The sequence below is a fragment of the Arvicanthis niloticus genome, chromosome 6 (assembly GCF_011762505.2).
Source record: "Arvicanthis niloticus isolate mArvNil1 chromosome 6, mArvNil1.pat.X, whole genome shotgun sequence".
Lineage (NCBI taxonomy): Eukaryota > Metazoa > Chordata > Mammalia > Rodentia > Muridae > Arvicanthis > Arvicanthis niloticus.
The window spans coordinates 62884537-62954990 of NC_047663.1; the positions used below are offsets into that span (position 1 = coordinate 62884537).

The 70454-nt window shown below is 41.2% G+C and overlaps 5 protein-coding genes across 13 annotated transcripts; 4 read left to right on the forward strand and 1 right to left on the reverse strand.

The window, feature by feature from the left end:
* Positions 1–3842: 3842 nt before the first annotated feature.
* Positions 3843–4844, reverse strand: LOC117709878 (DAZ-associated protein 2-like). Of its 2 annotated transcripts, XM_034504289.2 has the most exons (2): positions 4531–4844; positions 3843–4453 (listed from the first exon to the last, which is right to left on the reverse strand). In XM_034504289.2, exons 1-2 carry the CDS (start codon positions 4829–4831, stop codon positions 4131–4133), a joined length of 624 nt encoding a protein of 207 aa, XP_034360180.1. In that variant the 5' UTR covers positions 4832–4844; the 3' UTR covers positions 3843–4130. The 2 variants fall into 2 exon arrangements, with proteins under 2 accessions (XP_034360180.1, XP_034360178.1); XM_034504287.2 differs by having other exon boundaries at positions 4184–4844.
* A 3130-nt stretch (positions 4845–7974) lies between these two features.
* LOC117710306 (olfactory receptor 2T29-like) lies at positions 7975–12587 on the forward strand. Its single transcript, XM_076936773.1, has 2 exons — positions 7975–8114; positions 9378–12587. Exon 2 carries the CDS (start codon positions 9495–9497, stop codon positions 10437–10439), a length of 945 nt encoding a protein of 314 aa, XP_076792888.1. The 5' UTR covers positions 7975–8114; positions 9378–9494; the 3' UTR covers positions 10440–12587.
* LOC117711293 (olfactory receptor 2T29-like) lies at positions 7986–38709 on the forward strand. Of its 4 annotated transcripts, XM_076936769.1 has the most exons (3): positions 28362–28453; positions 30512–30666; positions 31324–38709. In XM_076936769.1, the coding sequence occupies exons 2-3, from the start codon at positions 30637–30639 to the stop codon at positions 32296–32298; spliced, it is 1005 nt and encodes a 334-aa protein (XP_076792884.1). In that variant the 5' UTR covers positions 28362–28453; positions 30512–30636; the 3' UTR covers positions 32299–38709. The 4 variants fall into 4 exon arrangements, with proteins under 4 accessions (XP_076792886.1, XP_076792884.1, XP_076792887.1 ...); XM_076936771.1 differs by lacking the exons at positions 28362–28453; positions 30512–30666 and adding an exon at positions 7986–8118; XM_076936772.1 differs by lacking the exon at positions 30512–30666 and having other exon boundaries at positions 28377–28453.
* Positions 38710–40751: 2042 nt separating this feature from the next.
* Positions 40752–44736, forward strand: LOC117711183 (olfactory receptor 2T29-like). Of its 3 annotated transcripts, none has more exons than XM_076936774.1 (4): positions 40752–40864; positions 41652–41738; positions 42379–42692; positions 43385–44736. In XM_076936774.1, exon 4 carries the CDS (start codon positions 43394–43396, stop codon positions 44351–44353), a length of 960 nt encoding a protein of 319 aa, XP_076792889.1. In that variant the 5' UTR covers positions 40752–40864; positions 41652–41738; positions 42379–42692; positions 43385–43393; the 3' UTR covers positions 44354–44736. The 3 variants fall into 3 exon arrangements, with proteins under 3 accessions (XP_076792889.1, XP_076792890.1, XP_034362550.1); XM_076936775.1 differs by having other exon boundaries at positions 42384–42692; XM_034506659.3 differs by lacking the exon at positions 40752–40864 and having other exon boundaries at positions 40959–41738.
* A 16204-nt stretch (positions 44737–60940) lies between these two features.
* LOC117711254 (olfactory receptor 2T29-like) lies at positions 60941–65314 on the forward strand. 3 transcript variants are annotated; one of them, XM_076936776.1, is made up of 3 exons: positions 60941–60993; positions 62406–62480; positions 63962–65314. In XM_076936776.1, exon 3 carries the CDS (start codon positions 63971–63973, stop codon positions 64925–64927), a length of 957 nt encoding a protein of 318 aa, XP_076792891.1. In that variant the 5' UTR covers positions 60941–60993; positions 62406–62480; positions 63962–63970; the 3' UTR covers positions 64928–65314. The 3 variants fall into 3 exon arrangements, with proteins under 3 accessions (XP_076792891.1, XP_076792892.1, XP_034362674.1); XM_076936777.1 differs by lacking the exon at positions 60941–60993 and adding an exon at positions 61000–61768; XM_034506783.2 differs by lacking the exons at positions 60941–60993; positions 62406–62480 and adding an exon at positions 62868–63288.
* The last annotated feature ends 5140 nt before the right edge of the window (positions 65315–70454 follow it).

Genomic DNA, 70454 nt, shown 5'->3' on the forward strand with positions numbered 1-70454 from the left:
TGGGTAAGGAAGGCATTCTTGTCAGAAAGACCTAAAACAGGCTCAGTCTTGTAATGAAATAAAAGAGGGGGAGAGGCAGAGAGCCTTTAGGGCTGCTTGGCAAGAATCTTATATTAGCCAACCACAAGGAAGTAGGCTTCAGGCAGGAATCTGACATTAAGCTAGAACAAAAAAGTAATTTCAGGCAGGAATCTAAATATGAGGCTAGAACAAAGAAGTAATCTCTGACAGGAATCTAAATATTAGGCTAGAACAAAGAAGTAATCTCAGACAGGAATCTAAATTTTAAGCTAGAACAAGGATGTAGGCTTCAGACATGAAAATGACTTTGGACTAGGACAGGGAAGTAGGCTCAGATATTTTGGTCATCCTTATAAACCCTTAGAAACAATGATCACTGGAGTGTTCATGGAATAGTGTTTAATGCCTTTCTTGTTCTTTTACTATTTGTGTTTATTGTCTTCTTGTTCATTGACTATTTGCATCTATTGTATTGCTAGTTCCTCAACCTAGAACTGACCTTAATACATGCATGTAATTAAAATGGTATAAAAGCAAAAGGGAGGAGGGGTAATGGGATAGGGAGTTCTAGGGAGCAGAAATGGGGAAAGGGGATGACATCTGAAATGGAAATAAATAAAGTATCAAAGAAAAAATGTTTTATGAAAAGGGGGCAAGGATATGTTTCATAGAGCATAAGCATGGTATGATGAGATGGGTGGGGTACCTGGGTGGGCCCATGCTGAGGCGTCCATACAATTGATATAGTGTAGAATAGAGTTTATTTAGGGCATGGGAAGGGGAGTTGAGAAGGGAGTAGAGGCAGAGAAAGACATACACACACACACACACACTGGGGGGTGGGGGGGAGGGATGGGGACAGGAGAGGCCTGTAAGGAACAAGTGGAGAGACAGGGGGAGGGGAAAGTTGATAAAGAAAAAAAGGGGTCAGGGAGAGAAATCAGGGAGAAAGAAGGAACAGAGAGAATAAATAAGAGAGAGAGGAGGGGCCAAACGGCCCCTTTTATTGCAAGCTAGGCCTACCTGGCTGTTGCCAGGTAAGTTTGGCAGAGCCTAGAAGGAGGAATGCTAACAGTTAGACCATGACAATTCTCAATGACTGACAAGATGAATGAATGAATGAATGAATGAATGAATGAATACTTAAAAATAATAATAAACCTCAAATCTCCAGGCCCAGGGAACTTCTGTCAGCATAGTCAGCTTGAGGCACACACCACTGAGTAGTCCTTCCTACAGTCACATGATGCTAATTCAAAAGCATTCTTGGTGGCTGAGGAGACACTCATAGGCATCACCACCTAAATGAGCAACTACACTGGACAGTCAGATTTCACCCTGGTGGGACTCTTCAGTCAATCCAAACACCCTGCCCTGCTTGCTGTGGTCATATTTGTGATTTTCCTGATGGCCTTGTCTGGGAATGCCCTCCGGATCCTACTGATACTCTCTGATACCCACCTCCACACACCCATGTACTTTCTTATCAGCCATGCCCTCATGGACTTGATGTACATTTCTGTCACTGTGCCCAAGATGCTCATGGACCAACTCCTGAGGAGCCATAAGATCTCAGCTGCTTCCTGTGGCATGCAGATGTTCCTCTATGTGACACTAGCAGGTTCAGAATTTTCCCTTCTGGCTGCCATGTCTTATGACTACTCCACGGTTACAGCTCTAGTTAAGTCTTTAATAGAATACTGAGAGCCAACATAAACATGTATTTTTCTGTTAAGGCTATGTCATTTAGACTAGTCAGGAGACCCCCAGTCTTTTGACCTTTTTTGTCCAATTGTCCCATCAGTTGGGGATAGGATAGGTCAGGGCCTTTCTGACCACAATCTTCTTTGGAAGCACTGAGAGCACGTCTCTTCTTGTTGACTCTCTTCTTTGCAGAATGTACACTGGTTGGCGTCCACCCTGTGGAGCCTCAATGGCCTCTTTGTACAAGAAGACAGGTGATTCAGTAGAACCATGGGATCTTTTTTTTAATTTATTTTTTATTGGATATTTTATTTACATTTCAGATGCCATTCCCTTTCCCCATTTCCCCTCCCTAGAAAACCCCTATCCCATGGGATCTTTTCAAGGGTGCCTCACAACCCTTTGGAACCTAAATTACTTTGAAGGACTAGAGTAAACATCACTGCCCCTTTAATCCCCCTGTCTATGTCTTGTAGGCCTCCAAGAACAGTTAATCAACACCCAGAAGGTCAGTTGCACCTGTCTGGTACTGTTAAATGTATTGTATGTTTAAATACTGTTTTAGAGGATAAACATCCCCCCCCTTCTGTTTATTAAATCAGCCCTTATAGAGATTTCCAAGAGAAAACCAAGAACTTTAGAGGACTTTAACAACTGAAATAAATGCTCGGTTGAACTTGGACCTTAAATTTTTGATTCACATCTCTTAATAATCTTTATGGCTCATCTTCTACATACTCTATGGAAGTTACTCAGAGCCTCTGTGACCTGTGGCTTTTCAGCTTTATATTTATCCTTTGCATTCTGGAAGCATTTAGCCATCTTAATTTAGACATAAGTGTTATTGCACAGAAATCCTCCTTTTTCTGAAGAAAACTTTTTATTGCCACTTCCTTTTAATATTTGCTTCTCTGGAGACAAATGCACAAACAGAAGCTGAATTCTTATTTTCAGTGATCCCAATTGATTGCTAGCGTCCCTGGGGACAATAGTGACAGGATGGAATACCTGAAGGGAATCAGAATTGGAACCACCCATCGTTTGGTTCCAGGACCTGCCACTAAAGCTACAAATGTGACATTTATGAACCTCACTAAACCCCTGAAGAGTCTTACAAGACTTTGAACACAAAGGAAGGAAGACTCCTATCAAATTATCTTCATAAGGAGGCAGGTGAGATGCACAGATGGCGACAGCACGCTTCCCACAGAACAGGGAGTAAGTGCTCCATGTCCGCAACAGATAGCACTGGGTATAAGCTTCTATTATTTCCATTTCTGTTCTTATTGCATTTCTATGATTCCTCCACAGTGTAGCCTGGGTTTATCCCTTTTTTTTTAATGCAACTTCATCACTTTATTCAAATCTTCAAAATAGTCTTTATTCTACATTTTTAGTATAAAAAATCCACAAGTTAAGTGCACCACAGTGTAGAAAGACATACAACGCTGAACTTCCATAACAGTCAATGGTACAGTCAAACATCACATGTACAGAACACAAGATTTAGATGAACTGAAATATCAGATAAAATAAAATAAAATCCAATCTCGGAAAACAAATCAAAATATTAAGGATCCCTGAAATATTAATCCTAATGAGATCTCACTGGACTCAAGTCATGTCAGAGTGAGGCATTCACGTGACCCTACTAACCCACCTCAGGAAACTCCTGGGAACCCAAGTGGCTACATGAGACACTCAGGAAGTGATAGCTAGTTTTTGATCTAAAACTCCCTTAATTAGGCTTTAAAGCCAAGTTTTTGATATGCATTTTCTTCCCTGCCTGTCATTTTTAAATTTTCTTAGGACAGTTTACACTAAAACTGTTGTTTTAAGTTCAGGTTTCTGGCACCACAGCTAGTCTGGGTTCATGATGATACAGTGATGGTTTATGAGGCGGGTCCAAAAAGTACCCTTCACCTTGCCTGGAGATATACAAAACCCGAAGAAATGGAGTCTGTGCTCAGGACACACGGGGCTTCAGAGGATCCTTATGAAAGACGAGTTAAAAATGTCAAGTGGGACAGGTGCAGGGAGACAAGGGGCTGAGTCTGACTGGCTTTTGGTCCTGCACCACTGTTTCGATGGACATTGATGGGAGGGGGTGGAGGAGTAGGGACAGGTAGGGCAGAGGATGGGAAGGAAAAGGCAGACAGCTAATGCATTTCATTTAACAAGTAAGATAAATCAAAGACTTAAGGAGATTAAAGACTAATCAGAATAATTTGGCAACTTTAATTCTTAGGAATATCAAAGTTCCCTCTAAACCTAATTTGATGTTTTATTACTAGAAGCAAAGACCAGCATGGCACAGCATCACTCCAGAGGAATTAAGGAAGAGCCTTGGGGCTGTTTCACTCACATTCATTTGAAGAATGGATACCTCCCTACCTCAGAATGCTTTAGGGAGGGACTGCTACCCTTACATGGTTCCTCATTAAATTTGAAAAGTGCCTCAAAGTTTGGACACCAGAAAGACACCCCAAAAACATGTGTCTAAACTGCAACTTCAGGTTAATATGACTAAAGCAGTTACATTGTGAGAAGTGCTGAACGTATATGATGTCTTCCCCGGCACAGGAGTGGCGACGTTTCCTCACCAAATGGTGTAGCCACCATCTGAGCCACCCATGAAGAAGTTTCCCTTGCGCTGAGTTACAAGGACGTTGGCTCCCTGCATGACTGCAAGCTGAGCAGCGTTGGGAGGGCATCCAGGAGGTGGAGGAGGAATGTTGCCAGCAGTGGCACCAGCTCCAAATCTGGTACTTGCATCATAACCTCCTTCCACCAGCACTGCTGAGCCAGGTGGATAGATGGGACCAACTGGATAATAAGCCATGGGGATTGTGGAGCCTAAAGGCCCAACAGTCACAGACTGGGCCATAGGCAGATACAGTGAGGCACCAGGAAATGCAGCTGACATGGTGGGGACTGTGGCAGCCCCTGGATGAACAAAGCTTGGACGATAGAGCTCTGAATATGCAGGTGGAGCATCAGTATAGGGTGGAGCCTGAGGAAGATGTAAGGTCTGGGGATATACTGGATTCCCAGGAGGTTGCACAGGGTAGGTATGCTGTGTTGGATATTGACCTTTGCTGTTCATGGTGGCTCTGAGTCCTATCCCTTTTTTTTTTTTTAAACCATAGGATCTGATTGCATCGTGATACTTATTTTTATTTATCTCCTCCAACGGAGATCTTCATGAATCACTTTCCAGGACTCTATAAAACTTTCACCTTTCAAGCTGAAGAAGTTCATTCAGGACCTTGGTCACACAGGAGTGACAATCTGTAGGATAGGCTGGTGTCATTGAAGTGGAAGGTTGCCTCCTTGACAGCTGTATATACCCCTCGCTCTGCATTAGATGCCAGATACTCTGAACCTACCGCAGGCCTTGCCTTGACACCATGCAGCGCCTGAGACAGCTGTGTCCTAACAATGCTGGCTCAGCTTTGTTGGGTGCTGAACACAGCCTGGAGACTCACACAGCCTAAGTCACCCACATTTGATGTGGCTGCCCCAGCCCAGCATTAACAGGAAAGCAAACCATTGCTTTCCCCATTCCCTGCCAATATCCAGCCAGGGCTGCATTCAAACTAAGTATGGAAGGAGTCAGGACAGTGCTCCATCTGCAGGCTAGCACAGAGTGCCTGAGAGGACTGAGCTCAGCTGTGTGGCCTTGGGGAAGGTGTGACCAGAAGATGGAATAGGAACAGTGCTATGTTCTTGGAAAGAGATCAGAAACCTTTAGCATTCAGAAAACGTTCAGAGCAATTTAGCTCTAAGATCAAGAGTGTGGAGTTTTCTCTACCCACCACCCTTTTATTCAAGCTTGGACCACACAGTGTACACTTCACATTTTTAAGGCCAGGTGTGAGTTTTTAAAGTGTGCCTTTTGCTTGGCTGATTGTAATATGAATATGTACATTTTTTTTTTATCTCAAGGATTTGTACTTGGAGAATGTTCTGTAACTTTCAGGTCTCTATTGAAAATGAAATGAACGTTTACACTGAAGGCAGCTCTAAAGAATACTGTTTGTGACTGACAGCAGAAGCCAGGGGTGATGGGGTGGGGAGGACAAGATGGCACATGAAGGATGAGGCCTCATGTAGACTAGCTTGCCATGAGTTATAAGGAGCAGTGTCTAAAACACAGTGGCTGAACCCCAAGCTTCTGAATCCATACCTATGCAAAACAACATGTCACAAAAGTCACTGGAAGTTTATACAAACACATACACAGAAGAAGAGAGGGGAGGGGAAGAGAATTCTGCACAGTGAACAAGGTCCTAGACATACAATAGCTGACTTGAGTTGGACCAGATTGTTATTTATGATGGTGATATTGCAGGTTACTGTTAATAATGGCTGTAATTTTCCACTTTAACAAAACAGGAGGTTAAATTGGGCTTGACAGATGTTTCTGTTAGCATCCCTGGCTCTCTTAATTACATTCTTCTTTGAAGTCCCAGAGGGGAGTTATTAACAAAAATCTTTATCCAGGAATGAGTAGAGTCCACCCAGGGATGACATCACTTGGCTCTTATTCCCTGTGCTCTTAAGCGGCTGCTGTCCCTCAGTCCATATGGCCCAGGCTACAGCTGCAGCTGCATCTGACGGTGAGAAGACCTGACAGGAGTTTGCATGGCACAGGGCGGTCACTAGGTAATCTGTTTGTTATTTGTGGGGTTTGTTTGATTCTTTATTATCTTTTTTTTAATGTGAAGAAAAGAAACTCTGACTTTTTGTTTGTTTGTTTTAAGATAGAGTTTCTCTGTGTATACCTGGCTCTCCTGGCACTCACTCATTCTGTAGATCAGGCAGGACTCAAACTCAGAGATCTACCTGACACTATCACCTGAGTGTCAGACATAACAGCATGTGCCACCACACCTGGCTTCTTTATAAAGTTTCTCTTTAGTATTTTCTTACTGAATTATTTTTAAAACTAATGAATTAGGCCAAATATGTTCCAACTTTAATTAACTTATTTTTGGTGTTTCTGAGACAATGTCTCTCCACCACTTAGCTGTTCTACACACACACCACCACCACCACCACCTCCACCACCACCACCACCACCAGTCTTGCCTTGATTCTATTGGTAATTCCCCTGCCTCAGTCTAACAACTACTAGGATTGCAGTAGGCATCTGCCAACACATCCACCCTTCCTCCTGTATTTTTAAGTATTCATATGACAATGCAGTAGTTTTCCAGAACTGTGTCTTGTGTTGTTTGTTTAATTTCAAATGTGGGCCTATTTCAGGGTTCCTGATCTCACTGCTGCTTGGGACACTGATGCCAGTGGACCCCACTTAACACAGGGCTCTGACCTTCACAGCACACCTCCTGCCCCTCACCTGCCTCTTGACCTCCACTCACCCAGCAGAAGGTGTTCACGGCTTCTTGGAGCCTGTGGCTCTTTGTTGTTCACTGTGTCTAGAAACATAAACTTAGTCAGCAGGTAAACATAAGGTGACTGTTGGAAAGTTTACATTATTGTATAGATTTGTTTCCCTTCACAAATATACCTTGTAAAATGGAAATCTACCTTGTTTCTTCCTATCTCTCAGTCTATATCCTGTATGTATCCTACCCATCTCTTCTCATAGCTCTCGGATCTGTCTGGAATTTATATGAAGGCATTAAAAAAACTCTGATTCATCAGCATCTTGGGCACAACACGGCTCTATAAGACATCAGTATTAGGTTTGCTTTTCTGTTTTTAATTTTAGAATTGTGACATAGAGATAAAGTGTCACTGAGACTTGTGATTGCTGTCCTCAAAGCCCCCTCCCTTGAAGCTATTGATACCATCTCAGAAAGAGGAGATTTTATTTTCTTCCTCTTTCTTTGAGCTACCAAAGTGTAGTATCTATTAGTTCAGAAATAAAACCATTAAAAATCTCCTGACTTAAAAGTACAAACAGAAGACACATTTCTGAGGCTGGATACATTCTGCCAAATGCTGTTTCTTACTATTTTGTAAGTATTGAAACCTTCAAACTTATTTTTTATTCATGTACTGTTTTTGCAGCATAGGTGAACACTGACCTTGGTCAGTGCAATCAAGGTTAATGTGTCCCTGGATTTCTCTCAGCATCTAACACAGAGGCAGACTGTGAGTGTGGAATGAAGGGAGCAGTGAATGGCTCTCAGGAACAACTCAGGGCTGTGCTCTCTCTGTTTCTCAGACTCCATGAGGAAGTGGTTGTCAGTCCACACAGATGCTGCTCCCACAGCTTGGCCTGGCAACCAGCAGTGACTGCTAAACTCTCAGTCTCCTGCTGAGGCTTAGAGCAAATGGACAACCTGTGAGAAGATGAACTTGGAGAAGCAGAGACCAGAAAAAGGTGATGCTTCCCACTGACTAACCAGCATTATGTAAGTGAGCATATTTTGTGTATTCTTCTGTCTATATTTTCATATGAATATGTTTGTATGAATGTATGTTTAAAGAACATTTATTTATCCAAACAAATAGATGTGGTACTCTTCATATTGAATACACTGTATGCATTAATCAGTTAAGACGGTTTACCATATTCCTTTAAAAACTGCATTCTGAATGAATACTAAACCAAAGAGTGCATTCCATACTGTGCTAATATTAGAAGTGTAAGATCCCCCCCACAAAGGAAGGACCTCCCTCAAGTCTCAGGAATTTGCAGCCACCCAATAACTCACAGGACACTGTTCTTGATGCAACAGCAAGAGGTATATTTCAGGATCAGTCAACCGATGGTCAATTCATAACCCACTCAAGAGCAGAGGAATTGACAAGACAGCCTGGTTAGGGGTGGTCGTATATAGGGGAACCCACAAATGGGGGTTGGGGAAGGGGTAACCAAGGAAACATAAAAACAGTAGAAAGTCTCAAAAAGTCCCAACCAGTAATTCAGCCAGAGTCATGTGGAAACATCGTGTACACTTATCTTTTGTAAGAATTTAACCTTGCCCAACCATTTATCTTGTGGTCAGCCAGTTCCTGGGACCACCCAGATGACTTGCATCTTTCTTTGTGGTCAGAAATGTGTCTTCCTGCTTTGGGCCTTCCCCACCCACTGGTGGGTTCTCTTCCCTGAGGTCTGAGGAGTGTGAATCAGCCCCTCCCTTCCTCTCCTGAATGTTAATCTAGCAAGTGTCCTCTGACTCAGGGATAATGTACCCCTCCCAGAATGTAGAATGTATCCTGGGTCAGTAAAGGCCTAAAATCTTATATTCTGCTTTCTTGGTAGAACTAGTTAACCTGAATTCTTTTGCTCAGGTATAGGGGTCATAAAAATTTTCTATATTTTTCATAAGTTTTCTATACCTTTCAGAAGCAGCTCTGCACTGGTTCTTAATAATAACTTGTGTATTCATTAATTTTCTTAATAATTTGCTTGGTTGCTTGTTTGCATTTTACTTTCACTACAATTGCTTGCTTTTTGTTTGTTTGTTTGTTTTGTCAATGATTCATGTATTTTATTAAGAGAAAAAAAAAACCTGCAGATTTGAAGGACTTGTTAACAGAAAACACTATTTGTGATGAGCTAGATCACCACCATGAACTGTGATAGTTCAAACATGAGTTGTTATGGCTCTAAAGACATATATGAATTCATTTTCAAGGTTCTTAAATTTTATACAAATTATCATTTTCAGATCTACAATCCCAGAGAACTTTCTCAGCCAACTAGGATTCTGTGTTGATCAGTAGATAGTCACTAAGACCAAAGCTTCTTGGTTGCCTAGGAGACACCCAGGGACATCACAACCTGGATGAGCAACTACACTGGACAGTCAGATTTCACCCTAGTGGGACTCTTCAGTCAATCCAAACACCCTGCCCTGCTTGCTGTGGTCATATTTGTGATTTTCCTGATGGCCTTGTCTGGGAATGCCCTCCTGATCCTGCTGATACTCTCTGACACCCACCTCCACATACCCATGTACTTTTTTATCAGTCAGCTGTCCTTCATGGACATGATGTACATTTCTGTCACTGTGCCCAAGATGCTCATGGATCAGGTCCTGGGGAGCCACAAGATCTCAGCTGCTGCCTGTGGGATGCAGATGTTCCTCTACCTGCCATTAGAAGGGTCAGAATTTTTCCTTCTAGCTGCTATGTCTTATGACTGCTATGTGGCCATCTGCCATCCACTCCGGTATCCTGTCCTCATGAACCATAGGGTGTGTCTCCTCCTGATAGCTGCCTGTTGGCTCCTGGGATCCTTTGATGGCTTCATGTTCACCCCTGTCACCATGACCTTCAAATTCTGTGGATCCCAGGAGATCTACCACTTCTTCTGTGAGGTCCGTGCTGTGACAAAGCTCTCCTGCTCAGACACCTGGCTCTATGAGACCCTCATGTATGTGTGCTGTGTGCTCATGCTTCTCATCCCTGTGACAGTCATTTCAACCTCCTATTCATGCATCCTCCTCACTGTTCTCAGGATGAACTCAGCAGAGGGCAGGAAGAAGGCCCTTGCCACCTGCTCCTCCCACATGACTGTGGTCCTCCTCTTCTATGGAGCTGCTGTCTATACCTACATGCTCCCTGCCTCCCTCCACACCCCTGAGAAGGACATGGTGGTGTCTGTGTTCTACACCATAGTCACCCCTCTGTTGAACCCACTAATCTATAGTCTTAGGAATAAGAATGTCACAGAGGCTATGAAGAAATTGTTGAGTGTAAAACTCCTCTTTCCTGAAGTAAACAATTAGGAATGAAAATTTATTTTCTTTGTCTCCACACATCTGTTGTTCCAGGTCTCATGCTGAGCTTGTTCCTGATCCTTCATGTCTGATTTCATAGTCATCCCTTTTAAAGACTCAATTGTCTATTCCTAATATTTCTTCATTAATATGCCTCTCCTCCATTCACACACTCTACTTGTATTCTGTCTTTGTTACATTTTGTGAAGTAAATGATGGCTATTTTATTTTATGGTACTATGATGTTAACACTCAAAATGCTTGTCATGTTGAGCAAAAAAAAAATGGTCATGATGTGTTCAATTGATAAAGCATAGAGTGAGATAAAAGAAATATGCTTTGCAATGTTAACAATAGTTAAATCGAGTTAAATGTGATATTGAAGTAATTCTGTGTATTTTATTGATAATTTATGTAAATTTGAAGTTAGATTTTTAAAAAGAGCAAGATATATTTTTCTCCCTTTACCTCCTGTATTATGATAAGGCTAACATAATGGGTAAAAAAAAATTTAAGTCTGGAGAGTTCAAGTGCTCCAGGGTTTGAAATTGGCAGTGTAGCTGCATTTGCACATAAATAAATCCCTCAAAAGAAAACACAGCTTCTCTCCAAAGGAAATGAGGAATCACTTATTCTTGTGCCAAATATGAATGACCACGGCCCAGGATCCTGGACACAGGTTTCCCCCCTTGGATGTACTGACTAAGCGTCCTTCAGTTTGTATGGTAGATTACACTGATTGATTTTCATATGTTAAACAATTTTTGAATCTCTGGGATAAAGTCTAGTTGATGACTTTTTAATGTGTTGTTGGACTTGGTTTGCAAGTATTTTATTGAATATTTTTTCTGTGTTCATAAGAGAAGTTGGCCTGTAATTTTCTTTTTGAATCTTTGTGTAGTTTGGATATCAGTGTGAATGTGTCCTCATTATATGAATTTGTCAGTGTTCCTTCTGTTTCTGTTCTGTGGAACAACTTGAGGAGTATTGGCATTAGCTCTTCTTTGAAAGTCTGGTAGAATTCTGTGCTAAAACCATCCAGCCCTAGACTTCTCTCTTTTTTTCTTTCCTTTTCTTTTATTTCTTTGATGGTTAGGGTTTTGTTTTGTTTGAGAAACTTTTAATGACTTTTTCTACTTGCTTAAGATTTATAAGTCTATCTATATTGATGATTCATTTAAGTTTGTTTAAAAAATTATCCATTTCTTTTATATTTTCCAATTTTATGGAGTACAGGTTTTTGACCTAATGATTCTTTGGATTTCTTCATTGTTTATTGTTATGTTCCTTGTTTGTTTGTGATTTTGTTAATTTGGATAGTTTCTATCTTTTAGTTATTTTGGATAAGGGTTAGTCTATCTTATTGATTTTCTCAAAGAACCAGCTCTTGAGTTCATTGACTCTTTGCATTGTTCTCTTTATTTCTATTTTATTGATGTCAGCCCTCACTTTGATTATTTCTCTGTCCTCTGCTCTTCTTGAGTTTGCTTACTTCTTTCTGTTCTACAGATTTCAGGCATGTTGTTGGGTTTCTAATATGAGATGGCTCCAGTTTTTGTTTTTTTTTTTAAGTAAGGACTTTAGTGCTATGAAATGAAAACCAAGAGCTGGTTCCTTGAGCAAATCAACAAGATAGGCAAAACCCTAACCAAACTAAGCACTTTCATTTTGTCACATAAGTTTGAGTATGTTGTATAATCATTTTCTTTGAATTCTAGAAAGTTTTTCATTTCATTCTTTATTTCTATCTTGACCCAGTTTGCATTCAGAAGACAGTTGTTCAGTTTCCATGAGTTCATTATTTCTTTCCATTGTTTCTGTTGTTGAAATCCAGCTTTAATGCATGGTGGTCTGTTAAGATGTAGGGGGTTATTTCAGTGTTCTTGTATCTGCTGAGAGTTGCTTTGTGATCAAGAACGTGGGCAGTTTGGAAGAAAGGTCTGTGAGGTGATGAGAAGAAGGTATATTCTTTTGAGTTTGGATGAAATTTTTTATAGATATCTATTAAATCTATTTAGTTTATAACATCTCTTATTCCAGTATTCTATGTTTAGTTTTTGTCAGGAGATCTGTCTATTGTTGAGAGTCGGGTATTGAAGTATCCCACCTTCAATGTGTGTGGGACAATGTATGATTTAAGCCTTTTGTTTTTTTTTTTACTAAAGTGGATGTGCTTGTGTTTGGGACATAAAGGTTAAAAATTGAAATATCATCTTGGTAGTTTTTTCTTTCATGAGTATGAAGTATCTCTTCCCTGTCTCATTTGATTGGCTTGAAGTCTACTTTTGATATATATATATATATATATATATATATATATATATATATATATATCAGAATGGCTATAGAAGCTTCTTTTGTAGGTTCATTTGCTTGAGATAATATAAAGAATCAATGAAACCAAGAGCTGTTTCTTTGAGCAAATCAACAAGATATACAAACCCTTAGCCAAACTACCTAAAAGGCAGAGAAGCAATATCCAAATTAACAAAATCAGAAACTAAAAGGGGGACATAACAACAGACACCAAATTAATGCAAAGAATCATTAGGTCTTACTTCAAAAGCCTGTATTCCACAAAATTGGAAAGTCTAAATGAAATGGACAGTTTTCTTGATAAATACCACTTACCAAAGTTAAATCGGGATCAGACAACTTAAATAGTCCTATAACCCCTAAAAAAATAAAAACAGTCATTATAGGTTTTCTAACCACAAAAGCTCAGGGCCAGATCATTTTAGCAGAGAATATTGCCTGACTTTCAAAGAAGGAATAATACCTATACTCCTCAAATGATTCCACAAAGTAGAAACAGAAGGAACACCGCCAAACTCTTTCTATAAGGCCATGGTCACCCTGATACCCAAACCACACAAAGACTCAACAAAAAAAAAAGAAATTCAGACCAATTTCCCTTATGAACATTAATGCAAAAATACTCAATAAAATACTTGCAAACTGAATTGAAGAAAACAAGAAAAATATCAACCATCATGATATCTTTATTTCAAGGATGTAGGGGTGGTTCAATATATGAAAATATATCAGTGTAACACACCATATTAACTGAAAGAAAAAAAAAACTACATGATTATCTCAGTTGATGCTGAAAAAGCCTCTGACAAAATCCAAACACTCCATTTCAAAAGTCTTGGAGAGATCAAGATCACAAGGCACATACTTAAACACAATAAAGAAAATAGACAGCAAGCCAAGAGTCAACCTTAAATTAAATGGAGAAAAACTTAAAGCAATTCCATTAAAACCAGGGACAAAACAAAGCTGCCCATTCTTTCCCCATTTAGTACTTGAAGTTCTAGATAGGGCAATAAGACAATTAAAAGGAGATTAAGTGGAATACAAGCTGGAAAGGAAGAAGTCAAAGTATCACTAATTGCAGATGATATGAGAGTATTGAAAACTCCCACTGAGTGGAGACCCTCACTCAAGTCTCAGGATGTCATGGCACCCAAAAACTCACAAGACACCAAATCTGGATGCAAACAGTAGAGGCTTTATTTGGGAGAGTCAGCCAGATGACGGTCAAAGGTCAATTTGTTTGCTCACACAGGAGCTGAGTTGAATAAATCAGCCAGTCTGAGGAAAGCTACACCACCAAACTTTAAAGGGGAAAACTACAAACCGGGAGGTGAGAAAGGGGCAAGAAGGTTGCTAAGGGAACATAACACAAGAATAGTGGAAAGTTACAGAGAAACCCAACCTATGTGAGTCAGGGTCATGTGGCAAACACTCTGTACTTTTATTCTTCCCAGGAATGTGGTCCTGCCATCATTTACTCAACTATTTCTAGTCAACTATTTCTCAGTAGCCCTTACCATGACCCTGTCCTATCATTGTGGTCATCAGCTCCCTGGTTCCACCTAGATGACTTGTATTCTTTGTGGTTAGCAGGTTCCTGAAACTGGCTGACGCACACTCTCGGCTTGCTTCAGAGAAAATTTTCCATGCCCTTTAAAGAAAAAACTAAAGAAAAATCTATACACATATTAGAAAATAACTTTTATAATTTTTCATCCCACTTCTTCTAATGTTTTTTTAATCATTAAAAACTTACATTTCACACATTTCACCCCACTTCTTCTAATGCTAATTTTTAACTGTAAGACTTAGATCTCAGTATCATCATAGCTTTCATTTTCTTGACCTAAAGTTCGCTATTGATGGTGTAGCATTAAAATCTGAACAGCACTTACTCTTTCTCTAACAAAAGTTACTAATCTATTTACAATACAAGGGCCAATAGTTAAAAGCAAAAGCAAAATCATGAGGGTTCCAGCAAGGGAGGATAACAGAGTTGTCATTCATGGGGATTTATTGAACCAACTCTCAAACCAATTTTGCTTTGCCCCTCTATCTTTCTGTCTCTGTCCAGCCTCTCTCTGAGTTTACTCATAGAGTCTCTAACACTCCTGAATGGTCTACATAAAAGCAACATTCTTCTTTTAGAGCAGCACACACACCCACTTCTCTAAGAAATAACAAGTCTAATCCTCTCCTGTTCTGTAGAGCCACCTCTAAGAGGGATGTCAATGACTCTTCTAACTTTGATACTGATTGTTCTAGGGCTCTTAAATCTACATCAATGGCAGCCCTTAGCATATGGAAATAACGAGGTGTTTGTATTAGTGCAGCAGTACCTGTTCCCACACCTGTGGCCACTCCAAATCCCAGTATGACAGCTAGGGTTAAAGATATAGGCATTCTACGGAAGCATCTAGGGTATGTTTCAAATTCATGCTCAAGAGTATCTGAGGGGTGGTAGTAGACCCAGGGAACTAGCTGAACAAGCACACAATAATCTTTGGTCTCATCAAAAATAGAGGTGGAGATACATTGGGTTAATCCAGAGCCACAAGCCCACCATTTATCAATTCCAGGCACTAGGAATCTGTTAACAGAGGTCTTTGGACTTTTAAGAGTCTGGTTACATAGATGTTTATAAGCATCTTGGGGAGTTCCTAGGCAAGCCCCTTGTCCTGAAACTTCAGTGAGAGTTAGCCTATTTTTACTGTTCCATGCACAAGCATCATGGCTAGTGGTGTTATTAAAAGTCCCAGTCATTGCAATGCCTTCATAATAAGGGGGTCCTGAGGAAAGGCAAAGCCAGCAGGACTTAGTTATGTTGGGCTGGGATCCATTTAACAGAGTAAAAGCTCCCTGATTTAAACTTAACAATCTCTGCCCAGTGCTGGGGATAGATGAGGTCAGAGAGAGAAAGAGACTCTGGGGATGTTCAGTGAGGAGGCCATTTTCTGTGGGTTGTAAGGGACAGCTGGTGGAAGCAGTTTATGTTCAGGCAACACTTTGTTGAGGCCTAAAGTTTGAGCTGGAGGGCTCTCTATCTTCAGGCAGACAAGAAGGTGAGATCCCGCTCCACCTCCAGATTTATAAAAGACTATGCCCTAGGTCATACCATTGTGCCATCTAGAAAAGTCTGTTGCTTTTCCCTTCTTATCTTTATATAGTCTAAATCAGTTGGGGAGCACGGCTTGTTTTTATATAGTTCTATTACTGCATGTGGGCCTGGTCCTGAGTTGGCAAAGGAAAAAGTCAGCCTATCTCCAGTGGATGATGTAGCCCACTTCCAGTCTCCATCATTTGAGGTGACACAACTCCATTTTCTACAGAAGAAAACTTGGGGTCCCCCCACAGGAGGTATCCCTATCAGACTCAAGACAACTGTAAAACCTATAGCTGCGTACTAAGTTGGGGGGAAAACTCCTAGCTACAGGTTTGATCTGACGGAGACAGAAGTATAGGGTAGGCCACCATGTCTGGGGGGGGGGGGGCAACCTGTTGGGTACTGTTTATAACAGTGCCAGTAATTGAGTCCACAATTTGCCAGATGAGTTGTTGAGGGGCATGGGGATTGGGGTTCTTACTCAGAGCAGAGCCTGTGACACAGGCGTAGCTTAAGAGGGTTATCAGTCTTTTCCAAGGTCCATTCATTTTGCTGAGAATCTGGAGGTGCTCTTTTCATGTGGGAGGTGTAGATCCACACAGCTATGTCATTCAACTTTACCACCGTGGGAGTTATCAGCAAGACCAGGTACAGGCCTTTCCACCATGGCTCAAGGTTGCCCGTCCGATGTCTCCTCACCAGGACAGAATCTCTAACCTTGAACTGATGTGGCACTGGGTCTTCTTTAGGAGCATAGGAATTCTTTAAGGTCTCCGAGATTTCCTTTTTCACAGTCTCTAAGGCCTTTAGTCAGGCTAGAACAGGTAAAGGGGGAATATAGCCGTCATCAGGACGTGCTATGCTCTCAAGGGTCTCATAAATGGGAGGTGGGGATCCATATAGGATTTCAAAGGGGGTAAGTCCCAGGACTCAAGGGGTGTTCCAAACTGGGAACAGGGCAAGAGGGAGCAGGGATGTCCAATCATCCCTGCCTTTCTCTATGGTCAATTTAGTTAAGGTCTCTTTTATTGTTTTGTTCATCCTTTCTTCCTGTCCTGAGCTCTGGGGTCGGTAAGAGCAATGTAATTTCCAATAAAACCCCAGTTTTTGGCCAATCCCTGACTTACCTTGGTGGCGAAGGCAGGCCCATTGTCTGACCCAATTACCGTTGGTACTCCAAACCTGGGTAGAATCTCTTCCAGTATCTTCTTGGCCACCACAGTAGCAGTTTCTTTCTTGGTGGGAAATGCTTCACCCCATCTTGAGAAAGTACCTATAAACACTAGGAGATATTTGTTACCATATCTGGCTGGTTTTACTTCAGTGAAATCAACCTCCCAATATGAACCAGGTTGGTCTCCCTGCAGCCTGGTTCCTTTTACCTCCTGATGGTGGCCGGCATTTGTGAAAGTGCATGCTTTGCACTCTCAAACTAGCTTATGTGCTAGTTTCTTCAGCTTTGGAATCTTGTACCGAGACTGGGCCACTATCTCCATCATCTTTTCGGGTCCCAGGTGGGTCCACTGATGAATCCCAGATAGGTAGTATAGGCTTTCTTCTTCTGATAGGACCACTGGCTTGGTCCCTGGCATCTCAATAGGATCACAGACCTTGAGTTTGAGTTTGATGGCTAAAATCATGGGTCCCTGGGCAGCTTTTTTGGCTTCAAGGTCAGCCATCTGATTTCCCTTAGCAATAAAGTCTGTGCCTTTCTGATGGCTGGGACAAAGAACTATAGCCACCTTTTTTGGAAGGTGGATTGCCTCTAAAAGGTCCAAAATCTCTTCTTTGTTCTTAATTTCTTTACCTGCTAAAGTCAATAACCCTCTCTGCCAGTAGATGGCACCATGTACATGAGCAGTAGCAAATGCATATCTGTTGTCTGTGTAGATATTGACTCCCTGTCCCTCTGCCATTTTCAGGGCTTGGGTCAGGGCCACCAGTTCTGCTTTTTTGTGCTGAAGTTCCTTCTGGCAGAGCCGAGACCCACACTGTCTTTTTCCCATCCACTACTGCTGCTCCCGCCTTTCGCTTACCCTCAACCACAAAGCTGCTCCCATCGGTAAACCAGGTCTTCACCCCTGGCCAGGGCTTATCAGTCAAGTCCGGTCTGCTGAACGTTTCTTTGGCCAGTATTTCTTTACACTGGTGGATCACAGAGCTGTCAGCCTCGGGCAGCAGGGTGACAGGGTATAAATTGGCCAGTGGGGCAAAGGTGATACACGCAATCAACAGGAGGCTCTGGTAGTGAGTCATTCTGGCATTGGTCATCCAGTGATCAGGAGGTTGTCTGACAATGCTCTTTAAGGCATGGGGGCCACTATTGACAGTTTCTGGCCCAGTGTTAGTTTATCAGCATCTCTCACTAGTAGGGCTGTAGCAGCTATGGCCCTTAAACAAGCTGGCCAACCGCTAGCTACTGGGTCACGTTTCTTAGAGAGGTAAGCCACTGGGCACTTCAATGGTCCTAAAGTCTGGGTCAGCACACCTCTGAAAACTCCCTTCCGCTCATTCACATAGAGAGTGAAAGGCTTAATCAAATCTGGTAAGGCCAGGGCTGGTGCTTTTAGCAGGGCCTTTTTCAGGGCATCAAAGGCCCTTTGGTGGCCCTCGGTCCACGCAAACTCCCCTTGTTCTTTGGTAAGGGGGTATAGTGGCTCTGCCAAAGTGGCAAACCCCAGTATCCACAGTCTGCAGAACCCAGCCAACCCAAGAAACCTGACGAGGGGTAGTTGGGGTCAGGATCTGCATAACTGTCTGCTTTCTGGCCTCTGTCAGCCAGTGCTGTCCATCTTTCAGGGTGTAGCCCAAGTAAGTCACCTCAGTCCGGCACAGCTGGGCCTTCTTCATAGATGCCCAGTACCCCAACTTACCCAACTCAGTCAGGAGGCGTTCTGCTCCTTTCTCACTGTCTCGGGCACTCTCTGCAGCCAGTAGAAGGTCATCTACATACTGAAACAGAGTCACTTGAAGATTATTAGCCCTAAAAGGGGCCAGGTCCCGGTGGAGCGCCTCATCAAATAGAGTGGGAGAGTTCTTGAATCCTTGAGGCAGCCTTGTCCAGGTCAGCTGTCCCACCCTGCCGTTCTCTGGATCTCTCCACTCAAAGGTGAATATGGGCTGACTCTGGGAATAGAGTCTCAGACAGAGAAATGTTGGTCCTTGGATGTTGGGCCTTGGATGAGGTAACTCCATTTAACCTGCCACCTTCAATCATGTAGGACACAGGTAGAGGGCATTATTAACAAGTCTCCACCTCCAGAGATTTAAATATTAATGAGTTATCTAAAGGCCAAATAAAATAAAATAGCTAATAAAATAAATAAAAATAAAATAGCTAATTAAGTTATTCCCTCCCCCCTTTCCCCCCTCCCTATAGAAGGCCAGGTGAGCCTGGCTTTCGGGGGAAGCATATACCATCTACACCCACTCAACATGCCATGAACAATAAAGCTTTGGAAAACCAGACTCCACCTGTCGCCTGGTCTTGCTGCCATATTCCTAGCCTTTGGGACCTCGAACTGCAGCCGCAGCCGCAGCCACAGCCGCAGCTGCCAGCCCATGGCGGCTGAGTGAATGTGGGACCCCTGGCTGGCTGTGGGAAGCACGCCCCGGACCTGCTGCTGGATCGCCGAGACTCCACTGCCGGACTCCTCCCCACCCCCCCTACCCCCGCACCATGAGATTTTTTTTCCCCACAGAAAAATGCATCTTTGAGGTCTAAAACTGAATACCAAGTCCTGTCCAGGGGCAGAGAACTGGTGTTTGGCACTGTGGGGTGAATATTTAGTACCTGTTTGTTAACTTCCCGGAGATCTTGAATGGGCCAGTAGTCACCAGTGCCCGGTTTCTTTACAGGCAACAGGGTGTATTCCATGGGTACTTGCAGGGGACTAAAATCCCCTGTTTTATTAGTCTCTCAATATGGGGACGTATCCCCATTCTGGCTTCCTTGCTCATTGGATACTGTTTAACTCGGATGGGAGTAGCTCCAGCCTTGAGCTCAATGACTATCAGGGGTACATTCCTGGCCATCCCCATCCCTCCAGTCTCTACCCAGGCTTCAGTAAAATGGGACCAAGGTCTCGTCTCTCCCTCCACTGGGGGGTGTTTCTGATTAGTGGATTGAAACAGTCTAAATTCATCCTTGGTGTTCAGAGAGAGTGTTAATACTGGAGATGTTGTTGAGCCCTAGGTCACAGCCAGCCCCTGGGGAGTGAAACTTATCTGTGCTTTTAATGTGATTAGGAGGTCTCTGCCCAACAAGGGAGTAGGGCATTCAGGTATTCCCAGGAAGGAGTGAGACACCTGTCCCCTTCCCAGGTCCACAATTCTTGAGGTGGTCCAGGAATATAAGTTTTGTCCAGTTGCTCCAATAACTATTGTTCATTTATTCTTCAGCTTCCCCAAGGGTTTCTCAAGTACTGAGTATTCGGCTCCCATATCGACAAGAAAGCCCATGGGGGTCCCCTCCACTCTCAGGGTTACCCTAGGCTTGGGGAGGGGAGCCAAGCCTTGAACCCTCCCCTAATCTTCATCAAGGGACCAAGATTCTTGGTCCCTTTTCTTTTAGGACACTCTCTGGCCCAGTGACCCTTTCCCTTGCAATAGGCACGCTGGTCTTTGTTTAAAGATTGGCTGGCTTTTCCCGGTCTCCTTGGCTCCTGCCTTGGATATTCACCCAGGTTCCCTGTCTGTCTAGCTCCTCTAGCCCCCTGACGTCTTCCCTCATTTACAACTGTGGCCAAAATCCTAGTCAAATTCTTTTCCTGCCTTTTCTGCCTTTTATCTTCTTCCTCGTTTCTTTCTTTTTTTCTCTCTCTGCCTTCTCTTCTTCAGTCTCTCTCTTATGATACACTTTCTCTGCCTCCTTAACAACATCTCTAATGGTATAATCCTGTAGTCCCTCAATGTGCTGTAACTTCTTTCTAATATCTGGAGCAGATTGTCCAATGAAAGCCATAATAACAGAAGTCCTCTGTCCCTCTGAGGCGGGATTGAAGGGAGCGTATCTGCGATATGTCTCCATAAGGCATTCTAAAAAGACTGAGGGGGCCTCTGTTGGTCCTTGCATGACTTCCCTTACCTTGGCCAAATTGGTGGGGCATCTTGCTGCCCCCTGGAGACCTGCCACAAGAGCCTGGCAGTAGATGGACAGATGCTTCCTACCTGCAGCTGTACTATGGTCCCATTGAGGTCAGTTGAGGGGAAAGGCTTCATCAGTCTCTGCTGGAGTTGGATTCTGCACAAGTTGACCCACAGCATTCCAAATGTTTTTCCAGGCCTCTAGAAAAAGTCTATCCCTCCCCTCAGTTGTGAAGAGAGTTTGAAGGAGCTGCAGGCAATCATCCCAAGTGGGCTGGTGCGAGTACATCACAGACTCCACCAGCCCAGTCAGGGATGCTGGATTCTCTGAAAAAGGAGGATGGTTAATCTTCCAATTATATGAATTAGAAGAGAAAAAAAGGCCAATACTGTAAGAACTGAACCTCATTTGGCCCAGTGGGGGCAGGACCCATGGCTCTGAGAGGTAGACAAATGGTAGAATCTGGCCCTTCAGGGCTCAGACCTCTCTGACTCTGAGTGCCAGCTGCTGGTCCCCCTTCTCCTGCCCTCTGAAGTTCTGGACTTGGAGACGGTGCTGGGGGGGGGGAGCAGTGGTGGTGGCAGTTGGTGGTAGGGTGCGACAGTGGGTTTGGCCACTGGGGGGGGGGGGCTCCTCAATCTCAGGATAGATCTTAGGTGAAGCCGAGGGCTTAGCTTCAAAGCCTGGCTTTGGTTTTGGTTTGGGCCTTGTATTGCAAAGAGCCAGGGCTCGGGGAGCCTGGCTTCTTTTTTATCCAAGTTTTTACCCAAAGAGGGGGGCTCTGGACCAGGTCCTGCCAGACCACAATGCATGGTTGTTGATCAAGATGAGACCCCAGTCCTTCCTGGAAAATAATAGCCTTAACTGCAGAAATAATAGTCAAGTCAAAGGTTCCCTCAGGTGGCCATCCTACATTGAAGGTCGGCTATTCTGAGGTGCAAAAAGTCTGCCACAGTCCTTTCTTGATGTTAAGAGATAAATCATGGGCTCTAGCCCTCATTTCTGCTCAATGATCTAAGATCAGACTTAGGGGAGTAACCACAGACCAAGTTTGTACCATTACTATAAGCAACACGAAACACAGACAGAACAAGCACACAAAAAGACTAACAAAGATCTGTCTCAACTGTGAGAGCCAACACCAATCCAGAAAAACAGATGGCTGGGAATTTACTCCCGACCTCTCTACCACGAGGGCTACTGTATCTTCTCTGGCCTCCAGACGGGCACCCACCAGGCATCCCTGGGGTCCCTCACCAGGGATGTCTCCCAGATTGTGGCAGTGGTGACCCTCCTAGTATATCTGATGATCGCCCATTCTTTTCCTGCTGAGACAGAAATGGTTTGCTGTCTTTTACAAGACAGAAAAAACTGCCAAACCAAACCACAAGTGCACTTTTCAGAAATCAAAACTAGATAGACAGACAGACACACAAGACAAGAAAACCAAGAGAACTGCGGGTGTACCCTTACCTCCCAGTAGGGTTCTTGGAGATTAGGGTGGTTGCAAATCCTGGACGAGCCCCCAACTGAAGACCCCCACTGAGGGGATACCCTCACTCAAGTCTCAGGATGTCATGGCACCCAAAAACTTGCAAGACACCGAATCTGGATGCAAACAGCAGAGGCTTTATTTGGGAGAGTCAGCCAGATGACGGTCAATTCGTTTGCTCACTCAGATGCTGAATTGACAAAATCAGCCAGTCTGAGGAAAGCATTTAAAGGGGAAAACCACAAACTGGGAGGTGAGAAAGGGGCAAGAAGGTTGCTAAGGGAACATAACACAAGAATAGTGGAAAGTCGCAGAGAAACCCAATCTATGTGAGTCAGGGTCATGTGGCAAACACTCTGTACTTTTATTCTTCTCAAGAATGTGGTCCTGCCGTCATTTACTCAACTATTTCTAGTCAACTATTTCTCGGTAGCCCTTACCATGGCCCTGTCCTATCATTGTGGTCATCAGCTCCCTGGTTCCACCTAGATGACTTGTATACTTTGTGGTAAGCAGGTTCCTGAAACTAGCTGGCGCACACTCTCGGCTTACTTCAGAGAATATTTTCCATGCCCTTTAAAGAAAAAACTAAAGAAAAATCTATACACATATTAGAAAATAATTTTTATAATTTTTCCTTCTTCAGTATATGTGTGTGAAATTTTACCAGAGAGCTCCTACAGCTGATTAACACCTTCAGCAAAGTGTCTGGATACCACATTAACTTCAAAAAATCAGTAGCTCTCTTATATAATGACAAATGGGCTGAGAAAGAAATTAGGGAAACAACACCCTTTACAATAGCTATAAAGAATATAAAATATCTTGGCGTAACTCTAACCAAGGATGTGAAAGATCTGTATGACAAGAACTTTAAGTTTCCAAAGAGAGAAATTGAGGAAGATATCACAAGATGGAAAAAAAATCTCCCATTCTCATGGATAGGTAAGATTCTTACAGTAAAAGTAGGTATCTTACCAAAAGTAATCTACATATTCAGTGCAATTCCCATCAATATTCCTAGACAATTCTTTACAGACTTGAAAGAACAATTCATACTTTCATTTGGGAAACACAAAACAAAACAGGATAGTTAAAACAGTCCTGTACAATAGAAGAACATCTGGAGGTATCACCATTCCTGATTTCAAGCTGTACTGCAGAGCAATAATAATAAAAACTGCAAGGTAATAGCATAAATACAGACAGGTTGATCAGTGGAATAAAATCAGAGACCAGGAAATAAACCCACATACATATAGGCAGCTGAGTTTGACAAAGAAGACAAACTTAGTCGATGGAAAACAGAAAGCATCTTGAACAAATGGTGAGGTCTAACTGGATTTGTATGTAGAAAAATGCCAAGGACAAGGAAATGGGCTGCTTGGCAGGAATATGACATTGGCCAAGGACAGGGAAATGGGCTTCAGGCAGGAATCTGACATTAGGCTAGAACAAAGAAGTAATTTCATGCAGGAATCTAAATCTTAGGCTAGAAGGAAGAAGAAGGCTTCAAGCATCAAAATGACATTGGACTAGGACAGAGAAGTAGGCTCAGATATTTTGGTCATCCTGATTATCCCTTAGAAACAGTGATCATGGGAGTGATCATGGGATTTGTTTATTGTCCTGCTTGTTCTTTTTTTGCAGCCCGTACTGCCCGTTCCGGTCCGAGGGTCAGGGTCTAGCGAGAGAGAGAGAGAGTGGGGATAAAGGGGAAGAGACGCGAAGAATGGAGACAAGACAGAGATTCTGATCAAGTCTCGTTTATTGAAGGGAATTCTGAGCTATTTATAGGCTTTTGCCACGTGCCTTGTAGGCGCGTGGATACCACATGCCTTGCAGGTGTTGATATGACGTAATCCTTACAGGCGTCTATAGCGTGGACAGCACGTGCACCGCAATGCCTTGCAGGCGTGGATAGCACATGCGCCTTATAAGCATGTATGGCGTAGATAGCACGTGGACAGCACGTGAACTGCAATGCCTTGCAGGCGTGACTACCACGTGCACCTTGCAGCTGGGGCCAGTAAACAGCAACACAAAATATGTGGGATATCAGAGTGTGCTTCAGCTGTTGTAGGCTATTGAAAACCAAATCTTTCGTCAGGGTATATGGTTCCAGATGGCTGCAAAGTTGATCTAGCCGCTTTCTGCTAAAGTCGGCTCCCAACATTCTTTGACTATTTCTGTTTATTGTCTTGCTTGTTCCTTGACTATTTGCATCTATTGTATTGCTAGCTCCTCAACCTAGAACTGACCTTAATATTTGTATATAATTAAAATGGTATAAAAGCAGGTTGGGAAAAAATCAAAATAAAAATTTTTTAAAAGATATGATGCAAACATTAAAAAGTAATAGTTTCTAAATAGTTTTAATAAAATAAAAACAAAAAAGTAATTTGTTATATTTTCCTGAGTGCTAGTAATAATTAATTTAATTAAAAATGCAAGTAATGTTTTATAATTAGTGATAAATATTACTAGTGGAAATTCATGCATATGCTTTAATAAAATTATGGAAATGATAAAAATGAAAAAATGAAAATAAAACCAAATTTATATCCCTCCACAAAACAAAAGTCCTAATGGATCAAAGACCTCAACATAAAACCAGATACACTAAATCAAATGCAAAAAGAAAAAGGGAACTGCCTTGAACACATTGACACAGGAGACAACTTCCTGAACAGAACACTGATAGTTCAGATACTAAAATAAAAAATCAGTAAATGGGACCTCATGGAGCTGAAGAGCTTCTGCAAGGTTAAGGGCACCAATAAAACACAATGGCACCCTACAGAATGGGAAAAGATATCACTGTTGGATGTATCCAACAGTGGACAAATAATGAAAATACATAAAGAACTAAAAAAAAAAAATGGACAGCAACATCCAAATAACCCAACTAAAAATGGGGTACAAAGCTGTAGGACATATAAACAGTGTCACTAGTTGAGTATAGGACTGGTGAGGGGAAGCATGCTCAAACCCTGGGAATTTCAGAAATCTAAGAGGGCAGGAGTACAGCTGCTATCTTTATGCCTCTATGCCTGCTCTGGAACACTTAATCATGACCTTTAAGTAAGGTGACCACAAGCAGTCAGTCACACAGCACAGCACCTGGAATGCTTCTCCATGATAATGAGGCATCACAATACTCTTAGCCTTCAGCCAGTGACCTTCCCTTTCTAGATATTCTCTCATCATTTTCCAAAATTATATAATCCCTGGTTCACCTGGAACAAAGCATATGCATCCAACCCTCCCACCACACACCCAATAAAGCAATATGAACAAGCAGAGATTATCTCAGAGAACTGCTGCATCAGAGATTACCATGGGGAAGGACTTCACCTAAAAGAGCTGTGACAATAAGGCTCCTGGTGGCCTTCTCTCTTCTCCCACGCCTCCAGTACTTGGCACTCACTTCCAACCAGACAAGAATCCTTGTCTATTCAGGACTCTACTTTTCACTTCCAGCCTGTGTGTGATAATGCCTGACATTCCAGTGTAGACTGCAGACCCCTGCCCTGGATTTTGCCCTGCCTTCTCTGAGCCAGTGTACCAGCAGTGTCAGGAACCCAGCCAAGGAGAGGCAGAAGATGGAACCATGCAGAGCTAAACCAAATCCTCAACAGAGGAATCTTGAATGGCTAAGAAGCACTTAAAGAAATGTTCAACATCCTTAGTCATCACACAAATGTAAATCAAAATGATTCTGAGATTCCATCTTACACACATTAGAATGGCTAATATCAAAAACTCAAGAGACAACACATGCTGACAAGCATGTGTAGCAAGGGAAATTGCCTCCAGGATTACAAACTAGTACAACCACTTTGGAAATCAATTTGATGGATTCTTAGAAAATTGGAAATAGTTCTACCCCAAGACCACTCCTGGGCATACACACAAAAGACACCCCACTGTACCATAGGGATACTTGCTCAACTATGTTCATTGCAGCTTTATCCATAATTGCCAAAAACTGGAAAGAATCTAGATGTTCCTCAACTGAAGAATGGATAAAGAAAATGTGGTACCTTCAACACAATGGAATTCTCTTCTGCTATTAAAAACAAAGGCATCATGAAATGTACAGATATCAAGATGAAACCAAGAAATATCATCCTGAGTGAGGTAACACAGACACAGAAGACACACATGATGTATATACTCCCTAATAAATGGACATTAGCCATAAAGTATAGGGTAGCCATGCTACAATACACAGACCCAAAGAAATTAAGTAGTAAGGTGGGCCCAAGGGAGGATGCTTGACTCTCACTCAGAAGGGGAATATAATAGGCATTGGAGGTGGATGGATGGAGGAAACAGTGGGAGAGGGGATGAGGAGGGAATGGGGATGGTGATCAGGTGTGGTGAAGTGGGGCCAAAAAGGACTTCCCAGAGAGAATGCAAATTGATGAAGGCATCTCTGGGACAGAGATCTGGGACAGGGGAGACTCCCCAGACTTTATGGAGGTGACTCCAGCTGAGCCTCCTAGTAGCTAGAAATATGATGACTCCTGAAGTCAGGTGGGACTTCCAGCAGAGGGAGAGGGACAATAACCCACTTACAAAACTTTCAACCCCAAATTTGTCCTGCTCACAAGATTCACAGGAATAAAGATGGAACAGAGATTGAGGGAATGGCCAAACAATGGCTGGCCCAACTTGAGACCCATCCCATGAGAGAGAGCTAACCCCGACACTATTAGTGATATTCTGTTATGCCTGCAGGCAGGAGGCTAGCATAACTGGCTTCTGGAAGGCTTCATTCAGCAGCTGATGGAAACAGATGCAGAGACCCACAGCCAAACATCAGGCAGAGCTTGGGGAGTCTTGTGGAAGAGTAGGGAGATAGTATTGAACAAGCTGGATGGTTCAAGGACACCACAAGCAGACCTACAGAGTCAACAAACCTGGGTCCATGGAGCTCACAGAGATAGAAGCGCCAACCAAAGAGTGTGCAGGGGCTGGAACTAGGCCCCCTACACATTTGTAGCAGATTTGCAGCTTGGTGTTCATGTGGGTCCCCTAACAACTGGAGTAGGGGCTGTCCTGATTCTGTTGCCTGCCATTGAATCCCCTTCCACAACTATACTGTCTTATCTGGCCTTAGTGGGAGAGGATGTGCCTACTTCTGCTATGACTTGATGTCCCGAGGATAAAAGGTACCCAAGGTAGGCGGGGGGTATTTCACTTCTCCAAGGAGAAAAGGCAGTAATATGTGGAGGGACTTGTGATAGTGGTATTGGGAGGAGAGGCTGGGGATTGCTGTGATTTAAATATAAACTGAGTTAATAAATATATTAATAAAAAAGTGTCTGCCAGGCGGTGGTGCCACACGCCTTTAATCCCAGCACTTGGGAGGCAGAGGCAGGCAGATTTCTGAGTTTGAGGCCAGCCTGGTCTACAAAGTGAGTTCCAGGACAGCCAGGATTACACAGAGAAACCCTGTCTCGAAAAACCAATAATAATAATAATAATAATAATAATAATAATAATAATAACGATAAAGTGTCAGTGTTTATAACATAGCAGCTGAACCCGAAGCTTCTAAGTCTATGCATATGAAAAAGAAAAAGCAGTCATAAAAACTAATGGAAGTTTATAGAACACATACAAAGAGGGGGAGAAAAGAATAGGAGGAAAGAATTCTTTACAGTGACCAATAACCCAGACATATAATAACTGACATACAATCCTGTTGTGCCTGATATTTACTTATGATGATGATATTTCAAGTTATTGTTAATACTGGCTATGATTTTCCATTTCAGCAAAACTGAAGAGTAAAAATCTACCTGTGGCAGAGGATTCTGTTAGCATCCCTGGGGCTATTGGCTATGTTCTTTTTTAAAGTCCCTGAGGGGAGTTATTAACAAAATCTTTATCTAGAAATGTGCAGAGTCCACCCAGGGATGACGTCACTTGGCTCTTATTCCTTGTGCACTTAACCAGCTGCTGTCCCTCAGTCCATACAGCTCAGGCTACAGCTGCAGCTGCATCTGACGGTGAGAAGACCTGACAGGCGTCTGCATGGCACAGGGTGGTCACTAGACAGTCTGTTCTTTCTTTACAAGGCCGAGATTATCCTTTATTCTTTACTGTCTTATTTATTATAGAGAGGAAAGAAATTGTGTTGTCTTTCCTTCCCTCCTCCTCCTGGTCTTCCTCCTCTTTTTCCTCTTCCTCTTCTTCTTCCCCCTCCTCCTCCTTTTCCTCTTACTCCTCCTCCTTCTCATTCTTATCCTTATTCTCCCTTTCTTCTTCTTGGTTGTTGAATTTCTCTGTATATTCCTGGTTGTCCTGCAATGTGCTCTAAAGTGTAGAGTGGCCTGAAACTCAGAAATCTACATGCCTCTGCTTCTCCGGTGCTGGCATTAAACTTATGCACTACCACACCCAGCGTCTTCCTAAAGTTTCTCTTTAGGGGGAACTGCGACTTATTTCTAACTAATAAATGAAGCAATGTGTTTCACACACACACACACACACACACACACACACACACATGATTTTCCTTGATTTCACTGATGATCCCCCTGCCTCTGTCTCATAAGTGCTAGAATTGAGGTCCACATCTGTCACCACACCCATCCTTCCTTCTGCATTTTCAGGTATTCCTATGACAATGCATTAGCCTTCTGTTTCTTTGAGGTTTAATTTCAAATGTGAGCAATTTTTGTGAGTTAGAATAGAGTGAAAAAACGACCTTAATCTTATCTTACACAACAGACAGTGAGTGATCTAAAATCAAATTATACATTCCTAGGGAAATAGTGTTTCCCATAGAACCCAGGCAGGTTCCCACTCTGTGCCTACTCCCTGGATAAGCACTCATTCTGTCAGTGGCTGTGTGAAGTGAGGTAGATGTCTGAGAACCTGAGTTTCCCCTCTATGAAAGAAGACAGTGTGGTGAGTCTCATGGAAGCACCAGGGTGGCTCTGGAATGCTGCTGGCTTGGGATGCTGCTCTGTCATTTCTCTGCCTTCACTGTTAGTAATACAAAGGATTAACAGTACACCAAGCTGTTCACATGACATCTGTGGCACAGCATGGGTAAGGACAACAGAGCTGCTAATCCCTTGTCTTCTGCAGACACCACATTCCTGATCTCACTGCTGCCTGAGATGCTGATGCCAGTGGACCCCACTTAACACAGGGCTCTCTCTGACCTTCACAGCACACCTCCTGCCCCTCACCTGCCTCCTAACTTCCACTCAACCAGAAGTGTTCAGGGATTCTCTTAGCCTGTGGCTCCCTCCTCAGTCTTTCTTCACTGTGTCCAGAAACATAAACTGAGTCAGCAGGTAGACATAAGGTGACTGTTGGAAAGCTTACATTTTTAAATAGATACAAACTGCCTTTCTTGAATATGCTTTTGTAAAATGGAAATCTATCTTGTTTCTTCCTATCTCTCAGTCTTCTTCCTGGCTGTCATCTGCCCATCTCCTCCCATAGGTCTCAGATCTGTCTGGAATTTATATGAAGGCAGAAGCTTGCCTTTCTTTATACCATCAGCAGCTCAGGCATAGCATGGTTCTTTAAGACTTCAGTATCAAGTTTGCTTCTTGTTTTTATTTTTAGAATTCTGACATAGATATAAAATGTTGCTGAGACTTGTGATTGCTGTCTCAACAAACCTTCTCTTGAAATGATTGCTAATGTCTAGGAAAAAAATTAAACAAGATTTCATTTCCTAACTATTGCTTAGCGATATCAAATGTAATATCAACTAATTTAAAACTTTTTTAAAAACATTAAAATTATCCTGTCTTAAAAGTACATTACAAGAGGTATTCACTGTGCCTTGTCAGGAAGACTGGATACATTCTGTCTGACGCTGCTTCTTACTCTGCTGGACCTGTTGAAACCGTCAAGCTCACTTCACATTTATGTACTATTTTCCCAGCATAGATGGACACTGACCTCGTTCAGTGAATTCAAGGTTAATGTGTCCCTGGATTTCTCTCAGCATCTAACACAGAGGCTGCCTATGTGTGTGGGGTGGAGAGAGCAGTGAACTCCTCTCAGAAATAGCTCAGGGCTGTGCTCTCTCTGCTTCTCAGACTCCATGAAGTGACTGAGAGTCCACAGAGGTGCTGCTGCCACAGCCTGGCCTGGCAACCAGCAGTTATTGCTAAACCCTCAGTCTCCTACAGAGAATTAGAGAAAATAGACAACCTGTGAGGAAATGAACTTGGAGAAGCAGAGACCAGAAAAGGTGGGACTTTCAATCAACTCTGTATAGCCAATGTTGGATGAGAAAATATATGTATGTACATATATATATTTATATTTATATGAATATGGTTATATGAATATATATTTAAATAGCATTTATTTATCAAAAAATTATAGGACAGTTTAAATTCAATTTTAAACAGACTATGAATTACTCTACTAAGTTCTTGTACTGTATTATTTTAAAACCACATTCTTCAGTGAATGCTAAACTGGACAGCATGTCCCATAGTGTATTAATATTAGAAGCAGTTCTGCAATGGTTCTGAAGACTAACTTGCATATTCCTTAATGTTCTGAATAACGTGTTGGCTTGTTTACTTGTTAGCATTTCACTTTTATGGGGATTTGTTTGTTTTCACTATTTGTGTTAGTAATGAAAAATTATTATGCAAATTTGTAGAATTTGTTGATAACACATTTGTGATCAGGAAAGATCATGGCCATGAACTATATCACCTCTACTCTCAGTGGTGATGGCTGTAAACTACGCGTGTGAATTCTTACTTTGTTAAGTTCCTTAAATTATAGATAGATTATAACTCTCAGACATAGGGACAAGGGAACTTTGCATCACAATAGACTTGTGCACTGATCAGTAGGCATTCACTAACCTCAAAGCTTCTTGGTTGCCTAGGAGACACCCATGGACATCACAACCTGGATGAGCAACTACACTGAACAATTTTCAGATTTCACCCTAGTGGGACTCTTCAGTCAATCCAAACACCCTGCCCTGCTTGCTGTGGTCATATTTGTGGTTTTCCTGATGGCCTTGTCTGGGAATGCCCTCCTGATCCTGCTGATACTCTCTGACACCCACCTCCACACACCCATGTACTTTTTTATCAGCCAGTTGTCCCTCATGGACATGATGTACATTTCTGTCACTGTGCCCAAGATGCTCATGGATCAGGTCCTGGGGAGCCACAAGGTCTCAGCTGCTGCCTGTGGCATGCAGATGTTCCTCTACCTGACAATAGGAGGATCAGAATTTTTGCTTTTAGCTGCCATGTCTTATGACCGCTATGTGGCCATTTGCCATCCACTCCATTATCCTGTTCTCATGAACCACAGGGTTTTTCTCCTTATGATGTCTGTCTGTTGGCTCCTGGGATCCGTGGATGGCTTCATGCTCACCCCTGTCACCATGACCTTCCCATTCTGTGGATCTCGGGAGATCCATCACTTCTTCTGTGAGGTCCCTGCTGTGACAAAGCTCTCTTGCTCAGACACCTGGCTCTATGAGACCTTCATGTATGTGTGTTGTGTGCTTATGATTCTCATCCCTGTGACAGTCATTTCAGCCTCCTATTCATGCATCCTCCTCACTGTTCTCAGGATGAACTCAGCAGAGGGCAGGAAGAAGGCCCTTGCCACCTGCTCCTCCCACATGACTGTGGTCCTCCTCTTCTATGGAGCTGCTGTCTATACCTACATGCTCCCTGCCTCCCTCCACACCCCTGAGAAGGACATGGTGGTGTCTGTGTTCTACACCATAGTCACCCCTCTGTTGAACCCACTAATCTATAGTCTTAGGAATAAGAATGTCACAGAGGCTATGAAGAAATTGTTGGCTGTGAGCACCCTCTTCCAAGAAATGGTAAAGTAATCTGGAGTGCATCTTTCTTTTCTTTGTCTCTACACATGTGTTGTTGCAGGTCTCATGATGATGTTATTGCTGATTCATCATGTCTCTTCATATTCATCTTTTTTGTAGAACTATTTCTCTAATCTGAAATTTTCTTCATTAACATATATCTTGTGGATTGAAACTCTTTATATATAGTCTGTAAATATTACATTTTATGAAGTCAGTAATGGCTATTTAATATTGTGTGTCAATAATCTTATCATTCAAAAGTCATGTCATACTGCACATGATGCATGCAACTGATAAAACAGAGAGTTGAAAGAAAAGTGGTTAACAAAGTTAACCAAAGAAGAGTTGATATAAATGGCATATTGAAATAATTCTGTGTACTTTCTTTATAATTTATGTACATTTGAAATTGGATAAAAATAAAGAACAAGATATAGTTTTCTTCTTCAGCTTCTATATTATGATATAGTAAAAATAAAGGCTAAAAGAAATTTAAATCTGGACAGGTCAAGTGACCCTGAGGGTTTTTTTAATTGGTAGTGTAGCTGCATTTGCATATAAATGTATCCCTCAAAATTCAGCACACCTCTCACTTCAGAGAAAATTAGGAATCACTTATTCTTGAACCACAAGTGAGTGACTGTTTTTTGATATTTGCCCTCTATTCGATGTGGACTTAGTGAAAAATCTTTTCCCATCCCAAAGCCTGCTGTTTTTGTCGTATTGGTGGTGTCCTTACATTACAGAAGCTTTTGGGTTTCATGAGGTTCCTTTTAATGTGTATACACTATCTGTCTTCTGTTTATGAAGGTGTCTCCTGTGCAAATGGATGCAAGGTATTCCCCACTTTCTCTTCTATCAGGTTCAGTGTATCTGGTTTTATGTTGAGGTCTTTGATCCACTTGGACTTCAGTTTTGTGCAGGGTGATACATATTGATCTATTTACAACTTCTGCATACAGATGCAAAGTTAGATCAGCACCATTTGTTAAAGATGTGTCTTTTGGGCTTCCTTATCAGAAATCAGGTGTACACAGGTGGGTGAGTTTATATCTGAGTCTTTGATATGATTCTACTAATCAATATGTCTGTTGTTATACCAGTACTGAGTGGGTTTGATGACTATAGCCCTGTAGTACAGCTTCAAATCATGGATAGTGATTCCTTCAAAAGTTCTTGAATTATTCAGATTGTTTTAGCAATCCTGTGGTGTTTGTTTGTTTGGTTTTGTTATGGTTGTTTTTTTCATTTGAAGTTGAGTACTGTTGTTTCGAGGTCTACAAAAATTATGTTGATATTTTGATGTGTATTGCTTTTGGATCTGTAGACTGCTTTTGGTAGCATGGCTGTTGTCACTATGTTCATTCTACTCATCCATGGGATGGGAGATCTTTCCATCTTCTGGTATCTTCTCCAATTTCTTTCTTCAAAGGGTTGAAGTTTTTATCATAAGTCTTTCACCTGCTTGATCAGAGTTAGCCCCAAGATATTTTTTACTATTTGTGGCTATTTTGAAAGGTGTTTCCCTGCTTCCTCTCTCAGCCCTTTTGCTGTTTATATATAGGAGAGTTTCTGATTTTTTTTTAGTTCATCTTTAATCCAGCCACTTTGCTAAACATTTTATCAGTTGTAGGAGTTTCCTGGTAGAAATTTTAGGGTCACTTATGTATACTATTACATTATCTGTGAATAGCAATACTTTGACTTCTTCCTTTCCAATTTGTATCCTCTTGATCTCCTTCAGTTGCCTTTTGTTCTAGCTAGAATTTTAAGTACTATATTGAATATATATGGGGAGACAGCCTGGTTTTGTTCCTGGTCTTAGTGGTATTGTTTTGAGTTTATCTCCATTTAATTTGATGATAGCTATAGACTTGTTGCTGCAAATGGCCTCTATTATGTTGACGTATGTCCCTTGAATCCCTAATCTCTACCATACTTTTGTCATAGCAGGATGTTGGATTTGTCAAATGCTTTTTTGGCATCTAGCAAGATGATCATGTGGGTTTTATTCTCTCAGTTTGTCCGTTTCATGAATTGTATTAACTGATTTTCTAATGCTGAACCATCCTAGTATCTCTGGGATGAAGCCTACTTGGTCATGGTGGATGATGGTTCTTTTATGTTCTGAGATTCAGTTTGTGTGCATTTTATTGAGTATTTTTGCATTTATGTTCATGAGGGAAATTGATCAGTAATACTTTTTCTTTGTAGAATCTTTGTGTGGTTTGAGTATCAGGGTGATTATGGCCTCATTAAATGTTGTGGGGGCATAGTCTCTCAGCTGTTATCTCTGGTTTCATACAGACTGGTAACTTCTGTTCAGGTACTTCTGACTTTGAGAATCTCTGTTGAGAAGTTGAGTATAATTCTAATAGGTCTTCCTTTATATGTTACTTGGTCTTTTTCCTTTGCAGCTTTTATATCATCTCTTTGTTCTGTCTGTTTGATGTTTTGATTATTATGTGGCAGATAGACTTTCTTCTCTGAACCAATAATCTCTTTAGTGTTCTGTAAGCTTCCTGTACCTTTATAGGCATTTCCTCCTTTAGATTAGGAAATTTTTCTTCTATGATTTTGTTGAAAATATATTCTGGGTCTTTAAATTGGGATTATTCTCCTTCTTCTATTCCTATTATTCTTGGGGTTGTTTTTCCCTGGATGGTTGTGTCAAGAATTTTTTAGATTTAATATATTCTGTGACCAATGTATCAAATCCTTCTATCATATCTTCAACACCTGAGATTCTCTCTTGCATCTCTTGTATTCCATTGGTGATATCTGCATCTGCAGTTCCTGTTCTATTTCCTAGACCTTTCATTTACACAAATCCCTCTGTGTTTTCTTTATTGCTTCAAGTTCCACTTTCAGGTCTTGAACAGTTTTATTCATATCCTTCAACTATTTGGTTTGTTTCCCTGTCTGCCTTGCCTTTTCTAATGGGATTTACTCATTCTCTCTTTAAGGACCTATATCATCTTCATAAGATTTGTTTTAAGGTCTTTTTCTTGAGCTTCACCTGTATCAGAATAGTCAGGGCTGCTACAGTAGTATACCTGGGCTCTGGTGGTGACATATTACCTTTGTTGTTGTTGGTTGTGTTTTGTGCTAGCATCTAGGCATCTGCATTTAGGGTGATTATAGTTTGAGGTGCAGATTTCTGTGTTTGTCTTTGATAGATGTGTGTTTTGTGTCTTGGTTTCCGTTTCCTCTCTGGTCTTCTGGCCAGTGTATCCTGTGGTTGAACAGGGTGTCTCTACCCAAATTGGGCTGGACTTCTGTTGATAGCCAGGTTTGAACCTAGTAAATCAGGATCAATAACTGGGTATACACTTTGCCCTTTTGATTTTAGACTAACCTTTTGTGATGGTTTGAATGTCCTAGGCCCAGGGAGTGGCACTATTAGGAGGTGTGGCCTCCTTGAATTAGGTGTGGCCCTGTCAGAGGAAGTTTGTCATTGTGTGCAAGGGCTTTAAGACTTTCATCCTACTTCTCTGAAATCCAGTCTTCTGTTTGCCTTCAGAATAAGATGGAGAATTCCCAGCTCTTCCTATATCCTGCCTGCTGGGATGCTGCCATGCTCCTGCCTTGATGATAGTGGACTAAACCAGCTTCAATTAAATGGTCCTTAAAAGAGTTGCTTCAGTCATGGTGTCTGTTCGCAGCAGTAAAATCCTAAGACTTTTGGGAAAACCCAGGTTATCAGGACTATCTTTTAGGTCTTGGTGGGTGCTAGCTAAAGCAACCTCACAGACCCAAAACTTATGCCAACACAGTCTCCACACTGTGGCTCCTAAGGCACTGCCCAGAGTCTCTGGTAAAGGCTTTGAGCTCCCCCTGTGACTAGTTGTAGCAGGATGCTTATTCTGCTACATTGTATTCTCAGTGGAGCTTGAGTGACATAGATTTCTTATTTCTGTTAACTATTGGTTCACCCTGTGTGTTTATAGGGAGATTGTGCTGTGTATAAGCGTCTATTATACCCATTTCTGTTTATATTACATTTCTATGACTTGTCCATATTGTGGCATTTGTTTATCATTTTTTATTACATAAGAGTTAATTGTTTAATGACAGTAATTTTTCCCCTTTTGCAACAGAGATCCTCATGAGTCAGTTTCTAGAATTCTAGAAGACTTCTTATTTCAAGCTGGAGAACTTCATGCAGGGCATAGGACAAGCAGAGGACATTGAGATGAAATAATACACCTTGGCAACTGCATGTACCCATCACTGTGCATTAGATGCTAGGTAGTCAGAAACTACTGGTGGTCCTGCCCTGACACCCTGCAGCACCTGAGACAGCTGTGTCCTAACAATAGCTAATCAGCTGCTTTAAGTGCTGGACACAGCCTGCAGTCCCACAGAGCCTTTGTCAACCAAACTTAACACAGCTACCCAAGATGAGCAGCTACAGGGAAGGACCCCATTTCTTTCCATCATCCCCTACAGATGTCCACCCAGTGCTGCACTTAAACCAAGTGTGAAAGGAGTCAAGACACTGCACGATCTGTAGGCTACATCCCTGGGTGCCTGAGAAGGATGAGTTCAGGAGATGGCCTGATGAACAGAGGATACTATGTGACCTGAGTATGGCATGGGAACAGTGCCATGTTGTTGAAATGTAATCAGAAACCTTTAGCATTCAGAGAAAGTTCAGAACAATTTGGTGCAGATCAAGAGTGCAGAGTTGCCTCTGTCTTCCACCCTACACCCTGTGTATTCTAGCTCTGATTACACAGTATATGTAACTGAGTCTGCACTATTGCCTACAGTTTCAAGCAGAGTGTTACTTTTAAACTGTGACTTTCATTCAGCTGTTAGTAATAGAATCTATATTTTTATCTAAGCCATTTGTATTTAATAGATTGTTCAGTAACTTTCAGGTCTCTATGTAAAATGAAACAAGCATTTACACTAAAGGCAACTCTAAGGAATAACCTGTGTGACTGACAGCAGAACCCAGGGATGATGCAGTGAGGGGAGGAGAAGATGGCACAGGAGGGATGAGGGCTCAGGGTTAGCCTGCCATGCACTGTAAGGACCAATGTTTACAGCACAGCAGCCAAACCCCAAGCTTCCAAGTGCATGCCTATGAAAGATAACATGTCACAAAGGCTACTGAAAGTTTATAGAAATATACAAACAGGGAGACTAATTGGGTGGGGGGAAGAGAATTCTGTACAGTGAACAAAGTCCCAGACATACAATAACTGACTCATGTTGGGGAAGATTCTTCTTTTTTTCTTTTTTTTAATTTATTTTTTATTGGACATTTTATTTACATTTCAGATGCCATCCCCTCTCCCCATTTCCCCTCCCTAGAAAACCCCTATCCCATGCCCCCTTCTCCTTTTTGCTTTTATACAATTTTTTAAATGTTAACCAAAGGCTTTATAAGTTTGGTAATGCTCAATATCAATCAGAAGTGTAACCCAATACCCAACCTAGATATATCAACTATCTTTGACTGGCAGAGACATGTGAACATCTGCCTTCATGTCCCCCCCCCCATTCTCTCTCTCATCACCTAGTTCCTCCTTTCCTTCTCCTCTCCTTATTCCCCCTCTTCCTCTCCATACCCCTCCCATCTTAGCTCCTCCTACATATTACCCTTCCTATCAAAATAAAACTTTTCTCTCAAAATACAATTAGAGCATTACTATACCAATTTGTATCAGTAAGGTGCAAGACAGACCTAATACCCAGTCCATCATTTTGTTGACTAACCAGAACCTCTGTCATCTCTCCTAAGTAAAAGACTTAGTTCTGAACCTGGATTTTTTCTTGGCTTTAGAATGAATGTCAACTGAAAACAATCCTCTCAAATCTTTTTCTTAAAGTAAATAGCCAGGATTGGCTATGAGACTATAAGTTTTCAACCCCATCAGAAATCCAGAATGACTGAGTTAACTGAAATTATGGGAAGCACAAAGCTTAGATTCTAAAACTTAGCCAATTTATAGACACCTCTGAACACCTGGACAGTCCCTATACTACAAAACGTTGGAGCATCCGATCTTCAGCCTTCTGGCCCAGGATCATCTAACAGCCTAGTGATGCAGAGTTATTAAGGGCTGATTACTCTGTCTTGGCAGATATGATCAGTCAACTATTCCACAAGTGTGTCCTTTTCTGAACAGTAATTTGTCTGTAGATGCAAAGAGGCAATTTTTACCTTGTGGCTGTCTCACTACAACTGGAGTAATTCCAAAGATGCTCAATTTCTTCTTAGAATCCAAGACAGGAAGCTGTCAGGAGCAGACAGGTCTCTAATCAAAATGAATATTAATACAAAAATGTTTGTAATGTCAATTTTGTAGACTTCTGAGGTTTTGAAAACCAACTATCCTTGTACGGTAATCTGGACTGTTATCTGTTAACTCCTCTTAGTTATTTCTAAATAAAATATAGAAAACACCTGTCGGGCAGTGGTGGTGCATGCCTTTAATCCCAGTACTTGGGAGGCAGAGGCAGGCGGATTTCTGAGTTCGAGGCCAGCCTGGTCTACCGAGTGAGTTCCAGGACAGCCAAGGCTATACAGAGAAACCCTGTCTCAAAAAACAAAAACAAACCAAAAAAACACCCTAACAATAAACTCAAAGCCATGAATTTGCTATAGGACCTTAACTCACAGGCTAACCATCTCAAATCAGTTACAAAAGTTAAAGAAGGACTGGGTCTAAGCCTTGTATTTCTAAATGTGTTTTACAGACACAATGCCTATGAGAGTAACAATATTCATCTCACTTTTATATCAATAAGAAGCTTGTACCAATGAAAACCTTAAATTTGAAATCAAAGTAAATTTTGTACCATATAAGAAATTATAACTTCATCTTAATAACAATTATACAGATTTCTACAAATAGGTTATGGCTATGCAATAAATCCTAGCTATTCCTCCTGTTCCAACAAAACCACTACTTTTCCCTAGAAAGACAGCCCAATATTAACCACCTCAGTCCCCAAGCTCAGAGAATAGGGGCACCGACTCTTCATTAACTTCTTCAAGCTGATTAAGGGTGAAGAAAGTGCAAAAAGTTCTTAACACAAAATATCCAGGAAATCCAGGACACAATGAGAAGACCAAACCTAAGGATAATAGGCATAGATGAGAGTGAAGATTCCCAACTTAAAGGGCCAATAAATATCTTCAACAAAATTATAGAAGAAAATTTCCCTAATCTAAAGAGCAAGATGCCCATAAACATACAAGAAGCCTATAGAACACCAAATAGACTAGACCAGAAAAGAAATACCTCCCGTCACATGATAATCAAAATACCAAGTTCACAAAACAAAGAAAGAATATTAAATGCAGTAAGGGAAAAAGGCCAAGTAACCTATAAAGGCAGACCTATCAGAATTACACCAGATACTAATACATCAGATACTATAAAAGCTAGAAGATGCTGAACAGATGTCATAGAGACCCTAAGAGATCACAAATGCCAGCCCAGGCTACTATACCCAGCAAAACTCTCAATTACCATAGATGGAAAAACCAAGACATAGGCTAATGACTGGATACATAAACAGGACCCAGCATTTTGCTGCATACAGGAAACCCACCTCAGTGACAAAGACAGACTTTACCTTAGAGTAAACGGCTGGAAAACAATTTTTCAAACAAATGGTTCTAAGAAACAAGCTGGAGTAGCCATTCTAAAATCTCCAGCCTGAGAACACAAAGGGGGAGACTCATGGCTCCACCTATATAGGTAGTTGAGTGTGGCCTTGTCAGGCATCCGAGGAAGTGGACAGCCTTTGTACCTGAAAGTTTGGATTCCCTAGTGTTGGGAAATTTCAAGATCAGGGAGGTGAGAATGGAAGGATGGTGGGAGCCCACCCTCATAGTAATTAGAGGAGGTGGGATGGGGTAAGGGGTTAGGCATCAGTAGAAGTGGAGGACCTTGGTGCCTTAAAGTTTGGATTCCCTAGTGTTGGGGAATTTGAGAGCAGGGAGGCAGAAATGGGAGGATAGTGGGAGCACACCCTCATAGAAACTCCCAGAATTATATGGATTACACATGACAGAGGCAGGCCACCAGAAGACTAGATTGCAGAATTCAAACAAAAAATTATCTTGATACTAAAATTTGTTTTGAGAATTGTATATTGCAGAATACACAGCCTTGGTGTATCTACACTCATCAAGCAAGCTGAGCAGACCTCTCAAACCTCTGATGTCCTGGAATTCCAGCTGGATGCAGTGAAGACACAGCGTCAGAGGCTTATCAATTTACTCTTCCCCCTGCCCCTCTTCTAATATCTCAGATTCTTCTTTATGATGAAGATATTTAGGGTTATTGATAATACTGGCTATGATTTCGCACTATAACAAAACTGAAGGATAAATCCGGCTTAGCAGAGGTGTCTGTTAGCAGCCCTGGCTCTTGCATTCACCTTGAAAGTCCCAGAAGGGAGTTCTTAACAAAATCTTTATCTGGGAATGTGCAGAGTCCACCCAGGGATGACTTCACTTGGCTCCTGTTCCCTGTGCACTTAACCAGCTGCTATCCCTTGGTCCATACAGCTCAGGGTACAGCTGCACCTGCATCTACATCTGATGGTGAGTAGACCTGACAGGAATCTGCATGGCACAGGGTCATGGCTGGGCAGTCTGCTCTTTCCCTAAAGAATTTTCTTTATCCTTTATTTTTATTTTCTTATTTATTATCAGGAGGAAAGAAGTTTGGCATTTTCCTCCTCTTCTTCTTCCTCTTCCTTCTTCTTCTCTTCTTCTTCCTCTTCCTTCTCTTCTTCCTCCTCCTCCTCCTCCTCCTTCTCCTATTTCTTTGTTTTTTGAGCACTAGCTGTCCTGTAACTTTCTCTGTAGACCAAACTGGCCTCAAACTCAGATATACAGGCCTCTGTATCCCAGCGCTGGGATTAAAGGTGTACACTACCACACCCAGCTTCTTCCTAAAGATTCTCTTTAGTACTTCCTTACTGAGAATTATTCTATGATATAAATGAAGCAATATGTATTCCATACACACACACATGCGCGCACACACACACGCAAGACATGCTTTGACTATGTTGGTTATCCCCCTGCCTCAGATTCACAAATGCAAGGCTGTTATAGTCATCTAGCACCACAGCCATCCTTCTACATTTTAATTATTTGTATGACAAGGCATTCATTATTAAAACTGTCTTTTGGGCAGTTTATTTAATTTCAAGTGTGGGTAATTTTTGAGGGTTACAATAATGCAAAAATAATTGTCTTAATTTTATTCATATTCCATCATATGAAGCAAACAGTGGGTAACATAAATTCAAAGTATACATACTTGGAGAATTAATGCTTCCCATAGAACCCAGGCAGGTGCCCATTCTGTGCTTACTCACAGGGTAAGCACTCATTCTGTCAGTGGTTGTGTGAAGTGAGGCAGAGGCCTGAGACCTGGAGCTTCTCCTCTGTAAAAGAAGAAAGCATGGTGAGTCACAGGGCAGCACCAGGGTGGCTCAGGGATGCTGCTGACTTGGGATGCTGTTCTGTCATTTCTTGCTTTCACTGTTAGTAATACACATTTTAACTTTTAATAGATCCAAGTTTTCTTTTCATGAATACTCCTTTTGAAAATAGAAATCTATCTTTTTCTTCCATTTTCTGTCTATTTTCTATCTCTGCCCATCTCTTCTCATGAGTCTCAGATCTATCTGGCATTTATATGAAGGCATTGAGAGCCTTGCTGTGTTCTCTGCATCAGCAGCAGGGTGGGCTGACCAGGGCACTTTAAGGGCTTGAGGAACAGGCTTGCTTTTGTGTCTTTGTTATATACAATATTGAGGAGACTTGTGATTGCTGTCTTAAAGCCCCTCCACTGTAACCATTGATAACATCTCAGAAAGAGATTTCATTTTTTTCCTATTACTTACGGAAATAAAAATGTAATGTTACAAGTTTAGAAATTTAGAAAAAAAAACCTTAAAACTCTTCTTTAAGAAGTCCATGTGGAGAGGCATTTCTGAGTTTCATCAGGAAGGCTGGGCACATTCTGTCTGACTCTGCTTCGTACTCTGCTGTACCTACTGAAACATTCGATCTTAATTCACATTCATGTACTATTTTCCCAGCATAGGTGGACACTGACCTCGTTCAGTGTAAGCAAGGGTAATGTGTCCCTGGATTTCTCTCAGCATCTAACACCGAGGCTGCCTGTGAGTGTGGGGTAGAAGGAACAATGAATTGCTCTCAGGAACAGCTCAGGGCTGTGCTCTCTCTGTTTCTCAGAGTCCATGAAGAAGTGGCTGACAGTCCACAGAGCTGCTGCTGCCACAGCCTAGCCTGCAACCAGCAGTGACTACTAAACCCTCAGTCTCCTGCTGAGGCTCAAAGCAAATGGACAACCTGTGAGGAGGTGAACTTGGAGAAGCAGAGACCAGAAAAGGTGTGATTTTCTTTTTTTTTTGGGGGGGGGGCATTCAATTAAGTCTGTCTAACATGTGTAAGGTGAGAAAACAAATTTATTTGTATTGTTGTATCTATATTTTCATATGAATATATTTATATGAATGTATATTTAAATAACATTTATCTATCAAAACAAAGAGTTACAAGACAGTTCAAATTCAGTTTTTAATGGGCTGTGTGCATAACTCAACTAAGATCTTGGACCATATTATTTTAAAATCACATTCTTCAGTGAATGCTAAACTGGAAAGAGTGTCCTATATTGTATTAATATTAGAAGCAGTTCTGCAATGGTTCTGAAGAATACCTGGCATATTCATTAATGTTCTGAATAACATGTTTGCTTGTTTACTTGTTTGCATTTCACTTTCATTGGGCTTTGTTTCTCTTCACTATTTTTGTTAGTAATGAAAATTATTATGCAAATTTGAACAATTTTTGATAGAGAATACATTTGTCATCAGGAAAGATCATGGCCATAAACTGTGGCAGGTCTACTCTGAGTGATGATGGCTGTAACCACACCTGTGAATTCTTACTTTGTTAAGTTCCTTAAATTATAGATAGATTATAACTCTCAGACATAGAGACAAGGGAACTTTGCATCACAATAGACTTGTGCACTGATCAGTAGGCATTCACTAACCTCAAAGCTTCTTGGTTGCCTAGGAGACACCCATGGACATCACAACCTGGATGAGCAACTACACTGAACAATTTTCAGATTTCACCCTAGTGGGACTCTTCAGTCAATCCAAACACCCTGCCCTGCTTGCTGTGGTCATATTTGTGGTTTTCCTGATGGCCTTGTCTGGGAATGCCCTCCTGATCCTGCTGATACTCTCTGACACCCACCTCCACACACCCATGTACTTTTTTATCAGCCAGCTGTCCCTCATGGACATGATGTACATTTCTGTCACTGTGCCCAAAATGCTCATGGACCAGGTCCTGGGGAGCCACAAGATCTCAGCTGCTGCCTGTGGCATGCAGATGTTCTTGTACCTGACACTAGTAGGGTCAGAATTTTTCCTTCTGGCTGCTATGTCTTATGACCGCTATGTGGCCATCTGCCATCCACTCCGGTATCCTGTCCTCATGAACCACAGGGTTTGTCTCCTCCTGATGTCTGTCTGTTGGCTCTTGGGATCTGTGGATGGCTTCATGCTCACCCCTGTCACCATGACCTTCCCATTCTGTGGATCTCGGGAGATTCATCACTTCTTCTGTGAGGTCCCTGCTGTGACAAAGCTCTCCTGCTCAGACACCTGGCTCTATGAGACCCTCATGTATGTGTGCTGTGTGCTCATGCTTCTCATCCCTGTGACAGTCATTTCAGCCTCCTATTCATGCATCCTCCTCACTGTTCTCAGGATGAACTCAGCAGAGGGCAGGAAGAAGGCCCTTGCCACCTGCTCCTCCCACATGACTGTGGTCCTCCTCTTCTATGGAGCTGCTGTCTATACTTACATGCTCCCTGCCTCCCTCCACACCCCTGAGAAGGACATGGTGATGTCTGTGTTCTACACCATAGTCACCCCTCTGTTGAACCCACTAATCTATAGTCTTAGGAATAAGAATGTCACAGAGGCTATGAAAAAACTGTTGGGTGAAAACTCCTCTTTCCAGAAACAATGAAGTAAACAATTAGGAATACATATTTTCTTTTCCTTATCTCCACACATCTGTTGGTCCAGGTCTCATGCTGAGCTAATTCTTGATCCTTCATGTCTTATTTCATATTCATCCCTTTTGAATAATCATTTGTTTATTCCTAAAATTCTTCCTTAACAAACTTCTCCTCCATTCACAAACTCTATTTGTATTCTGTCTTTGTTGCAGTTTATAAAGTTAATAATGACTATTTTATTTTGTCGTACTATGATCATAATTTTTAATATTTGTGTCATACTAAGCAAAAAATGGTCATGATGTGTTCAACTTTTAAAGCATAGATTGAGTTGAAAATGTGCATAGCAATGTTATCGATGTGAATTGAGATAAATGTCATATTGAAATAATTCTGTGTATTTTCTTGATAAATTATATAAAACTGAAATTAGGTAAGAAGTAAAGAGCAAAATACAGTTTTCTGCCTTCAGATCCTGTATTATGATGTAGTAAAAATAATGTTTAAAAGAGATTTAGATCGGGATAATACAATTCTCCCCAAGGGTTTCAAATTGTCAGTATACCTGTATTTGCATATAAATATATCTGCAATGTATTGCTTCTATTCAAAGGAAATGAGAAATACCTCATCCATGAGGCAAATATGAATGGCCATGGCCCAGCAACCTGGGTTCACGTTTCCCCCAATGAAACGTTCTAAAGTCTCATGGACGGTTACAAAGCACAAACAAGTCACAAGTTATAACTCAAGGCATTTTCACCTACACTTAGGAAACATTAGGATTCAGGTTGAGGCAAAGTGGGAAAATCTCTGCCATAGTTCTCAGATGCTGTCTAGTGAAAGCATTTAGTGTCAGGAAAGCTAACATTGTAGGAGGAGCTAAGGTGGGAGGAGTAAGGAGAGTAAGAGGAGGATTAAAGGAGGAAGAGGAGAAGAAAGAGAAGGACCTAAAGGGGAGACGGAGAACGAGAGAGGGGGACATGGAGGCTGATGTTCACTCGTCTGTAGCAGTCAAAGGTAGTTGATATATCTAGATTGGGTATTGGGTTACACCTCTGATTGTAAGGGCATCTTGTTATTGATCATTACTAAATATATAAGCCTTTGGATAATCTAAGCATTAGAGTCTCATTTGTAACTGAGTCCGAGTGGTTGGTGAGATAGTCTGGGCAATGCTCAGCCTTGCAGAGACAGAGTGGAAGAATGGCAGAGCCATCTCCCATGCTGGCATCTCATGGGTGTCAGGGCTGGTGTTTCTGGCTGGCCATTTCTTTCTTTTTTTTTTTTATTAGATATTTTATTTACACTTCAGATGCCATCCCCTTTCCCCATCCCCCCCCCTTAGAAAACCCCTATCCTATGCCCCCTTTTCCTTTTTGCATTTATACATTTTTTAAATAATGTTAATCATAAGCGTTATAAGTTTGGAATTGTTCAATCAGAGGTGTAACCCACTGACCGACCTAGATATAACAACTATCTTTGACAGGTGGAGATACATGAATATCTGCCTCCCTGTCTCCCCCCTCTTTCTCTCTTTCATCACCTAGATTCTCCTATCCTTCTTCTTCTCCTCTTCTTACTCCTTTTTTTCCTCTCAGTACTCCTCCTACCTTAGCTCCTCCTACACATCACCCTTCCTGTTAAAATGAAACTTTTCTCTCAAAATACAATTAGAGCATAATTATGCCAATTTGTACCAGTGAGGTACAAGATAGTCCTAATACCCAGTCCATCATGTTGTTGACTAACCAGCACCTCTGTCATCTATCCTAACTAAAACATTTAGTTCTGAACCTGGCTTTAGGATGAATGTCAGCTGACTACCATCCACTCAAATCTTTTCTCTTACAGTAAATAGCTATAAGTTTTCAACCCCGTCAGAAATCCAGAATGACTGAGTTAACTATAATCGTGGGAAGCACAAAGCATAGCTTCTAAAACTTAGCCAATTTATAGAGACCTCTGAACACCTGAAAAGCCCCTATACTACTAAACGTTGGAGCATCAAATCTTCAGCCTTCTGGCCCAGAATCATCTGACAGACCTTGGTGATGCAGGATTATTAAGGACTGATTACTCTGTCTAGGCAGATATAATCAGTCGACTATTCTGCATGTGTGTCCTTTTCTGGACAGTAATTTGTCTGTAGATGGAGAGAGGCAATTCTTGCCTAGTGGCTGTTACCACACAACTGGAGTAACTCCAAGGATGCTCAATTTCTTCTTAGAATCCACGACAGGAAGCTGTCAGGAGCAGACAGGTCTCTAATCAATATGAACATTAATATATAAATATTTGTAGCATCAGTTCTATGGACTTCTGATGTTTTGAAAACCAACTATCCATGTAAGGTAACCTGGACTGTTTTCTGTTAACTCCTCTCAGCTATTTCTAAGTAAAATATTGAAAGCACCCTAACAATAAACTCAAAAATATGAATTTGCTATAGTCCCTTAACTCATAGGTTAACCGTCCCAAATCAGTTAAAAAAGTTAAAAAAGGGCTGGGTCTAGGCATTGTATTCCTAAATGTGTTATACAGGCACAATGCCCATGAGTGTATCAATATTCATCTCATTTTTATATTAATAAGAGGCTCGTACCAATGAAAACCTTAAATTTGAGATCAAAGTAAATTTTGTACCATTTAAGAATTTATAACTTCATCTTGATAATAATTATACAGATTTCCACCAGTAGGTTATGGCTATGCAGTAAGTCCTAGCTAATCCCCCCTGTTCCAACAAAACCACTACTTGTCCCTAGAAAGACAGACCATTATTAACCACATTAGTCCCCAAGCTCAGGGAATAGGGGCGCTGACTCTTCTTTAACTTCTTCAAGCTGATTAAGGGCGTTGAGATTTTAGAAGAGGGGTGGGGGGGAGAGTAAGTTGATAAGCCTCTGATGCTGTGTCTTCACTGAATCCAGATGGAATTCCAGGACATCAGGGGTTTGGGCAGGTCTGCTCAGTATGCTTGATGAGTAGATACACCAAGGCTGTGTATTCTGCAATATACAATTCTCAGAACAAGTTTTAGTATCAAGAAAAGAAAAAAAAATTCCCACCCCCAGGGGGCTGACATTTTTTTTTAAAGATGTTGGTTCTGAAGACTTCCCCCCCCCCCGCTTCTTAAAATTGGTTGTAGTATTTACGTTTCAGATTTTATCCCCTTAGCCTACTTCCTCCCACCACCCAGAAACCTATCCCATCCCCCTCCTCATGCTTCTATGAGGCAGTGACCACACCTACCCCCTCACTATCCTCTCCCCGCCCTCACATCCCCCCCCACTGTGTGTTTATTCATTCATTTTTCATTCATTTTTTTATGGGACCAAGAAACTCCTCTCCCACCTATGTCTGACAGGGCCATCCTCCCCTACATATACCTCTGGAGTCTTGGGTCCCTCCCTATGTGTTCCCAGGCTGGTGGTTTAGACCCTGGGGGGCTCTGGTTGTTTGGTATTGTTGCTTACCACCTGGGGTCAATAACCCTTTCTGCTCCTTCAGTCCTCTCACTAAGTTCTCCATTGGGAAACCCCTGATCATATCAGTGGTTAATTGTGAACATTGTCCTCTGAGTGTTTTAGTCTTTGGCTGACCTCTAAGGAGACAGCTATATCATGTTCCTCACATTATGCACTTCCAGCCATCCACAACAGTGTTTAGATTAGGTGGCTGTACATGGGGTGAATACCCAGGTAGAAAGGTCTCCTGATGGCCCCTCCTTCAGTTTCTGGTCCATGTTTTGTTTCCCTATTTGCTCCCTTGAGCATTTTTATTTCTCGTTCTGAGTAGAACTGAGGCATCCCCTCTTGGTCTTCCTTCTTCATGAGCTTCATGTGGTCTGTGGGTTGAGTCTTCGCTAATCCAAGCTTTTGGGCTAACATCCGTGGAGATATGTTTGTGTAACTATCTTCTTTTGGGGTTTTTGGAACATTACTTTCTTGCTTTTTCTAGGTTGTAGTTTCCCTCCTTGTGTTGGAGTTTTCCACCAATTATTCTTTGAAGTGCTGGATTTGTGTTGAGATACTGTGTAAATTTGGATTTGTCATGGAATATTTTGGTTTCTCCATCAATAATGATTGACAGTTTTGCTGGGTATAGTAGTCTGGGCTGGCATTTGTGTTCTCTTAGGGTCTGTATGATATCGGTCCAGGATCTTCTGGCTTTTATGGTCTCTGGTGAGAAGTCTGGTGTAATTCTTATAGGTCTGCCTTTATATGTTACTTTGCCTTTTTCCCTTACTGCTTTTAGTATTTTTTCTTTGTTTTGTACATTTGATGTTTTGACTATTATATGGCGGGGAGTATTTCTTTTCTGGTCTAAACTATTTGGAGTTCTGTAGGCTTCTTGTATATTTATGGACATCTCTTTCTTTAGGTTAGGGAAGTTTTCCTCTATAATTTTGTTGAGGATATTTACTGGTCCTTTTAGCTGGGAGTCTTCCCCCTCATCTATACCTATTATCCTTAGGTTTTGCCTTCTCATTGTGTCTTGGATTTCTTGTATATTTTGGGTTAGTAGCTTTTTGTATTTTGCATTTTCTTTGACAGTTGTGTCAATGTTTTCCATGGTATCTTCTGCACATGAGATTCTCTCTTCCATCTCTTGTATTCTGTTGGTGATACTTGTGTCTATGACTCCTGATCTTTTTTTTAGGTTTTCTATCTCCAGGGTATTGTCCCTTTGTGATTTCTTTATTGTTTCTACTTCCATTTTTAGATCCTGCATGGTTCTGTTTAATTCGTTTTCCCGTTTGGTTGCATTTTCTTGCAATTCCTTAAGGGATTTTTGTGTTTCCTCTTTAAGGGTTTCTATCTGTCTACCAGTGCTCTCCTTAAGTTCTTTGAGAGTGTTATTTATGTCTTTCTTAAAGCCCTCTATCATCATCATGAGAAGTGATTTTAATTCTGATTCCTGCTTTTCTGGTGTGATGGGGTGTTCAGGGCTTGCTCTGATGGGGGAGCTGGGTTCTGATGATGCCATGTAACTTTGGTTTCTGTTGCTTACATTCTTGCTCTTGCCTTTTGCCATCTGGTTAACTCTAGTGCTGCCTGTACTTGCTGTCTCTGACTGAAGCCTGTCTTTCTAGTTATCTAGCTTGTGTCTGATCTCTTAGGGGTCCAGATGTCTCTGTGATCTTTTCCAGCTGCACTGATTACAGTGGTACCTCTAGGATGCCTCAGGATATGGTGCCTCCAAGGTAGTAGTCCAGCTAGGTGTCTGCTGTTCTGGGTGCAGTGTCTCCTCTAGAATATCTCAGGATATGTTGTCTGAAGCTCTGAGTTCATTTGTTCCTCTGTGGATCTGGATTGTGTGAACCTTCCAGTATGTCTCAGGTGGAATCCGGGGTCCACACAACAGCAGACCTGGCAGAGGTCTGATCTAGGCCTCAGATCTGAGAAGTAGTTTCTAAGACACTGTCCAAGTTAGAGCGCCTGGGATCCCTGCTTCCTCTGGGTTCTTGGATGTTGGGGGCAGAGCTGCCACCCAAGATCTGCTCAGTGCTCTGGCCCAGACCGGAAGGAACCAGTGTTCCAGGCTGGGAGTGACTTCCTGGGTCCTTTTGGTTCCCAGTTACTCCCTGTTTAGGGTGGGCCCTGCTGTCTGCTTACCTAAGATACTGCCTGAGTTCGAGCACCTGGGATCCCTGCTTCCTCTGGGTTCTTGGATGTTGGGGGCAGAGCTGCCACCCAAGATCTGCTCAGTGTTCTGGCCCAGACCGGAAGGAACCAGTGTTCCAGGCCGGGAGTGACTTCCTGGGTCCTTTTGGTTCCCAGTTACTCCCTGTTGAGGTCGGGTCCTGCTGTCTGCTTACCTAGGATACTGCCTGAGTTCGAGTGCCTGGGATCCCTGCTTCCTCTGGGTTCTTGGATGTTGGGGGCAGAGCTGCCACCCAAGGTCTGCTCAGTGCTCTGGCCCAGACAGGAAGGAACCAGTGTTCTGGGTCTGGAGTGACTTCCTGGGTCCTTTTGGTTCCCAGTTACTCCCTGTTTAGGGCAGGCCCTGCTGTCTGCTTACCTAGGATACTGCCTGAGTTCGATTGCCTGGGATCCCTGCTTCCTCTGGATTCTTGGGTGTTGGGGGCAGAGCTGCCACCCAAGATCTGCTCAGTGCTCTGGCCCAGACAGGAAGGAACCAGTGTTCCAGGCTGGGAGTGACTTCCTGGGTCCTTTTGGTTCCCAGTTACTCCCTGTTTAGGGCGGGCCCTGCTGTCTGCTTACCTAGGATACTGCCTGAGTTCGAATGCCTGGGATCCCTGCTTCCTCTGGGTTCTTGGATGTTGGGGAAAGAGCTGCCACCCAAGATCTGCTCAGTGCTCTGGCCCAGACAGGAAGGCTGAGTTTTTGATCTTAACCATTCTGAATGGTATTAGGTGGAATCTCAGGGTTGTTTTGATTTGCATTTCCCTGATGACTAAGGATGCTGAACATTTCTTTAGGTGCTTCTCAGCCATTTGAGTTTCCACAGTTGAGAATTCTTTGTTTAGCTCTGTACCCGATTGTTTAATAGGGTTATTTTATTGTCTGGAGTTTAAATTCTTGAGTTCTTTGTATATATTAGATATTAACCCTCTATCAGATGTGGGGTTGGTAATGATCTTTTCCCAATCTGTTGGTTGCCATTTTGTCCTATTGACAGTGTTCTTTGCCTTACAGAAACTTTGCAATTTTATGAAGTCCCATTTGTCAATTCTTGATCTTAGAACATAAGCCATTGGTGTTCTGTTCAGGAACTTTTCCCCTGTGCCTACATATTCGAGGGTCTTCCCCACCTTCTCTTCTATTAGTTTCAGTGTATCTGCTTTTATGTGGAGGTCCTTTATCCACTTGAACTTGAGCTTAGTACAAGGAGATAAGAATGGATTGATTTGCATTCTTCTACATGTTGACCTTCAGTTGAACCAGCACCACCTGTTGAAAATACTGTCCTTTTTCCACTGGACAGTTTTAGCTCCTTTGTCAAAGATCAGGTGACCATAGGTGTGTGGGTTCATTTCTGGGTCTTCAATTCTATTCTAATGATCTTCTTATGTATCTCTGTACCAATACTGTGGAGTTTTTTAACACTACTGCTCTGTAGTACAGCTTGAGGTGAGGGATGGTGATTTCCCCAGAAGTTCTTTTATTGTTAAGAATAGTTTTCGCTATCCTGAGTTTTTTGTTATTCCAAATGAATTTGAGAATTTCTCTTTCTAACTCTGTGAGGAATTGAGTTGGGATTTTAATGGGGATTGCATTGAATCTGTAGATTGCTTTTGGCAAGATGGCCATTTTTACTATATTAGTCCTGCCAATCCATGAGCATGGGAGATCTTTCCATCTTCTGAGATCTTCTTCGATTTCTTTCTTCAGAGACTTGAAGTTCTTGTCATACAGATCTTTCACTTCCTTGGTTAGATTCACACCAAGGTATTTTATATTATTTTTGACTATTGTGAAGGGTGTCATTTCCCCAATTTCTTTCTCATCCTGTTTATCCTTGAGTAGAGGAAGGCTACTGATTTGTTTGAGTTGATTTTATATCCAGCCACTTTGCTGAAGTTTTCTTATCAGGTTTAGGAGTTCTCTGGTGGAAGTTTTGGGGTCACTTAAGTATACTATCATATCATCTGCAAATAGTGAAAATTTGACTTCTTCCTTTCCTATTTGTATCCCTTGGTTTTTTTTTTTTTGTTTTGTTTTGTTTTTTTTGTTTTTTTTTGTTTTTTTTTTTGTTTTTTTTTTTTTTTTTTGTCTAATTGCTCTGGCTAGGACTTCTTGTACTATACTGAATAGGTAGGAAGAGAGTGAGCAGCATTGTCTAGTCCCTGAACTTAGTGGGATTGCTTCAAGTTTCTCTCTATTTAGTTTGATGTTGGCTACTGGTTTGCTGTATATTGCTTTTACTATGCTTAGGTATGGGCCTTGAATTCCTGATCTTTCCAAGACTTTTAACATGAAGAGATGTTGAATTTTGTCAAATGCTTTCTCAGCATCTAATGAAATAATCATGGGGTTTTTTTTTCTTTTAGTTTGTTTATATATAGTAGATAACATTGATGGATTTCTGAATATTGAGCCATCCCTTCATTCCTGGGATAAAGCCCACTTGATCATGATAAATAATTGTTTTGTTGTGTTCTTGGATTCTGTTTGCTAAAATTGTATTGAGTATTTTTGCATTGATATTCATAAGGGAAATTGGTCTGAAGTTCTCTTCCTTTGTTGGGTCTTTGTGAGGTTTAGGTATGAGCATAATTGTAGCTTCATAGAACAAATTGAGTAGTGTTCCTTCTGTTTCTATTTTGTGGAATAGTTTGAAGAGAATTGGTATTAGGTCTTCCTTGAAGCTCTGATAGAATTCTACACTAAAACCATCTGGTACTGGGCCTTTTTTGGTGAGGAGACTTTTAATGACTGTTCCTATTACTTTAGGGGTTACAGGAATGTTTAGATGGTTTATTTGCTCCTGATTTAACTTTGGTACCTGGTATCTGTCTAGAAAATTGTTTATTTCATCCAGATTTTCCAGTTTTGTTGAGTATAGGCCTTTGTAGTAGGATCTGATGATTTTTTGAATTTCCTCAGTTTCTGTTGTTATGTCTCCCTTTTCAGTTCTGATTTTATTAATTTGGATACTGTCTCTGTGCCCTCTGGTTAATCTGGCTAAGGGGTTATCTATCTTGTTGATTTTCTCAAAGATCCAACTCCTGGTTTTATTGATATTTTGTATAGTTCTTTCTGTTTCTACTTGGTTGATTTCAGCCCTGAGTTTGATTATTTCCTGCTGTCTACTTGTCTTGGGTGTATTTGCTTCTTTTTGTTATAGAGCTTTCAGGTGTGCTGTCAAGTTGTTAATGTATACTCTCTCCAGTTTTTTTTTTTGTAGGCACTTAGAGCTATGAGTTTTCCTCTTAGCCCTGCTTTCATGAATTCCCTCAAGTTTTAGTATGATGTGTCCTCATTTTCATTAAATTCTAAAAGGTCTTTAATTTCTTTGTTTATTTCTTCCTTGACCAAGTCATCATTGAGTAAAGTGTTGTTCAGTGTCCACATGCATGTGGGTTTTCCATTGGTTTTGTCATTATTAAAGACCAGCCTTAGTCCGTGATGATCTGATAGGATGCAAGGGATTATTTCAATCTTTTTGTATCTGTTGAGGCCTGTTTTGTGACCAATTATATGGTCTATTTTCGAGACGGTACCATGAGGTGCCGAGAAAAAGGTATATTCTTTTGTTTTAGGATGAAATGTTCTATAGATATCAGTTAAATCCATTTGGTTCACAACTTCTGTTAATTTTAATGTGTCTCTGTTTAGTTTCTGTTTCCATGATCTGTCCATTTCTGAGAGTGGAGTGTTAAAATCCCCCACTATTATTGTGTGAGGTACTATGTGTGTTTTGAGCTGCAGTAAAGTTTCTTTTATGTTTGAGGGTGCCCTTGCATTTGGAGCATAGATGTTCAGAATTGAGAGTTCATCTTGGTAGATTTTTCCTTTGATGAGTATGAAGTGTCCTTCCTTATCTTTTTTGATTACTTAAGGTTGAAAGTCGATTTTATTTGATATTAGAATGGCTACTCCAGCTTGTTTCTTGGGACCATTTGCTTGGAAAATTGTTTTCCATCCTTTTACTCTGAGGTAGTATCTGTCTTTGCCATGAGGTGAGTTTCCTGTATGCAGCAAAATTCTGGGTCTTGTTTGTGTATCCAGTCTGATAGTCTATGCCTTTTTATTGGAGAATTGAGTCCATTGATGTTATGAGATATTAAGGAAAAGTGATTGTGGCTTCCTGTTATTTTTGTTTTTAGAGGTGGAATTATGTTTGTGTAGCTATCTTCTTTGGGGGTTGTTACTTCCTTGCTTTTTCTAGGTTGTAGTTTCCTTCCTTGTGTTGGTGTTTTCCATCAATTATCCTTTGAAATGCTGGGTTTGTGGGAAGATATTGTGCAAATTTGGTTTTGTCATGGAATATCTTGGTTTTTCCATCTATAGTGATTGCCCGTTTTGCTGGGTATAGTAGTCTGGGCTGGCATTTGTGTTCTCTTAGGGTCTGTATGGTATCAGTCCAGGATCTTCTGGCTTTTATAGTTCCTGGTGAGAAGTCTGGTGTAATTCTTATAGGTCTGCCTTTATATGTTACTCGACCTTTTTCCCTTACTGCTTTTTGTTGTGGATAGCCCCAGCCTCTTGTTTTGATGGTAGTTCCACGCCTGGGAGGGGCTGCCGAGGAGGAGTGAATATTGTGAGCCTTCTGTCCAATTGTATTTGTAAAATAAAGGCTAGAGCTGGTGATTGGGCAGTAGAAGGGGAGCTGGAGAAAAAGGCTTAGGGGAAGAGTTGGAAGAGGAGGGGTCAGAAGAGGAGGAGTCGGAAGAGGAAGTTGACTGGAGAAAGGCTGGAGGAGCCTGAGGAGCCTGAGGTGAGAGGACAACAAAGGAAAAGAACGTGTCCTAGAAACACTGCAAGTTGTAAGGGATCTCATAGCTGGGGAATAGAGTAGTGCAATGCTAAATCTGCCCAATCTAGGCTTGCAGTTTATAATCATAAATATTGAGTTGTGTTTTTCTTGACTGGACTTGTTTAGGTCAGAGATTTACCACAACAGCTTTTAGTATTTTTTCTTTGTTTTGTACATTTGATATTTTGAATATTGTGTGTTGGGAGGTATCCATTTTCTGGTCTAGTCTATTTGGCGTTCTGTAGGCTTCTTGTATGTTTATGAGCATCTCGTTCTTTAGGGTAGGGAAGTTTTCCTCTATAATTTTGTTGAAAATATTTACTGGCCCTTTAAGTTGGGAATCTTCATTCTCATCAATACCTACTATCCTTAGGTTTGGCCTTCTCGTTGTGTCCTGGATTTCCTGGATGTTTTGGGTTAGGAGCTTTTTGCATTTTGCATTTTCTTTGACAGTAGTGTCAATGTTTTCCATGGTATGTTCTGCCCATGAGATTCTCTCTTCTATCTCTTGTATTCTGTTGGTGATGCTTGCATCTATGAATCTGATCTCTTTCCTAGGTTTTCTATCTCCAGGGTAGTCTCCCTTTGAGATTTCTTTATTGTTTCTACTTCCATTCTTAGATCCTGAATGGTTTTATTTAATTCCTTCACCTGTTTGGTTGTATTTCCTTGCAATTCTTTGAGGGATTTTTGTGTTTTCTCTTTAAGGGCTTCTACCTGTTTACCAGTGTTCTCCTGTACTTCTTTAATGGAATTACATATGTCCTTCTTAAAATCATCTCTCATCATCATGAGAAGTGATTTTAATTCTGAATCCTGCTTTTCCGGTGTGAAGGGGTATCCAGGGCTTGCTATGGTGGGAGAACTGGGTTCTGATGATACCAAGTAACTTTGGTTTCTGTTGCTTATGTTCTTGTGCTTGCCTTTCGCCATCTGGTTAACTCTAGTGTTACCTGCACTCACTGTGTCTGACTGGAGTCTGTCTTTCCAGTTATCTTGCTTGTGTCTGAACTCCTCAGAGTCCAGATGTCTCTCTGATCCTGTGATCCTAAGCTCCTGGGTGGAAGAACTCTTGGGACTCAAGCCGTCTCTGGGATCCTGAAATCCTGCTGCTCTGAGTGCATCCTCTAGGATGGTTCAAGATATGGTGTCTTCACAGGAGCACACCAGCTAGGTGTTCAGTGTCCTGAGTGGAGTGACTTCTCTAGAATGGCTCAGGGTACATTGTCCAGTGCTCTGCATGCAATGGCTCCTCTAGGATGTCTCAGAATATGGTGTCTCCACAGGAGCAGACCAGCTAGGTGTCTGCTTCAGCCAAAAACACCAGGCGCAGGGACCGCTATCTTTCTTAAAACTAATCAATATGCCAGTTTTCTTGGAACTCCCAAGAAAAAAAAATGAGACCACAACCAGAAAGGAGGAAGAAATTTTAAGAGATCAATGCCCCCATTCCAAAAATGTGGGGTAAAGGGGTTTTGGTAGTTGAATGGATTTTTGTCATCATTTAAGGAAAGGGAGATGTTTACAAGTTCTTATGGTCTTAGGCAGAAAGGAAACAAAAGAAGGGAGCTCAGATTCAGGGATTTCTCTTTCTCTTTCTTTTTCTTTCCTTTGTCCTTCTTTCTCTCTTGTCTGGTGTCAGGAGGGAGGACAAAAATATAGGAATAATACAGGAATAATAGAATAAAAGAATAGATTATTAAATCTACATTCAGGTCACAAAACATTGAAAAGACAAATTTTTTACATAAATATGGAATTTATATATTGATGCAGACTTAGGATTATATCTTGCTACAACATACTATGTATATATAGTTTAACTCTTTGTTAAGGTATTGTAGCTATGCAATGTGAAGTTCTAGTTCTTTTAAAAGCTGCTATTTCAAACTGTTTATGGTAATTAAGAAATGCAAGTCTGTAGTCAGACAGTCAAATTTATGGTTATGTTAGATACTAGTTATTTAATTACAGAAATATGCTTCCTAGGTTAAACAGATAATAAATAGCTAGAAACAAACAATTTAAATATACTATAGATAGATAGATAGATGCATAAATACATAGATACATAGATAGACAATCTTTAAAAAATTTCACAGCTCTTCTACAGAATATGGCACTTAAAGCTGTTTTATTAATTTAAGACTTTTTGACAATGAGACAGGTATGGTCCTGGCAACACCCCATTGTACTTCAAATAACATGGTAAGCATTGAAGAATCTCCTTGTAGAGTTTGGCTCACATGTGGCAAGCTAGCAATCAGGACAAAAGTTTCTCTTGCCTTCACTGCAGGCAGCATGCTGTGCAAAGTGGACAAATACAATGCAGGGAAATTGACTAGTTCGTTTTGTCTATTGCCTCCAGTATTTACCTGTTTAGTTTTCACCTTGGTGACCAGGCTGTTGGAGAGCATTAGGATTTGAAGCCTCCCACCATCAATCTGTGAGGGTCAATGTGTAATTTGAAACATCATTTCAATGGACTTTTTTCTTGACAAATGTTAAGTGTTCTTCCCTGTCTCCTTTGATTAACTTTGGTTTGAAATCTATATTGTTACATATTAAATGCTCCTGTTTGTGCATTCATCCTGTTAGTCTGTATTGGAGAACTAAATACAATGATATTAAATATATCAATGACCAAGGATTCTTGCTTTCTGTTGTTTGTTGCTGTGGCCATGATAATTTTGCTGGTGGTGGTGGTGGTGGTGGTAGTGGTGGTGGTGGTGGTGATGATGGTGGTGTGTCTGTTCTTTCCTTATTTTGGTTTTATTGGTGTGAGATTATTTCTTTCTAGTGTTCTCATGCATGTAGGTAACCTTCTCAGGTAGGATGTCTCCTTCTAGTGCAGCTGGATTTGTGACTAGATATTGTTTAAATTAGACCTTATCGTGGAATTTTTATTTTCTCCATCTATGGTGATTAAAGATTTTTCTGGGCATAGGCTCTCAGCTGGAGTATCACTGGTTTCATAGAGATTGAAGGACATCTGTCCAGGCACTCTGATTTTGAGAATCTCCATTAAAAAGTCAAGTGCAGTTCTAATAGGTCTTCCTTTATATGTTACTTGGTCTTTTTCCCTTATAGTTTTATATGTCATCTCTTTGTTCTGTCTGTTTAATGTTTTATTGTTATGTGACAAGGAAACTTTCTTTTATGGTCTAATTTATTTGGCGATCGATAAGCTTCTTGTACTTTTACAGACATCTCCTTCTTTAGGTTAGAAAAACTTTCTTCTATGAATTTCTTGAAAATATATTCTGGGATTTGAACTGGGGTTATTCTCCTTCCTCTATTCCTATTATTCATAGGTTTCGTTTTTCCTGGATATTTTGTGTCAGTAATTTTTGAGATTACTATTTTCTATCACCAGTGTTTTAATTTTTTCCATCATATCTTCACCACCTGAGATTCTTCCTGCCATCTCTTGTATTCTGTTGTTGATGCTTGTATCCACAGTTCCTGTTAGTTTACCTAGGTTTGTTCTTTACACAAATCACTCTGTGTTTTCTTTATTGCTTCAAGTTCCACTTTCAGGTCTCAAACACTTTTATTCATATCCTTCAACTGTTTGGTTAGTCTCCTTGACTGTTTTGGCTTTTCTTAATGGAATTTACACATTTATTCTTTAAGGACCTGTATCATCTTCATAAGGTTTGTTTTAAGGTATTTTTCTTGAGCTTCACCAGTGTCAGAATAGTCAGGCCTGCTACAGTAGTATACCTGGGCTCTGGTGGTGACTTATTATCTTCGTTGATGTTGGTTGTGTTCTTGTGCTGGCATCTAGACATCTGCATTTAGGGTTTACATTATAGTTTGAGGTGCAGATTTCTGAGTTTGTCTTAGTTAGATGTGTGTTTTCTGTCTTGGTTTCTGTTTTCTCTCTGGTCTTCTGGCTAGTGTGGCCTGTGGTTGAATAGGGTGTCTCCACCCATGTTGAGGTGGACTTCTGGTAGTGCTTGGGTTAAACTCTGGTAGAGCTGAGTCAAAAGAACATATATATTTTGCTCTTTAGATTTCAGACTAATCATTTGAAAAGCTCAAGTTATGAGAACTATCTTTCAGATCTAGAGGGGAAGTGAGAGCTAAAATGACATTGCTAGACATTGGTCAAGCAGATTTCCTCACGCCAACACAGTCTCCATATTGTGATTCCCATGGAATTACTCAGAGTCCCTTGCAAAGGTTTTGAGCTTCCCCTGTGATTTGTCATTTTCAATACTTTCTTGTTCACCCAGTATATTTGTGTTCACCCTGTGTATAAATAAGCATCTGTTATAACAGTTTTTATTGCATTTCTATTACTTGTCTGTATTAGAGCATGAGCTTATCACTTTTTTGTTACATAAGATTTGATTGTTTGATGACACTAATAATTATTTCTCTTCTCCAATAGAGATCCTCATGAATCAGTTTTCAGGACTATACAAAGCCTTCCTTTTTAATCTGGAGAACTTTATGCAGGCCATAGGGAAGGCTGGTGACATGAAAATGAAATAATACCACCTTGGCAACTGCATGTACCCATCACTGTGCATTAGATGCTGCATAGTCAGAAACAACAGGTGATCCTGCCCTGACATCCTGCAGCACCTGAGACAGCTGTGTCCTAACAATAGCTAATCAGCTGCTTTAAGAGCTGAACACAGCCTGCAGTCCCACAGAGCCTCTGTCAACCAAAGTCGATGCAGCTGCCCAAAATGAGCAGCTACGGGAAGGGTGCTATAGTAGTCAGGGTTCCATAGCAGTGAGGAAACATCATGATCAAGGCAACTCTTACAAAGACAGTTAATCGAGGCTGCTTTACAGTTTCAGAGATTTGGTCCATTATCATCATGGCAGGAACCATATCAGCATCTAGGCAAACCTGGTGCTGGAGAAGGAGCTGAGAGTTCTATAGCTTGATCTGGATGCAGTAAGGTGAAGCTGTCTCTTCCAAACTGGGAAGTGCTTGAACATTAGGAGCCTTCAAATCCCCCCCCCCCCAGTGACACATTTCTTCCAAGGCCACAGCTGTTCTATCATGGGCCCAATTTCTTATAGTGTCCCTACAAGAAATCTCCCTGTGGGCCAAGCACTCAAACACATGAGTCTATTGGGGCGGCAAACCCATTCAATCCACTATAGACCACATCTCTTACCCCTGTCCTGACAATGTCCAGACAGGACTGCACTTAAACCAAGTGTGGAAGGAGTCAAGATACTGCTCCATCTGTAGGCTAAATCCCTGGGTGCCTGAGAGGTATGAGAAAAGGAGGTGGCCTGATGAACAGAGGACACTATGTGACCAGAGGATGTCATGGGAACAGTGCCATGTTGCTGTAAAGTGATCAGAAACCTTTAGCATTCAGAAAAAGTTCAGAACAATTTGGTTGCAGATCAAGAGTGCAGAGTTGCCTCTGTCTTCCACCCTACACCCTGTGTATTCTAGCTCTGATTACACAGTGTATGTAACTGAGTCTGCACTATTGCCTACAGTTTCAAGCAGAGTGTTACTTTTAAACTGTGACTTTCATTCAGCTGTTAGTAATAGAATTTACATTTTTATCTAAGCCATTTGTATTTAATAGATTGTTCAGAAACTTTCAGGTCTCTGTGTAAAATGAAACAAGCATTTACAATAAAGGCAGCTCTAAGGAATAACCTGTATGACTGACAGCAGAACCCAGGGATGATGCAGTGAGGAGAGAAGACGGCACAGGAGGGATGAGGGCTCAGGGTTAGCCTGCCATGCACTGTAAGGACCAATGTTTACAGCACAGCAGCCAAACCTCAAGCTTCCAAGTGCATTCCAAGGCTGCTGAGAGTTTAGAAGAACACAGAGAGAAGAGGATGGAGAGAGAGAGAACTGTGTAGTGAACAAAGTCCTAGACATAGAACAGCTGACTCAGGTTGGGGCTGATTCTTATTTATGATGGTGTTATTCAGGGTTATTTTTAATATTGGTTACAATGTTTCTACTATAAGAAAACTGAAAGGTAAATCAGGATATGGCAGAAATTTCTGATAGGATCCCTGACTCTCCTAGTTACATTATTCTTTAAAGTCCCAGAGGGAAGTTATCAACAAAAATCTTCATCTGGCGATGTGCCCAGTCCAGCCAGGGATGATGTCACTTGCCTGCTGTTCCTTGTGCACTTAAGCAGCTCCTGCCTCTTGCCTAGTGTGGCCCTGAGTGCAGCTGCACCTGACGGTGAGTCCACCTGACAGGAGAGTCTGTACAGCACAAGGTGGTCACTAGGCTGTCTGTTCCTTCTCCACAAAATCTCCTTTATCCTTTATTCTTTACTGTCTTATTTATTATCAGCAGGAAAGAAATTCAGCCTCCTCCTCTTCATTCTTGGTTTTGTTTTTTTTTTTTTTTTTTTTTTTTTTTTTTCAGACAGGGTTTCTCTGTGTAGCCCTGGCTGTCTTGGAACTCATTCTGTGGACCAGGCTGGCCTCAAACACAGAAATCTACCTGCCTCTGCCTCCCAGTGCTAGGATTAAAGGTGTGTACTAGCACTCCCAGGATCTTCCTAAAGTTTCCCTTTAGTGCTTCCTTACTGAGAATTCTTTTCTGTTATGAATTAAGCAATATGTATTACATACATACATACATACATACATACACACACAGAGAGAGAGACACACACAAGTCTTGCCTTGATTATGTTGGTAATCCCCCTGCCTCAATCTCACAAGCACTAGGATTGTAGTGGGCATCTGCCAACACACCCACCCTTCCTTCTGCACTTTTTAGTATTCATATGACAATGCATTCATTTTGAAATTGTCTTTTGAGTGGTTTATTTAATTTCAAGTGTGTGTAATTTTTCAGGGTTATGCAAAAATAATTGTCTTCATTTTACTGACGTTTCATCATATGAACCTTACAATGAGTGATCAAAAATAAAACTATACCTTTCTGCAGAAGTAATGTTTCCCATTGAACCCAGGCAGGTGCCCACTCTGTGCCTACTCACAGGGTAAGTACTCATTCTGTCAGTGGTTGTGTGAAGTGAGGCAGATGCCTGAGACCTCAAGCTTCTCCTCTGTAAAAGAAAAAAGCATGGTGAGTCTCATGGAAGCAGCAGGGTGGCTCCAGGATGCTGGTGACTTGGGATGTTGCTCTGTAGTTTCCATGCCTTCACTGCTAGTAATACAAAGGATTAACAATGCACCAAGCTGTTCACATGACATCAAATGGTACAGCATGGGTAAGGATAACAGAGATGCTAATCCCTTGCTCTCTGCAGACACCATATTCCTGACCTCACTGCTTCCTGGGACACTGATGCCAGTGGTCCCCACTTAACAGAGGGTTCTAACCTTCCCAACACACCTCCTGTCCCTCACCTGCCTCCTGACCTCCACCCACCCCGAAGACAGTGTTCAGGGCTTCTTGGAGTTTGTGGCTCCCTCCCCAGTCTTTCTTTGCTCACTGTGTCAAAATAATGCAAACTGGGTCATGAGGAAAAGAAAAGGTAAACTTTAAAAGATTTAAAAATTTTAATACAACTAAGTTTTCTTCATAAATGCTCCTTTTAAAATGGAAATCTGTCTTGTTTTTTCCTGTTACTCAGTCTATTTTCTGTCTGTATCTCTACCCATCTCCTCCCATAGGTCTCAGATCTGTCTGGCATCTATATGAAGACAACATGAACCTTTCCTTTCTCTGCTCCATCAGCAGCTTGGGCAGTACGTGATGTTTTAAGGACCTCAGTATCTAGTTTGCTTTAGTGTTTTCATTTTTTAGAACCTTGACATAGATGTAAAATGTTCCTAAGAGTTATGATTGCTGTCCCAACATTCCCTCCATTAAAAATATTGCTAATATCTCAGAGAGCAGAGATTTCATTTCCTTCCTACTGCTTGTAGTTACCAAAATGTAGTATCTACTAGTTCAGAAACAATAGATAGATAGATAGATAGATAGATAGATAGATAGATAGATAGATGATAGATAGATAGATAGATAGATGATAGATAGATAGATGACAGATAGATAGATAGATGATAGATAGATAGATAGATAGATAGATAGATAGATAGATAGATAGACAGACCTTTAAAATCTCTCTTTTAAAGTTCACTGAGTCTTGTCAGGAAGGCTGGGTACATTCTTCTGACTCTGCTTCTTATTCTGCTGTACCTGTTGAAACCTTCAAGCTTACTTCACATTAATGTACTATTTTCCACCATAGGTGGACACTGAACTCATTCAGTGAAATCAAGATTAATGTGTCCCTGGGTTTCTCTCAGCATCTAACAGAGAGGCAGGCTTCGAGTGTGGGGTGGAGGGAACAGAGAACTGCTCTCAGGAACAGCTGAGGGCTGTGCTCTCTCTGCTTCTCAGAGTCCATGAGGAAGTGTCTGACAGTCCACAGAGCTGTTGCTGCTACAGCCTGGCCTGGCAACCAGCAGTGACTGCTAAACCATCAGTCTCCTCCTGAAGTTTAGAGCATCCTATGAGGAAATGAACTAGAAGAAGCAGAGGCCAAAAAATGTAGGATTTTCAAATAACTCTGTCTAACAAGTGTTAGAAGAGAAAATATGTTACTTGTATTATCTATAGTTTCATATGAATATATTTATATGAATTTTATATTTAAAGAGCACTTATCTTTCCAAACAAAGAATTACAAAACAGTTCAAATTCAATCTTAAATGTGCTATACGCAGTACTCAGCTAAGTCTTGAACCACTTTATTTTAAAAACACATTCTTCAATGAATGCTAAACTGGGGAGTACATGCAATATTGTACTAATAGAAGAAGCTCTACAGTGGTTAAGACTAACTTGTGTAGTCATTAAGTCCTGAGTAATGTGTTTGTTTACTTGATGACATTTCACTTACACTAGTTTTCATTGGTTTATTTTTGTTGGTAATTTACTATTTTGGTTGAGAACAAAAGGTTATCTTGCAAATTTCAAAAACTTGTCAATAGAGGACGCTGTCTGTGATGAGGAAAGACCACGATCATGAAAGGTGGAAGCCCTACTCTCAGTGGTGATGGTTCTAACCACAGAAGGATGTGAATTCTTAATTTTTTTAATTCCTTACATTATAAGTAAATTATCATTTTCAAACCTATAGACCCAGGAATTTTCTCAGTATAGTAGGCTTGTACAGACATCAGTAAGCAATCACTAACCACAAAGCTTTTTTGTGGCATAGGAGACGCACATGGACCTCACCACCTGGAATAAAAACTACACTGAACAGTCAGACTTCACCCTGGTGGGACTCTTCAGTCAATTCAAACACCCTGCCCTGCTTGCTGTGGTCATATTTGTGGTTTTCCTGATGGCCTTGTCTGGGAATGCCCTCCTGATCCTGCTGATACTCTCTGACACCCACCTCCACACACCCATGTACTTTTTTATCAGCCAGCTGTCCCTCATGGACATGATGTACATTTCTGTCACTGTGCCCAAGATGCTCATGGACCAGGTCCTGGGGAGCCACAAGATCTCAGCTGCTGCCTGTGGGATGCAGATGTTCTTGTACCTAACACTAGCAGGGTCAGAATATTTGCTTCTGGCTGCCATGTCTTATGACCGCTATGTGGCCATCTGCCATCCACTCCGGTATCCTGTCCTCATGAACCACAGGATGTGTCTCCTCCTGTTGTCTGACTGTTGGCTCCTGGGATCTTTGGATGGCTTCATACTCACTCCAATCACCATGAACTTCCCTTTCTGTAGCTCCAGAGACATTTATCACTTCTTCTGTGAGGTCCCGGCAGTGACAAAGCTCTCCTGCTCAGACACCTGGCTCTATGAGACCCTCATGTATGTGTGCTGTGTGCTCATGCTTCTCATCCCTGTAACAGTCATTTCAGCCTCCTATTCATCCATCCTCCTCACTGTTCTCAGGATGAACTCAGCAGAGGGCAGGAAGAAGGCCCTTGCCACCTGCTCCTCCCACATGACTGTGGTCCTCCTCTTCTATGGAGCTGCTGTCTATACCTACATGCTCCCTGCCTCCCTCCACACCCCTGAGAAGGACATGGTGGTGTCTGTGTTCTACACCATAGTCACTCCTCTGTTGAACCCACTAATCTATAGTTTTAGAAATAAGAATGTCACAGAGGCTATGAAAAAAATGTTGGGTGAAAACCCCTCTTTCCAGAAACAATGAAGTAAACAATTAGGAATACATATTTTCTTTTCCTTATCTCCACACATCTGTTGGTCCAGGTCTCATGCTGAGCTAATTCCTGATCCTTCATGTCTTATTTCATATTCATTCCTTTTGAATAATTGTTTATTCCTAAAATTTCTTCCTTAACAAACTTCTCCTCCATTCACAAACTCTATTTGTATTCTGTCTTAGTTGAAGTTTACAAAGTTAATAATGACTATTTTATTTTGTCGTACTATGATCATAACTTTCAATATTTGTGTCATACTAAGCAAAAAATGGTCATGATGTATTCTACTTTTAAAGCATAGAATGTAATGAGTTGAAAATGTGCTTAGCAATCTTATCAAGAGGTGAATTGAGATAAATATCATATTGAAATAATTCTGTGTGTTTGTGTGATAATTTATATAATTAAAATAGGTAAAAAGTAAAGAGAAAAATACAGTTTTCTCCCTTCAGCCCCTGTATTGTGATATAGTAAAAATAATGCTTAAAATATATTTAGATCTGAATAATACAATTCTCCCCAAGGGTTTCAAATTGTCAGTGTACCTCTATTTACACTTAAATATATCCCTCAAAACCAAACACAGCTTCAGAGGGAATGAGGAATCACTTATTCTTGCCTCAAATATGAATGACCATGACCCAGCATCCTGGACTCAGGTTTGCCCCAATGACACGTTCCAAAGTCTCATAAACGTTACAAACAAGCACAAACAAGTCATAAGTCATAACTCAGGACACTTTCAGCTACACTAATGGGAACATCAGGACTGAGGTTGTAGCGAAGTGGGACAATCTCTGCCATGGTTCTCAGATGCTATCTGGTGACGAGGAAAGCTTTTAGTGTCAGTTCAGTGGCATTCTGAGAAGCCAATGCACTACAAAAGGTGTTACCTGGTTGTCACAGGGATGCTGACAGAAACCACAGTGGGCAATGAATGGCCCCAGGGGACACTGTAGACAGCCCCGGGGTAAATGGGCTCTGTCTCTGGAATGTTCTAAAGCTCCATGTTCACAGGAGTTCTCATCAGTTTGCCAAGTGCAGAATCTTTAACATGAGTTTGGCTTTGTTCTCTGAGAGCCTCAGTGCAGTGTCCCATGTTTCCCAAGCATAAAGCTTGGTGCACGAGGAGACCAAGCACTCTTCTATAACCTGTGGTGACCTGGACAATACATTTTACAGCTAGCTTTATTAAGACTAACCTATATACCAGTTTTCTTTGGAGCCCCCAAGAAAGGAAAAGGAGACCACCCCCAGAGAGAAGAAAGCAATTTTAAGAGATCAATGTCCCCATTCCAAAGATGTGGGGTAAAGGGTTTTTGGTAGTTCAGTGGATTTCTGTCATCATTTAAGGAGAGGGAGATGTTTGCAAGTTCTTATGGTCTTGGAAAGGGAGGAAAGAAAATAGGGGAGCTCAGATTCAGAGATTTCTCTTTCTCTTTCTCTTTCTCTTTCTCTTTCTCTTTCTCTTTCTCTTTCTCTTTCTCTTTCTCTTTCTCTTTCTCTTTCTCTTTCTTCCTCTGTCCTCTTTCTCACCTGTCTTGTCAGGGGGGGAAGGACAGAAACATAGGAATAACACAGGAATAATAGAATGAAAGAGTAGATTGTTAAATCTACTTTCAGATCACAAAACATCAACAAGACAAAATTTTTACACAGCTATGGAATTTATATATTGATGCAGACTTAGGATTATATCTTGCTATAACATACTATGAATATATAGTTCAACTCTTTGTTAAGGTATTGTACCTATGCAATGTGAAGTTCTAGTTCTTTTAAAAGCTGCTATTTCAAACTATTTATGGTAATTAAGAAACGCAAGTCTGTAGTCAGACAATCAAATTTATGGTTATGTTAAATACTAATTATTTAATTACAGAAATATGCTTCCTAGGTTGTACAGATAATAAATAGTTAGAAAAAATTAAATATAATATAGATAGATGATAGATAGATAAGCAGACAGACGGACAGACAGACAATCTTTTATAAACTTCAGAGCTCTTCTACAGAATATGGCATTTAAAGCTGTTTTATTTATTTAAGACTTTTTTTGACAATGAGACAGGTATGGTCCTGGCAACACCCCATTGTACTTCAAATAACATGGTGACCATCAAAGAATCTCTTTGTAGAGTTTGGCTCACATGTGGCAAGCTAGCAATCAGGACAAAAGTTTCTCTTGCCTCCACTGCAGGCAGCATGCTGTGCAAAGTGGACAAATACAATGCAGGGAAATTGAGTGGTTCGCTTTTCTATTGCCTCCAGTATTTACCTGTTTAGTTTTCACCTTGGTGACCAGGCTGTTGGAGAGCATTAGGTATTGAAGCCTCCCACCATCATCTGTGAGGGTCAATGTGTAATTTGAAACATCATTTCAATGGACTTTTTCCTTGACAAATGTTAAGTGTCCTTCCCTGTCTCCTTTGATTAACTTTGGTTTGAAATCTATATTGTTACATATTAAATGTTTCTGTTTGCGCATCCATCCCTGTTAGTCTGTATTGGGGAACTAAATACATTGATATTAAATATATCAATGACCAATGAGTCTTGCTTTCTGTTGTTGTTTGTTGCAATGACCGTGATCATGGTGGTGGTGGTGGTGGTGGTAGTGGTGGTGGTGGTGGTGGTGATGGTGGTGGTGATGGTGGTGTGTCTGTTCTTTCCTTATTTTGGTTTTATTGGTGTGAGATTATTTCTTTCTAGTGTTCTCATGCATGTATGTAACCTTCTCAGGTAGGATGTCTCCTTCTAGTGCAGCTGGATTTGTGACTAGATATTGTTTAAATTAGACCTTATCGTGGAATTTTTATTTTCTCCATCTATGGTGATTAAAGATTTTTCTAGGCATAGGCTCTCAGCTGGAGTATCACTGGTTTCATAGAGATTGAAGGACATCTGTCCAGGCACTCTGATTTTGAGAATCTCCATTAAAAAGTCAAGTGCAGTTCTAATAGGTCTTCCTTTATATGTTACTTGGTCTTTTTCCCTTGTTTTACATATCATCTCTTTGTTCTGTCTGTTTAATGTTTTATTGTTATATGACAAGGAAACTTTTTTTTTGGTCTAATTTATTTGGTGTTCCATAAGCTTCTTGTACTTTTACAGACATCTCCTTCTTTAGGTTAGAAAAATTTTCTTCTATGGTTTTGTTGAAAATATATTCTGGGATCTGAACTGGGGTTATTCTCCTTCCTCTATTCCTATTATTCCTAGGTTTCATTTTTCTTGGATATTTTGTGTCAGTAATTTTTTAGATTAATATTTTCTGTCACAATGTTTCAATTTTTTCCATCATATCTTCAACACCTGAGATTCTTCCTTCCATCTCTTGTATTCTGTTGTTGATGTTTGTATCCGCAGTTCCTGATAGTTTAGTTAGGTTTGTTATTTACACAAATCTCTCTGTTTTTTCTTTATTGCATCAAGTTCCACTTTCAGGTCATATTTTATTCATAGCATTCAAATGTTTGGTTTGTTTTCTTGACTGTTTTGGCTTTTCTTAATGGGATTTACTCATTTATTCTTTAAGGACCCATATTATCTTCATAAGGTTTGTTTTAAGGTGTTTTTCTTGAACTTCACCAGTGTCAGAATAGTCAGGCCTGCTACAGTAGTATACCTGGGCTCTGGTGGTGACATATTACCTTCGTTGATGTTGGTTGTGTTCTTGTGCTGGCATCTAGACATCTGCATTTAGGATTTACATTACAGTTTGAGGTGCAGATTTCTGAGTTTGTCTTGGTTAGATGTGTATTCTGTGTCTTGGTTTCTGTTTTCTCTCTAGACTTCTGGTTAGTGTGGCCTGTGGTTGAGCAGGGTGTCTCCACCCATGTTGAGGTGGACTTCTGGTAGTGCTTGGGTTAAACTCTGGTAGAGCTGGATCAAAAGAGCATATACATTTTGCTCTTTAGACTTCAGACTAATCATTTGAAATGCTCAAGTTATGAAAACTATCTTTCAGATCTAGAGGGAATGTGATAGCTAAAATGACATTGCTAGACATTGGTCAAACAGATTTCCTCATGCCAACTCAGTCTCCATATTGTGATTCCCGTGAAATTAGCCAGAATCCCTTGCAAAGGTTTTGAGCTTCCCCTGTGATTTGTCATTTTCAATACTTTCTTGTTCACCCAGTATATTTGTGTTTACACTGTGTATAAATAAGCATCTGTTATAACAGTTTTTATTGCATTTCTATGACTTGTCTGTATTATAGCATGAGTTTATCACTATTTTATTACATAAAATTTGATTGTTTGATGACACTAATAATTATTTCTCTTCTCCAACAGAGATCCTCATGAATCAGTTTTCAGGACACTACAAAGCCTTCCCTTTTAATCTGGAGAACTTTATGCAGGCCATAGGGAAGGCTGGTGACATGAAAATGAAATAATACCACCTTGGCAGCTGCATGTACCCATCACTATGCATTAGATGCTGCATAGTCAGAAACAACAGGTGATCCTGCCCTGACACCCTGCAGCACCTGAGACAGCTGTGTCCTAACAATAGCTAATCAGCTGCTTTAAGAGCTGAACACAGCCTGCAGTCCCACAGAGCCTCTGTCAACCAAAGTCGATGCAGCTGCCCAAAATGAGCAGCTACGGGAAGGGTGCTATAGTAGTCAGGGTTCCATAGCAGTGAGGAAACATCATGATCAAGGCAACTCTTACAAAGACAGTTAATCGAGGCTGCTTTACAGTTTCAGAGATTTGGTCCATTATCATCATGGCAGGAACCATATCAGCATCTAGGCAAACCTGGTGCTGGAGAAGGAGCTGAGAGTTCTATAGCTTGATCTGGATGCAGTAAGGTGAAGCTGTCTCTTCCAAACTGGGAAGTGCTTGAACATTAGGAGCCTTCAAAGCCCCCCCCCCCCAGTGACACATTTCTTCCAAGGCCACAGCTGTTCTATCATGGGCCCAATTTCTTATAGTGTCCCTACAAGAAATCTCCCTGTGGGCCAAGCACTCAAACACATGAGTCTATTGGGGCGGCAAACCCATTCAATCCACTATAGACCACATCTCTTACCCCTGTCCTGACAATGTCCAGACAGGACTGCACTTAAACCAAGTGTGGAAGGAGTCAAGATACTGCTCCATCTGTAGGCTAAATCCCTGGGTGCCTGAGAGGTATGAGAAAAGGAGGTGGCCTGATGAACAGAGGACACTATGTGACCAGAGGATGTCATGGGAACAGTGCCATGTTGCTGTAAAGTGATCAGAAACCTTTAGCATTCAGAAAAAGTTCAGAACAATTTGGTTGCAGATCAAGAGTGCAGAGTTGCCTCTGTCTTCCACCCTACACCCTGTGTATTCTAGCTCTGATTACACAGTGTATGTAACTGAGTCTGCACTATTGCCTACAGTTTCAAGCAGAGTGTTACTTTTAAACTGTGACTTTCATTCAGCTGTTAGTAATAGAATTTACATTTTTATCTAAGCCATTTGTATTTAGTAGATTGTTCAGAAACTTTCAGGTCTCTGTGTAAAATGAAAC

What these genes read in the sequence shown, in the direction of transcription:
- LOC117709878 (XM_034504289.2), bottom strand. Translation starts at nt 4,831, where the DNA reads ATGAACAGCAAAGGTCAATATCCAACACAGCATACCTACCCTGTGCAA. An exon ending in TGGTCCCATCTATCCACCTG is followed by an intron (nt 4,454 to 4,530) that starts GCTCAGCAGTGC and finishes GGCAACATTCCT; the next exon opens with CCTCCACCTCCTGGATGCCC.
- LOC117710306 (XM_076936773.1), top strand. Translation starts at nt 9,495, where the DNA reads ATGAGCAACTACACTGGACAGTCAGATTTCACCCTAGTGGGACTCTTC.
- LOC117711293 (XM_076936769.1), top strand. Translation starts at nt 30,637, where the DNA reads ATGAACTTGGAGAAGCAGAGACCAGAAAAG. An exon ending in AGAAGCAGAGACCAGAAAAG is followed by an intron (nt 30,667 to 31,323) that starts GTGGGACTTTCA and finishes TTGGTTGCCTAG; the next exon opens with GAGACACCCATGGACATCAC.
- LOC117711183 (XM_076936774.1), top strand. Translation starts at nt 43,394, where the DNA reads ATGGACATCACAACCTGGATGAGCAACTACACTGAACAATTTTCAGAT.
- LOC117711254 (XM_076936776.1), top strand. Translation starts at nt 63,971, where the DNA reads ATGGACCTCACCACCTGGAATAAAAACTACACTGAACAGTCAGACTTC.